Source organism: Lolium perenne, chromosome 3, assembly GCF_019359855.2.
Source record: "Lolium perenne isolate Kyuss_39 chromosome 3, Kyuss_2.0, whole genome shotgun sequence".
NCBI classification, from domain to species: Eukaryota; Viridiplantae; Streptophyta; class Magnoliopsida; order Poales; family Poaceae; genus Lolium; species Lolium perenne.
The window spans coordinates 138,925,695-138,997,783 of record NC_067246.2 but is presented as its reverse complement, the minus strand read 5'-3'; the positions used below and the strand labels follow the sequence as shown (position 1 = coordinate 138,997,783).

Genomic DNA, 72,089 nt, shown 5'->3' with positions numbered 1-72,089 from the left:
ACAGGATGGAGAAGCTAGAACAAGAGGTCTTCAACTACAAGAAGATGGTTGAGCGTGAAGTGGACATCTTCCACAAGATTGTGTCTGAACTTATTGATGAACACAAGAAGGAGACTGCAAAGCTGTGGGACGACATCCTTTCGCTTCATGACACCACCAACAAACTCCAAGCTCAACTCTATGATGTTCAGATTAAAACTGTGAGTATGAAAATAGGTTTAAACACATAAGCTATGCTGCTAGTTTCAGGATTCCCGAGACCAAAATGTCGTTTGTTGATGGAGAGCCTCTTCCTTGGAAGTCTGATGATGGGAAGAATTCATCACCACCACCACCACCGAAGGAGTAATTCATCATCGGTATTGGCATCCCCTTGGTTTGTTCCAAGCTTGGGGGAGTTCCGCGGTATCACATCATCACTATCTTTTACTTTTACTATCAAGTAGTGTCATATCATGAGTAGGGAAGTTATCATATAAGATAGGTTGCAGTGTGGAAGTATCTCTCCTTAGTTGGTTGTCTATGTATCCCTTGGTGTGAGTTATCGTTATGGAATATTAATGAGAAGTCTTATCATTTACATATTGCACATCTTATTTTAGTTTGCAATCTCTATTATATGATTGATCTTGTTATTAGTATTGGTATCACTATGGGAGCATTGAGTAAATCTATTTGGTTTTGGAAAACTTAGCATTGGTCAATAGCAACAACACTTTGAGGTTTTAGTAGAAAAGAGAAATACATGTAGTTGTTTCATTGTCTTCCTTTCTTGTTAGCTCTTAGCTTATTATTCTGAAGTTAAAATTGTTTGTGCTTACAAGGAAGATGCATGATTGTTTCTATCACATGTATATTTGTTTGTTTCCCTCAACTCTCATGCTTGCTAATCAACCTTGCTAGACAAAAACCCGTACTGAGAGGGAATGCTTCTCGTGCATCCAAACCTTAACCCAAACCTATGCCATTTGTGTCCACCATACCTACCTACTACATGGTATTTTCTGCCATTCCAAGTAAATACTTCGTGTGCTACCTTTAAACAATTCAAAATTTATCATCCCTTATTTGTGTCAATGTTTTATAGCTCATGAGGAAGTATGTGGTGTTTTATCTTTCAATCTTGTTGGGCAACTTTCACCAATGGACTAGTGGCTTCATCCGCTTATCCAATAATTTTGCAAAAAGAGCTGGCAATGGGGTTCGCAGCCCCAAATTAATTAACTTTCATAATTTTACAAATAGACACTCCTCCATGGTATGTGATTGTTGGACGGCACCCGAGGATTCGGTTAGCCATGGCTTGAGAAAGCAAAGGAGGGGAGGAGTGTCATCTAAATAAAACTAAAATAAAAAGGCACTCCTTCATGGTATGAGAATGATTGGAAGGCACCCGAGGATTCGGTTATCCATGGTTGTGAAAGCAAAGGTTGGAAGGAGTGTCAACTAAAAATAAAACTTTATGGGAGCCGCTCTTCGAGGGTTGTCTGGCAAGGGGGTTAGAGAACCCGCTACCATTCGTTGACAACAACAAACACCTCTCAAAATGTTACTTTTATTCTCTTTATATGATTTCAAAACTGAAAAGCTCTAGCACATGATTTAATCCCTGCTTCCCTCTGCGAAGGGCCTGTCTTTTACTTTATGTTGAGTCAGTAAACCTATTTCCCTCCATCTTAAGCAAGCATTTGAGTTGTTGTGATCAAACCATTTATATTGTGATCTACTTCATCATGCCTTCTACTCTTCCTTGTTTAGTATAAGTTTTATCTGAATGAATATAGCTTTGAAAGTTATCAATGATTATGAGGAGATTATTATGATTAAGTATGCAAGTTGTGCCATATAAGCTTTAGCATAATCTGTTAATTGTTCTCTGACCAAGAACGAAGTTTTCCATCACCAATTATGATTTCTTATGCACCTTTATTTGTGATTACCTTCTACTTGTTTCAAGTTGAATTATATGAGGAAGTTGTTCACTAGAATGTCTTGTGTGAATTAATATGATGCTTCTTGTCCGTATTTTATTTATCGACTCTTCACTCCATAAACATGTGGTCCTGTTTACCGAGTTCAGTTTCGCTTGGGGACAAGCGAAGTCTAAGCTTGGGGGGAGTTGATACGTTCATTTTGCATCACTATTTTATATCATAATTTACTGTTATTCATTGATATATTTCATATTTAGAGGTGATACTTATGTTATTTCATCTATTTTGCATGTTTCAAGATTATTGGAGGATCGCGCACCAGAGTCAGGATTCTGCTGGAAAAAGCGCCGTCAGAATGCAATATTTCGGAAGATCAACAATTGACGGAAATTATATGAAAAATCCTATTTTTCCAGAAGATGAAGAGAGCCAAAAGGAGGAGCCGAGGAGGGCCGCCATGGGCCCCCCTCATAGGCCGGCGCGGGCCCTGCCCTGGCCGCGCCGCCATGTGGGGAGGGGGCCCACAGCCCCCTCTGGCCTCCTCTCCTTCGCGTACTTCTTCGTCCCGAAAACCTAAGCTCCAGAGGATAGTCGCGAAGAGTCACAGCCGCCTCTACGGGGCGGAAAACACCAGAGAGAAAAGAGCTCTCCGGCAGGCTGAAATCTGCCGGGGAAATTCCCTCTCGGAGGGGGAAATCGACGCCATCGTCACCGTCATCAAGCTGGACATCATCTCCGTCATCATCACCATCATCTCCATCATCATCACCGCCGTCTCCACCGCTGCACATCATCACCGCTGTAACAATTAGGGTTGGATCTTGATTGTTTGATAGGGGAAACTCTCCCGGTATTGATTTCTGCTTGTTATTGATGCTATTGAGTGAAACCATTGAACCAAGGTTTATGTTCAGATTGTTATTCATCATCATATCACCTCTGATCATGTTCCATATGATGTCTCGTGAGTAGTTCGTTTAGTTCTTGAGGACATGGGTGAAGTCTAAATGTTAGTAGTGAATTATGGTTGAGTAATATTCAATGTTATGATATTTAAGTTGTGGTGTTATTCTTCTAGTGGTGTCATGTGAACGTCGACTACATGATACTTCACCTTTATGGGCCTAGGGGAATACATCTTGTACTCGTTTGCCAATTGCGGGGTTGCCGGAGTGACAGAAACCTAAACCCCCATTGGTATATCGATGCAGGAGGATGATACGTCTCCAACGTATCTATAATTTCTGATGTTCCATGCTTGTTTTATGACAATACCAACATGTTTTGTTCACACTTTATATCATTTTTATGCGTTTTCCGGAACTAACCTATTGACGAGATGCCGAAAGGCCAGTTGCTGTTTTCTGCTGTTTTTGGTTTCAGAAATCCTAGTAAGGAAATATTTTCGGAATCGGACGAAATCAACTCCGGAGATCTTATAATTTCAGGAAGCTTCCGGAGCACCGAAGAAAAGTCAGAGGGGTGCCAGGGGGCCCCACCTCACAGGGCGGCGCGGCCCAGGGGGCGGGGGGCGCCTCCCTATGGTGTGGGCACCCCGTGGCCCCTCCGACTCCGACTCTCCACCTATATATTCGTCCCTGACCTAAAAACATCGACCAGTTCGACGGAAACAGAGAAAACCATCCAGAGCCGCCGCCATCGCGAAAGTCCAATTCGGGGGACAGAAGTCGCTGTTCCGGCACCCTGCCGGGACGGGGAATTGCCCCCGGAGCCATCTCCACCGCCGTCTCCACCGCCATCTTCACCGCCATCGCTGCCTCCATGATGAGGAGGGAGTAATTCACCCCCGGGGCTGAGGGCTCCGCTGTAGCTATGTGGTTCATCTCTCTCTTTGTGATCAAGTTGAATACTATCTATGTGCTACTCTAGTGATGTTATTAAAGTAGTCTATTCCTCCTACACGGTGTAATGGTGACGGTGTGTGCATCCGTGTTAGTACTTGGTTTATGCTATGATTGTGATCTCTTGTAGATTATGAAGTTAACTATTGCTATGATAAGTATTGATGTGATCTATGCCTCCTTCATAGTGTGATGGTGACAGTGTGCATGCTATGTTAGTTCTCGGTGTAGTTGTGTTGATCTATCTTACACTCTAAGGTTATTTAAATATGAACATTGAATATTGTGGAGCTTGTTAACTCTGGCATCGAGGGTTCGTGTAATCCTACACAGTTAGTGGTGTTCATCATCCAACAAGAGGGTGTAGAGTAGTCCTATTATGTGATCATTGTTGAGAGTGTCCACTAGTGAAAGCAGGATCCCTGGGCCTTGCTTCCAAGCATCGAATCTCCGTTTGTTTACTGTTTTGTTGAATGTTTACTCGCTGCCATATTTTACTCGGATTGCTATTATCACTCATACTCATCCATATTATTTGTATCTCACTATCTCTTCGCCGAACTAGTGCACCTATTGTATTAGGTGTGTTGGGGACACAAGAGACTTCTTGCTTTGTGGCTGCAGGGTTGCTTGAGAGGGATATCTTTGACCTCTTCCTCCCTGAGATCGATAAACCTTGGGTGATCCACTTAAGGGAAACTTGCTGCTGTTCTACAAACCTCTGCTCTTGGAGGCCCAACACTGTCTACAAGAATAAAGGCTCCCGTAGACATCAAGCACTTTTCTGGCGCCGTTGCCGGGGAGGAAAGGTAAAAGGTACTCACACTCCGGATCTCGGCTAATAAGCTATTTTCCGGCGCCGTTGTAAGTACTCGAAGCTATTTCCTTTAGATCCTGCAATTGCAACTTTTTGTTTCTTGTTTACACTAGTTAGGCATAATGGAATACAACTATGAGCTTTTTGATTTATTCCTAAGCTAGGACATGAATTGTGTGATGCGAAAATTAAAGAACCTATGGAACCTCATTTGCATGCTAGTAGCAATATTATTGGTATGAACGCAATCACTGCTAATACTATGAATAAGTCTAAGCTTGGGGAAGCTAGTTTCTGTGATCTTTTTGGCTTCCCATCTTTAGGGGAGAAAATTTGTTCTGATAATGCTTTATCTCCCATATGCGATAACTCTAATAATGCTTGTGATACTTTAAATCCACCAACTGCAAGTACTTCTTTCAAGATACCCATGAAAATTATTGAACGTGTTATGGATAACCGCTATAAAGGGGATGGAACTGTCCATCCTGGAGATCATTTACAGTTTTTGCATGAATTATGCGGGTTATTCAAGTGTGCAGGTATCTCTATGGATGAAGTGAAGAAGAAGCTATTCTCTTTCTCGCTGACTGGTAATGCGGCGCATTGGTATAAATTATTGGAGAATAGTCATTCTCTTGGTTGGGAGGAAATTGCATCTCTCTTTTATTCTAAATTTTACCCTCCTCATGAAGTGCATATTGATAGGAATTATATTTATAACTTTTATCCTCGTGATGGAGAGAGTATTTCTCAAGCGTGGGGGAGATTGAAATCACTAATGCTCAAATGTCCCATTCATGAGCTTCCCCGTAATGTTATTGTTAACAATTTTTATGCAAGGCTTTCAGGACAACACAAGGACTATCTGGATGCCTGTTCGGAGGGATCTTTTACAAGCATGGAGGTTGAAGCTAGGTGGGATCTTCTTGATCGGATTAAGGAGAACGCTGAAGGATGGGAGAACAATGAAGGTAAAGAGTCAGGTATAAATTATGATTATGAATGCATTGAAGCTTTTATGGATACCGATAAATTTCGAAATATGAGTGCTACTTATGGTCTTGACTCTCAAGTTGCTGTAAATATTTATAAAGCCTTTGCTTCTCATTTTGAATTGCCTAAAAAGAATTTTGATAAGTATCATGAACCTTTTAAAGAGGCTTGCATGAAGAATGAAATTGTTGTTAATTATTGCAATAAGCATGCTCAAACTCCTAAGAATGCTATTTCCTATAAGCATGTTAATTTTTGTGGAATGCATAGACCTTGTGGAATTAATCAAGTCAAAGATGAATATTGCATCCATCATATTAATGAAAAAACTAGAAAGTGGCTTAGGGCTCTAGATGATCTTGGTAAAAAAGTTTGTGCCCTCTATCCTTTTATTTGTGAAGTTTGCCATGAAGTGGGTCATTTTAATTTTCAATGTTCCTCCAATGGTAATTTGAACCCAATGAGTGCTGCAAATTTGCATTGTGATGATGAAATTACTCCTAATCAGCATGATGAACTTACTTTATTTTTGGGGTGTGAAGAATTGTCGAGAAAAATCTCTTTGTTACATATGAGTGATCTTGATATTGATGATGCCCTGCATGGGTGTTTTTCTTATTGCATTGATAATAGCCATACAAATACTTACATACAAAATATTTTAGAAGATGACACCTTGCCAAAATATGATAGGACCGCCATGTGTTTTGAACTAATTAATGAAAAGGAGGAATCCTCCCAAGTTTCTTCTATTGTTTCTAAAAGTAAACCAGGTTATGCGGACAAGCCACCCTTCAAGCCTCTTCCTCCTAAAGAAGGAAATGAGGAGAAGGAAGAGAAGAAGAAGAAGAAGGGAACGAAGAAGAAGAAGAAGAAGGAGAATAAAAAGAAAGAGGTAACGGCGTATCCCCGCGTGAATGAGATAACGCTAAGTAACCGTAAGTATGTTGCTCCTAATGATTATTGTGATAATGAATCTAAATATGATGATCTTCCTATGCCCTTTACATACATTAGCGATCATGATTTGAATGAGCACATTACTTTTGATATTGCAAATCTCTGGGAAACTAATTCTGAAAATGATGATGATAATAATTGCCATAGTGTCAGTGCTATCCATGCTTCCTCCCATAATGATATAGAAAGCTCTAAGCTTGGGGAAGAGGTGTTTGAAAATCCTTTTGCTACTGGTCATTATGTTCTTGATACATCTCCTTCTAATAACAATGATGGTATGGTCATAGATAAACCGACTGTGAAAGATAACTATTCTATTTCTTATGATGACACTGTGCCTCCGATCTTTGATAATTATTATAAAGAATGCTATGATATAGGTTATAACTATCCTTATGAAACTTGTCATAGCCATGATTGGATTACCAAAAACAATTCCCTTAATATGCAACTTGTTTACCATGTTCAAATTCTTGATAATAATCTTGCTCCAATTACTATTAATGAGAATAACTCTTCTTATGCCAAAATTAATGATACTTCTATGCATATGAACCATGATAAGAATGTTTTAAGTGATGGGTATATTGTGGATTTCATCAATGATGCTACTGAAAGTTATTATGAGAGAGGGAAATATGGTTATATGCATCTTAATAATATTAAGTTTCCCCTCTTTATGTTGAGAATCTTGAAGTTACTCGTGTTTTATCCTCTTATGCTTGTCACTTTGTTCTTCATGAATTCATTTGTGTACAAGATTCCTCTGCATAGGAAGCATGTTAGGCTTAAATGTGTTTTGAATTTGCCTCTTGAAGCTCTTTTTTGCTTCAAATACTATTTCTTGCGAGTGGATCATTAAAACTGCTGAGCCCATCTTAATGGCTATAAAGAAAGAACTTCTTGGGAGATAACCCATGTGTTATTTTGCTACAGTACTTTGTTTTAAATTTGTGTCTTGGAAGTTGTTTACTACTGTAGCAACCTCTCCTTATATTAGTTTTGTGTTTTGTTGTGCCAAGTAAAGTCGTTGATAGTAAGGTTCATACTAGATTTGAATTACTGTGCAGAAACAGATTTCTTTGCTGTCACGAATCTGGGCAAAATTCTCTGTAGGTAACTCAGAAAATTATGCCAATTTACGTGAGTGATCCTCAGATATGTACGCAACTTTCATTCAATTTGAGCATTTTCATTTGAGCAAGTCTGGTGCCTCAATAAAATTCGTCTTTACGGACTGTTCTGTTTTGACAGATTCTGCCTTTTATTTCGCATTGCTTCTTTTGCTATGTGGGATGGATTTCTTTGTTCCATTGACTTCCAGTAGCTTTGAGCAATGTCCAGAAGTGTTAAGAATGATTGTGTCACCTCTGAACATGTGAATTTTTGATTATGCACTAACCCTCTAATGAGTTGTTTTGAGTTTGGTGTGAAGGAAGTTTTCAAGGGTCAAGAGAGGAGGATGATACAATGCGATCAAGAAGAGTGAAAAGCCTAAGCTTGGGGATGCCCCGGTGGTTCACCCCTGCATATTTCAAGAAGACTCAAGCGTCTAAGCTTGGGGATGCCCAAGGCATCCCCTTCTTCATCGACAAATTATCAGGTTCCTTCTCTTGAAACTATATTTTTATTCGGCCACATCTTATGTACTTTACTTGGAGCGTCTGTTTGTTTTTGTTTTTGTTTTTGTTTGAATAAATACTTGTGTGGGAGAGAGACACGCTCCGCTGGTTCGTATGAACACATGTGTTCTTAGCTTTTAATGTTCATGGCGAAGGTTGAAACTGCTTCGTTAATTGTTATATGGTTGGAAACGGAAAATGCTACATGTAGTAATTGGTATGATGTCTTGAATAACTTGATACTTGGCAATTGTTGTGCTCTTGTTTAAGCTCTTGCATCATATACTTTGCACCTATTAGTGAAGAAATACATAGAGCTTGTTAAAATTTGGATTGCATGAGTGGTTTCTCTAGAGTCTAGATATTTTCTAGTGAGGTGTTTGAACAACAAGGAAGACGATGTATAGTCTTATAATGCTTGTAATATGTCTTTTATGTAAGTTTTGATGTACTAGTTTATGCTTGTGTTTGCTTCAAACAACCTTGCTAGCCTAAGCCTGGTATCGAGAGGGATTACTTCTCATGCATCCGAAACCCTTGAGCCAACCACTATGCCATTCGAGTCCACCATACCTACCTACTACATGGTATTTCTCCGCCATTCCAAAGTAAATTGCTTGAAGTGCTACCTTTAAATTTCTATCCTCTACCTTTGCAATATATAGCTCATGGGACAAATAGCTTAAAAACTATTGTGGTATTGAATATGTACTTATGCATTTTATTTCTTATAAGTTGCTTGTTGTGCGATAACCATGTTCCTGGGGACGCCATCAACTACCCTTTGTTGAATATCATGTGAGTTGCTATGCATATTCGTCTTGTCTGAAGTAAGGGAGATTTACCACCTTATGGTTAGAGCGTGCATATTGTTAGAGAAGAACATTGGGCCGCTAACTAAAGCCATGATCCATGGTGAAAGTTTCAGTTTTGGACATATATCCTCAATCTGATATGAGAAAATTAATTGTTGCTACATGCTTATGCATAAAAGAGGAGTCCATTATCTGTTGTCTATGTTGTCCCGGTATGGATGTCTAAGTTGAGAATAATCAATAGCGAGAAATCCAATGCGAGCTTTCTCCTTAGACCTTTGTACAAAGCGGCATAGAGGTACCCCTTTGTGACACTTGGTTAAAACATGTGCATTGCGATAATCCCGGTAATCCAAGCTAATTAGGACAAGGTGCGGGCACTATTAGTATACTATGCATGAGACTTGCAACTTGTAGGATATAATTTACATGATACATATGCTTTATTACTACCGTTGACAAAATTGTTTCTTGCTTTCAAAACCAAAGCTCTAGCACAAATATAGCAATCAATGCTTCCCTCTGCGAAGGGCCTTTTCTTTTACTTTTATGTTGAGTCAGTTTACCCATTTCTCTCTATCTTAGAAGCAAACACTTGTGTTAACTGTGCATTGATTCTTACATACTTGCTTATTGCACTTGTTATATTGCTTTGCATTGACAACTATCCATAAGATATACATGTTACAAGTTGAAAGCAACCGCTGAAACTTAATCTTCCATTGTGTTGCTTCAATACCTTTTACTAAGAATTTATTGCTTTATGAGTAACTCTTATGCAAGACTTATTGATGCTTGTCTTGAAAGTACTATTCATGAAAAGTCTTTGCTATATGATTCAATTGTTTACTCATTGCATTTACATTGTTTCGAATCGCTGCATTCATCTCATAAGCTTTACAATGGTATGATTAAGATTATGTTGGTAGCATGTCACCTCAGAAATTATCTTTTATCGTTTACCTACTCGAGGACGAGTAGGAACTAAGCTTGGGGATGCTGATACGTCTCCAACTTATCTATAATTTCTGATGTTCCATGCTTGTTTTATGACAATACCAACATGTTTTGTTCACACTTTATATCATTTTTATGCGTTTTCCGGAACTAACCTATTGACGAGATGCCGAAAGGCCAGTTGCTGTTTTCTGCTGTTTTTGGTTTCAGAAATCCTAGTAAGGAAATATTTTAGGAATCGGACGAAATCAACTCCGGAGATCTTATAATTTCAGGAAGCTTCCGGAGCACCGAAGAAAAGTCAGAGGGGTGCCAGGGGGGCCCCACCTCACAGGGCGGCGCGGCCCAAGGGGGGGGGCGCCCCCCTATGGTGTGGGCACCCCGTGGCCCCTCCGACTCCGACTCTCCGCCTATATATTCGTCCCTGACTAAAAACATCGACCAGTTCGACGGAAACAGAGAAAACCATCCAGAGCCGCCGCCATCGCGAAAGTCCAATTCGGGGGACAGAAGTCGCTGTTCCGGCACCCTGCCGGGACGGGGAATTGCCCCCGGAGCCATCTCCACCACCGTCTCCACCGCCATCTTCACCGCCATCGCTGCCTCCATGATGAGGAGGGAGTAATTCACTCCCGGGGCTGAGGGCTCCGCTGTAGCTATGTGGTTCATCTCTCTCTTTGTGATCAAGTTGAATACTATCTATGTGCTACTCTAGTGATGTTATTAAAGTAGTCTATTCCTCCTACACGGTGTAATGGTGACGGTGTGTGCATCCGTGTTAGTACTTGGTTTATGCTATGATTGTGATCTCTTGTAGATTATGAAGTTAACTATTGCTATGATAAGTATTGATGTGATCTATGCCTCCTTCATAGTGTGATGGTGACAGTGTGCATGCTATGTTAGTTCTCGGTGTAGTTGTGTTGATCTATCTTACACTCTAAGGTTATTTAAATATGAACATTGAATATTGTGGAGCTTGTTAACTCCGGCATTGAGGGTTCGTGTAATCCTACTGTAAGGGTACATTGCCCCTATGTGTGGTTTTGGTAATTAATGACAACCCCTATGGACTAATGTTTTCATTGAGTTTATATGAAGGAATATTCCATAGGTACTACTTGTTCTCCATGTGTTGGATTCAAGTATGGATGCCATGAAGATAAAGGTATACCTTGTGTATTGGCATCAAGATCATCGGTTTGAAGATACATATGTGATATGATCAAGAAGAAGAAATGAAGATGGAGTTCTTATGTGGAACTCAATATTAGCCATGCTCTATCTTATGAGAGTATGAGAAGGTACAAGGTTAAGTCGGGCAAGTTCAAGATGAGCATCTCAAGTGGATCACATGCTTGAAGCTTGCCGTCCATTTGGTGATAATGGACATGTGAAGATGTGCATCAATAGAGCTTTCCCATCATGGTGTATGGGGGAGCATTTGTGAGTCTTCACGAAGCGATGATGATCAAGTGAGGCATTCCGGCTTGAGTGGAGCTTGAAGAGCTATCATCAAGATCAAGCGGGATGCGCAAGGCAAAGGTATGGCCTTGCTAGGTTTTCCTTTTACCGGTCTCAAGGTGGTTGTTGGGAGACCGGATTATAGGATAAATAGCCGCACTATCAAGAGGGGCTTTCGGTTGGGTAACTTGATCGCATCGTCTTAGAGAGCTCAATCCTTTGCATACTTTGCATATCCCTATTGCTTCTTGGTGTTTCTCTGTGTGAGGTTCTTGAGCTTGTTGCTAGCTTTACAACAAGCCCAAGTTCATCGAAAACGGAATCCGCATGCATCTTCTATTGCGTTTTCGAGTTTGGACGTCTTTACCGTTTCTTGACGGTGGGAGACTCCCTCTCTAAAATCATCTAAAATGTTCTGTGAGGAGTCTCCATATTTCCAACAAAATTGGTTTCATGTCAATCGGGGTCCGGACACAAAAGTTATCACAGTTTTTGTATAACATGATTTCCCGCTGGCCCGGTTTCTAGCCCGGCGTGACCGGCCGTCTGACCGGATGGCCCGGTTCAAACCGGCCCCTGGACCGGTGCCATCCGGGCACTATCCAGTAAGCTTTTAATCTTGGTCCGGTTTCTAGCCCGGCGTGACCGGCCGTCTGACCGGATGGCCCGGTTCAAACCGGCCCCTGGACCGGTGCCATCCGGGCACTATCCAGTAAGCTTTTCAGCTTGGTCCGGTCACTAGCCCGGTCGACCGGTCTGTGGACCGGATGTCCCGGTCTGTGGCCCGGTCTGACCGGGTCCTGAACCGGACGGCCCGGTCCCAGGCCCGGTTGACCGGCCTCCTCGACGGCTGACTCAGCCCAACTTTTCCCCAACGGTTATATTTGCTCTTGGGCTATAAATAGCCCTTCTTCCACCTTGGGCTCAGTACTTCTTCCCTTTCTCTCACCTCCATTGTTGCATTTGAAGAAGTTGCTCTCTCTCTTGTTCCCCCCATGATTCTTGCTCATATTTGAGGATTTGAGAGAGGAGATCTAGATCTACACTTCCACCAAACCAATTCTTCTCTAAGTGAGGGAATCTCTTGGGATCTAGATCTTGGAGTCTTTGGTTGACTTTCCCCCTTGTTCTTCCTCTCCAATCTCATCCTAGCATTCGTTGCTTTGGTGGGATTTGAGTGTGAAGGACTTGAACACCTCCGGTGTTCTTGCTTTGCATCATTGCATAGTGTTGAGCTCTCCACCACGATTTGTTCGAGTGAGAGACCGTGAGCTTGTTACTCTTGGAGGGTGACCTCCTAGTTGGCTTGGTTGGTGTCCCGGTGATCTCTTCGTGGAAGATTGTGAAGGGGCCCGGGCTTCTCCTTCGTGGAGCTTGTGAAGTGGTTGTGGAGCTTGCCATCTCCGGAGCGGAGGAAAAGCTAACCATAAGGAAAGGGCCATAATCCTTCGTGGGTGTGGTTCGGAGAATAGGGTGAGCCTTCGTGGCGCGGGGAATCCTTCGTGGGACCTCCACTCCTCCAAACGTGACGTACCTTGTTGCAAAGCAAGGGAACACGGGAATACATCCTCGTCTCCGCGTGCCTCGGTCATTTCTATACCCGAGCTCTCTTTCCTTGTGATAGCCATCGTGCTTGAAGTACATATATCTTGCTATCACTTGTGCTACATATATCTTGTGCCTATCTTGCTTAGCTCTAGTTGCTATTGTTACACTTAGTTGAGCTTAGCATATTTAGGGTTTGTGCTTGTAAACTAAACGATAGTTTAATTCCGCATTCTTACAAGGCAAATCCGCAAGAGTTTGTAATTGCCTATTCACCCCCCCCCTCTAGGCGACATCTCGATCTTTCACCTGCACAGTTAGTGGTGTTCATCATCCAACAAGAGGGTGTAGAGTAGTCCTATTATGTGATCATTGTTGAGAGTGTCCACTAGTGAAAGCAGGATCCCTGGGCCTTGCTTCCAAGCATCGAATCTCCGTTTGTTTACTATTTTGTTGAATGTTTACTCGCTGCCATATTTTACTCGGATTGCTATTATCACTCATACTCATCCATATTATTTGTATCTCACTATCTCTTCGCCGAACTAGTGCACCTATTGTATTAGGTGTGTTGGGGACACAAGAGACTTCTTGCTTTGTGGCTGCAGGGTTGCTTGAGAGGGATATCTTTGACCTCTTCCTCCCTGAGATCGATAAACCTTGGGTGATCCACTTAAGGGAAACTTGCTGCTGTTCTACAAACCTCTGCTCTTGGAGGCCCAACACTGTCTACAAGAATAAAGGCTCCCGTAGACATCAGAGGATAGCAGGATCTCAGAGTTTAAGGCTGTGGTTAGATTTATCTTAATTACTTTCTTGTAGTTGCGGATGCTTGCAAGGGGTATAATCACAAGTATGTATTAGTCCTAGGAAGGGCGGTGCATTAGAATAGGTTCACCCACACAACACTTATCAAAACAATGAAGATTAATTAGTGTTGCGCGTAGTTGACGTATGTCTTTCCGTTCAACACGCGTCCGTTGGGAACCCCAAGAGGAAGGTGTGATGCGTACAGCAGCAAGTTTTCCCTCAGTAAGAAACCAAGGTTTATCGAACCAGTAGGAGCCAAGAAGCACGTTGAAGGTTGATGGCGGCGAGATGTAGTGCGGCGCAACACCAGGGATTCCGGCGCCAACGTGAAACCTGCACAGCACAACCAAAGTACTTTGCCCCAACGAAACAGTGAGGTTGTCAATCTCACCGGCTTGCTGTAACAAAGGATTAGATGTATAGTGCGGATGATGATTGTTTGCAGAAAACAGTAGAACAAGTATTGCAGTAGATTGTATTCGATGTAAAAGAATGGACCGGGGTCCACAGTTCACTAGAGGCATCTCTCCGATAAGAATAAGCATGTTGGGTGAAGAAATTACAGTTGGGCAATTGACAAATAGAGAGGGCATGACCATGCACATACATGATATGATGAGTATAGTGAGATTTAATTGGGCATTACGACAAAGTACATAGACCGCTATCCAGCATGCATCTATGTCTAAAAAGTCCACCTTCAGGTTATCATCCGAACCCCTTCCAGTATTAAGTTGCAAACAACAGACAATTGCATTAAGTATGGTGCGTAATGTAATCAATAACTACATCCTTGGACATAGCATCAATGTTTTATCCCTAGTGGCAACAGCACATCCACAACCTTAGAACTTTCTGTCACGGTCCCAGATTTAATGGAGGCATGAACCCACTATCGAGCATAAATACTCCCTCTTGGAGTTAAGAGTAAAAACTTGGCTAGAGCCTTTACTAATAACGGAGAGCATGCAAGATCATAAACAACACATAGATAATAGATTGATAATCAACATAACATAGTATTCTTTATCCATCGGATCCCAACAAACACAACATATAGCATTACAGATAGATGATCTTGATCATGTTAGGCAGCTCACAAGACCCGACAATGAAGCACATAAGGAGAAGACGACCATCTAGCTACTGCTATGGACCCATAGTCCAGGGGTGAACTACTCACTCATCACTCCGGAGGCGACCATGGCGGTGAAGAGTCCTCCGGGAGATGATTCCCCTCTCCGGCAGGGTGCCAGAGGCGATCTCCTGAATCCACCGAGATGGGATTGGCGGCGGCGGCGTCTCTGGAAGGTTTTCCGTATCGTGGCTCTCGGTACTGGGGGTTTCGCGACGAATACTATATGTAGGCGGAAGGGCAGGTCAAGAGGCGTCACGGGGGCCCCACACAACAGGGCCGCACGGGCCCCCTTTGGGCCGCGCCGCCCTACTGTGGCGGCGCCCCGTGGCCCCACTTCGTCTCCTCTTCGGTCTTCTGGAAGCTTCGTGGCAAAATAGGCCCCTGGGCGTTGATTTTGTCCAATTCCGAGAATATTTCCTTACTAGGATTTCTGAAACAAAAAACAGCAGAAAACAGCAACTGGCTCTTCGGCATCTCGTTAATAGGTTAGTGCCGGAAAATGCATAAATATGAGATAAAGTATGCATAAAACATATAGATATCATCAATAATGTGTCATGGAACATAAGAAATTATCGATACGTCGGAGACGTATCAGCATCCCCAAGCTTAGTTTCTGCTCGTCCCGAGTAGGTAAACGATAACAAAGATAATTTCTAGAGTGACATGCCATCATAATCTTGATCATACTATTGTAAGCATATGTAATGAATGCAGCGATGAAAACAATGGTAATGACATGAGTAAACAATTGAATCATATAACAAAGATTTTTCATGAATAGTACTTCAAGACAAGCATCAATAAGTCTTGCATAAGAGTTAACTCATAAAGCAATAATTCAAAGTAAAGGCATTGAAGCAACACAAAGGAAGATGAAGTTTCAGCGGTTGCTTTCAACTTGTAACATGTATATCTCATGGATATTGTCAATGCAAAGTAATATAACAAGTGCAATATGCAAGTATGTAGGAATCAATGCACAGTTCACACAAGTGTTTGCTTCTTGAGATGGAGAGAAATAGGTGAACTGACTCAACATAAAAGTAAAAGAAAGGGGCCCTTCGCAGAGGGAAGCATTGATTGCTATATTTGTGCTAGAGCTTTGGTTTTGAAAACAAGAAACAATTTTGTCAACGGTAGTAATAAAGCATATGTATCATGTAAATTATATCTTACACGTTGCAACCCTCATGCATAGTATACTAATAGTGCCCGCACCTTGTCCTAATTAGCTCGGATTACCTGGATTGTCATCGCAATACACATGTTTTAACCAAGTGTCACAAAGGGGTACCTCTATGCCGCCTGTACAAAGGTCTAAGGAGAAAGCTCGCATTGGATTTCTCGCTATTGATTATTCTCAACTTAGACATCCATACCGGGACAACATAGACAACAGATAATGGACTCCTCTTTAATGCATAAGCATGTAGCAACAATTAATTTTCTCATATGAGATTGTGGATATTTGTCCAAAACTGAAACTTCCACCATGGATCATGGCTTTAGTTAGCGGCCCAATGTTCTTATCTAACATTATGCATGCTCTAACCATTTTAGCGGTAAATCTCCCTTACTTCAGACAAGACGGACATGCATAGCAACTCACATGATATTCAACAAAGAGTCGTTGATGGCGTCCCCAGGAACATGGTTATCGCACAACAAGCAACTTAATAAGAGATAAAGTGCATAAGTACATATTCAATACCACAATAGTTTTTAGGCTATTTGTCCCATGAGCTATATATTGTAAAGGCGAAGAATAGAAATTTTAAAGGTAGCACTTAAGCAATTTACTTTGGAATGGCGAAGAAATACCATGTAGTAGGTAGGTATGGTGGACACAAATGGCATAGTGGTTGGCTCAAGGATTTTGGATGCATGAGAAGTAATCCCTCTCGATACAAGGCTTAGGCTAGCAAGGTTATTTGAAACAAACACAAGGAAGAACCGGTGCAGCAAAACTCACATAAAAGACATATTGTAAACATTATAATACTCTACACCGTCTTCCTTGTTGTTCAACCCAATACTAGAAATTATCTAGACCTTAGAGAGACCAATTATGCAAACCAAATTTTAGCAAGCTCTATGTATTTCTTCATTAATAGGTGCAAAGTATATGATGCAAGAGCTTAAACATGAGCACAACAATTGACAAGTATCAAATTATCCAAGACATTTTATCAATTACTACATGTAGCATTTCCCGATTCCAACCATATAACAAATTAACGAAGAAGATTCAACCTTCGCCATGAATACTATGAGTAAAGCCTATGGACATATTTGTCCATATGCAATAGAGGAGTGTGTCTCTCTCCCACACAGTGAATGCTAGGATCCATTTTATTCGAACAAAACAAAAACAAAAACAAACCGACGCTCCAAGCAAAGTGCATAAGATGTGATGGAATAAAAATATAGTTTCACTAGAGGAACCTGATAATGTTGTCGATGAAGAAGGGGATGCCTTGGGCATCCCCAAGCTTAGACGCTTGAGTCTTCTTGAAATATGCAGGGGTGAACCACCGGGGCATCCCCAAGCTTAGAGCTTTCACTCTCCTTGATCATATTGTATCATCCTCCTCTCTTGATCCTTGAAAACTTCCTCCACACCAAACTCAAAACAACTCATTAGAGGGTTAGTGCACAATTAAAATTTACATGTTCAGAGGTGACATAATCATTCTTAACACTTCTGGACATTTCTCAAAGCTACTGAAAGTCAATGGAATAGAAAAATCCATCAAGCATAGCAAAACAGGCAATGCGAAATAAAAGGCAGAATCTGTCAAAACAGAACAGTTCGTAAAGACGAATTTTGTTGAGGCACCAGACTTGCTCAAATGAAAATGCTCAAATTGAATGAAAGTTGCGTACATATCTGAGGATCACTCACGTAAATTGGCATAATTTTCTGAGTTACCTACAGAGAATTAGGCCCAGATTCGTTACAGCAAAGAAATCTGTTTCTGCGCAGTAATCCAAATCTAGTATGAACCTTACTATCAACGACTTTACTTGGCACAACAATGCACAAAACTAAGATAAGGAGAGGTTGCTACAGTAGTAACAACTTCCAAGACTCAAATATAAAATAAAATTACTGTAGTAGTAAAAACATGGGTTGTCTCCCATAAGCGCTTTTCTTTAACGCCTTTCAGCTAGGCGCAGAAAGTGTATATCAAGTATTATCGAGAGACGAAGTGTCAACATCATAATTTGTTCTAATAATAGAATCAAAAGGTAACTTCATTCTCTTCCTAGGGAAGTGTTCCATACCTTTCTTGAGAGAAAATTGATATTTAATATTACCTTCCTTCATATTAATGATAGCACCAACAGTTTGAAGAAAAGGTCTTCCCAATATAATGAGACAAGATGCATTGCATTCAATATCCAAGACAACAAAATCAACGGGGACAAGGTTATTGTTAACGGTAATGCGAACATTATCAACTCTCCCCAAAGGTTTCTTTGTAGAATGATCAGCAAGATTAACATCCAAATAACAATTTTTCAATGGTGGCAAGTCAAGCATATTATAAATTTTCTTAGGCATAACAGAAATACTTGCACCAAGATCACATAAAGCATTACAATCAAAGTCATTGACCTTCATTTTAATGATGGGCTCCCAACCATCCTCTAGCTTCCTAGGAATAGAAGCTTCGCGTTCTAATTTCTCTTCTCTAGCTTTTATGAGAGCATTTGTAATATGTTTCGTGAAAGCCAAATTTATAGCACTAGCATTAGGACTCTTAGCAAGTTTTTGTAAGAACTTTATAACTTCAGAGATGTGGCAATCATCAAAATCTAAACCATTATAATCTAAAGCAATGGGATCATCATCCCCAATGTTGGAAAAAATTTCAGCAGTTTTATCACGGGCAGTTTCAGCAGTTTTAGCAGTTTCAGGCAGTTTTTCGCGCTTTGCATTAGAAGTGGAAACATTTCTAACACCAATTCTCTTACCATTATTAGTAGGAGGTGCAGCAACATGTGGAGCATTAGCATTACTAGTGGTGGTAATAGTCCAAACTTTAGCTATATTATCTTCTTTATCATTTTCTTCTTTCTCCCACCTAGCACGCAATTCGGCCATCAATCTTATATTCTCATTAATTCTAACTTGGATGGCATTTCCTGTAATAACAATTTTATTATTATGATTTTCATTAGGCATAACTTCCAATTTCAAAAGATCAACATCAGCAGCAAGACTATCGACTTTAGAAGCAAGTATATCAATTTTCCCAAGCTTTTTTTCAACAGATTTGTTAAAAGCAGTTTGTGTACTAATAAATTCTTTAAGCATAGCTTCAAGTCCAGGGGGTGTATTCCTATTATTGTTGTAAGAATTCCCATAAGAATTACCATAGCCGTTGCCATTATTATAAGGATATGGCCTATAGTTGTTACTAGAATTGTTCCGGTAAGCATTGTTGTTGAAATTATTATTTTTAATGAAGTTTACATCAACATGTTCTTCTTGAGCAACCAATGAAGCTAACGGAACATTATTAGGATCAACATTAGTCCTACCATTCACAAGCATAGACATAATAGCATCAATCTTATCACTCAAGGAAGAGGTTTCTTCGACAGAATTTACCTTCTTACCTTGTGGAGCTCTTTCCGTGTGCCATTCAGAGTAATTAATCATCATATTATCAAGAAGCTTTGTTGCTTCACCAAGAGTGATGGACATAAAGGTACCTCCAGCAGCTGAATCCAATAGGTTTCGCGAAGAAAAATTCAGTCCTGCATAAAAGGTTTGGATGATCATCCAAGTAGTCAGTCCATGGGTTGGGCAATTTTTAACCAAAGATTTCATTCTTTCCCAAGATTGGGCAACATGCTCATTATCCAATTGTTTAAAATTCATTATGCTACTCCTCAAAGATATAATTTTAGCAGGGGGATAATATCTACCAATAAAAGCATCCTTGCATTTAGTCCATGAATCAATACTATTCTTAGGCAGAGATAGCAACCATCTTTAGCTCTTCCTCTTAATGAGAAAGGAAACAATTTTAGTTTTATAATGTCACCATCTACATCTTTATACTTTTGCATTTCACATAATTCAACAAAATTATTAAGATGGGCAGCAGCATCATCAGAACTAACACCAGAAAATTGCTCTCGCATAACAAGATTCAGTAAAGCAGGTTTAATTTCAAAAAATTATGCTGTAGTAGCAGGTGGAGCAATAGGTGTGCATAAGAAATCATTATTATTTGTGGTTGTGAAGTCACACAACTTAGTATTTTCAGGAGTACCCATTTTAGCAACAGTAAATAAAGCAAACTAGATAAAGTAAATGCAAGTAACTAATTTTTTTGTGTTTTTGATATAGAGTGCAAACAAGACAGTAAATAAAGTAAAGCTAGCAACTAATTTTTTTGTATTTTGATATAATGCAGCAAACAAAGTAGTAAATAAAATAAAGCAAGACAAAAACAAAGTAAAGAGATTGGATTGTGGAGACTCCCCTTGCAGCGTGTCTTGATCTCCCCGGCAACGGCGCTAGAAATTTTGCTTGCTGCGCGTAGTTGACGTATGTCTTTCCGTTCAACACGCGTCCGTTGGGAACCCCAAGAGGAAGGTGTGATGCGTACAACAGCAAGTTTTCCCTCAGTAAGAAACCAAGGTTTATCGAACCAGTAGGAGCCAAGAAGCACGTTGAAGGTTGATGGCGGCGAGATGTAGTGTGGCGCAATACCAGGGATTCCGGCGCCAACGTGGAACCTGCACAACACAACCAAAGTACTTTGCCCCAACGAAACAGTGAGGTTGTCAATCTCACCGGCTTGCTATAACAAAGGATTAGATGTATAGTGCGGATGATGATTGTTTGCAGAAAACAGTAGAACAAGTATTGCAGTAGATTGTATTCAATGTAAAAGAATGGACCGGGGTCCACAGTTCACTAGAGGCGTCTCTCCGATAAGAATAAGCATGTTGGGTGAACAAATTACAGTTGGGCAATTGACAAATAGAGAGGGCATGACCATGCACATACATGATATGATGAGTATAGTGAGATTTAATTGGGCATTACGACAAAGTACATAGACCGCTATCCAGCATGCATCTATGCCTAAAATGTCCACCTTCAGGTTATCATCCGAACCCCTTCCAGTATTAAGTTGCAAACAACAGACAATTGCATTAAGTATGGTGCGTAATGTAATCAATAACTACATCCTCGGACATAGCATCAATGTTTTATCCCTAGTGGCAACAGCACATCCACAACCTTAGAACTTTCTGTCACTGTCCCAGATTTAATGGAGGCATGAACCCACTATCGAGCATAAATACTCCCTCTTGGAGTTAAGAGTAAAAACTTGGCCAGAGCCTCTACTAATAACGGAGAGCATGCAAGATCATAAACAATACATAGATAATATATTGATAATCAACATAACATAGTATTCTCTATTCATCGGATCCCAACAAACACAACATATAGCATTACAGATAGATGATCTTGATCATGTTAGGCAGCTCACAAGACCCGACAATGAAGCACATAAGGAGAAGACGACCATCTAGCTACTGCTATGGACCCATAGTCCAGGGGTGAACTACTCACTCATCACTCCGGAGGCGACCATGGCGGTGAAGAGTCCTCCGGGAGATGATTCCCCTCTCCGGCAGGGTGCCGGAGGCGATCTCCTGAATCCCCCGAGATGGGATTGGCGGCGGCGGCGTCTCTGGAAGGTTTTCCGTATCGTGGCTCTCGGTACTGGGGGTTTCGCGATGAAGACTATATGTAGGCGGAAGGGCAGGTCAGGAGGCGTCACGGGGGCCCCACACAACAGGGCCGCACGGGCCCCCTTTGGGCCGTGCCGCCCTACTGTGGCGGCGCCCCGTGGCCCCACTTCGTCTCCTCTTCGGTCTTCTGGAAGCTTCGTGGCAAAATAGGCCCCTGGGCGTTGATTTCGTCCAATTCCGAGAATATTTCCTTACTAGGATTTCTGAAACCAAAAACAGCAGAAAACAACAACTGGCTCTTCGGCATCTCGTTAATAGGTTAGTGCCGGAAAATTCATAAATATGACATAAAGTATGCATAAAATGTGTAGATATCATCAATAATGTGGCATGGAACATAAGAAATCATCGATACGTCGGAGACGTATCAATTAGCTATATGAAGCAAAAGCACAAGACTAAATTCCCGTGTGTCCTCAAGAACGTTTGGTCATTATAAGTAAACAAACCGGCTTGTCCTTTGTGCTAAAAAGGATTGGGCCACTCGCTACAATTATTTCTCTCGCACTTTACTTACTGGTACTTTATTCATCTGCTACATCAAAACCCCCTGAATACTTGTCTGTGAGCATTTACAGTGAATCCTTCATCGAAACTGCTTGTCAACACCTTCTGCTCCTCGTTGGGTTCGACACTCTTACTTATTGAAAGTACTACGATACACCCCCTATATTTGCGGGTCATCACATCGTCACGGACAATGGCAGTAATTTCACATCCAAGGAATTCAAAGCATACTGTGCAGAGGTGGGCATCAAACTGCACTTCGCGTCAGTTGCGCACCCGCAGGCCAATGGTCAAGTCGAGAAAGCCAATGGTATCATCTGCAACGGTATCAAGAAGCGCTTGTTAGGACCATTGGAAAAAGCTCGACATACTTGGCCAGAGGAGTTGCCGAGTGTGTTATGGAGTATTCGAACAACACCAAATACAGCGACACAGGAGAATCCGTTTTTTCTGGTCCATGGAGCTGAGGCAGTATTGCCGATAGAAATAGAGCATGATTCTCCAAGAGTCACAGAATACGATGAAGAAACTTCCATAAAAGCATTGGAAGATGATGTCGATGCACTTGACGAAGCTCGAGACGAAGTATTGTCACGGGTCACTAAGTACCAGCAAGACTTAAAAACTACCACAGTCGACGTTTACGACCAAGATCCTTTCAGGTCGGCGACTTAGTTCTATAGCTCAATCAAAAAAGCCATGAAAAACTCGATTCGCTGTGGCTTGGCCCTTACATCGTCACAGAAGTAATCGAAGGAGGAGCATACAGAATCAAAGACAAGAAGACAGGAGTTGCTGAGCCAAATCCTTGGAACGTGGCGCAACTCAGGCGTTTTTACGCCTAGAGTCGAAATATAGTCCTCCTTGTAAAAAATACAATGTACTGAAACGCTCGCGAGTTTTGAGACGCACTCTTTTCCTTTCAGGGCACAGAGTGGGGCTGAATGGTTTTTAATGAGGCGGGCTCGCGGTGCTGCAATATAGTAAAAGATATTGGTGATATACATCTTTTTTCGTCGATAGGCTCGGGGGCTCATACCCGTAAATATAGTATACTCGATAAAATTTATTTGCCTTGGTTACACCTCGCAAACACAATAAAGAAATTAGCCACCGAAACACTCGGGGGCTAGGGAAAAATATATATATCTGTCTTACAACATACATACAGAAAGTTACAATTCTCTTTCGACAACATAAGCTATTTACCGAAAAAATAAACTCAGTTATGTCCTAGAAGGTCGTCAATGTTTACTCTATCTTCTTCGACAGAGGCACCCAAAAAATCAGCGTAATGGCCATCGGCAAAAAATTCGGCATCCATCCGAAGAAGGTCGCCAATTATTTCTTTAGCTACCGGAGTAACCACTGCATCGATTCTATCGACACCTCTTCACCGTTGCCTTAGCTTGGCGTGGACAGTTTCCACCACCTTGGTCATATCAAGTTTGGAGTGGCAGATCTGAAGCATGATAAGGGCAAACCTGGCGCCAGCTACCAGTTGAGCTCTTACAAAACCATGGATTTTGTGTGAGTCCTTAAACTTCTTTATCAACTCAGGAAGGGTCTTTGGTTGAACATTCCGAGGGAACATAGAATTGTAAATCATGGATAAAGTCTTGGTACAAAGCTCAAGGAACTCACGAGCTTGGCATGAGCGGTCCTGGAATCTGACAATTTGTCGGGTACGTTCCGGGGTAGCCCAGAAAAGAGAGCCATGGTCAAGTGCCAGATTAACAAGGAAATTTGACCTTGTGTCCACCCGTTGATCTTCGGCAGCAGCGTCTAGAAAGGGACCTACTTGGTAACAACACAAGAATTACAAAGGAGAAAACAAGAAGAAAACAGAGGAAGTTTAGGTTTAAGAAGCATACCTGCCAGTTCCAAACTTGCTTCAGTCATTAACTCGAGCATAAAATTCTCTCGGGAGGTAGCCTGCGCAACTTCAGCTACAGCGGTTTCTTTGGCAGCTATGGCCTCCTGAGCTTGCTGTAGCGCAACTCTCTCCTTCTCCGACGATTTTCGAGACTGGTCCATTATTATAAGTGTCTGCTTCTTCATATACTGAAGCTGTTGACGAAGTTCTTCCAAGTCTTGTGGTGAACCCTTACTCGAGGAATCTTCAATAAATTCATCATCAACAGGCGTTTTCTTCGAGTAGGAGGAAGCAGGAAAAGCATCGGAAGGACGAGGAGTTGAAGTGTAGTTATCAAATATCAACTGTAAATAAAAGTTTCGACATCAATCATCAAGCAAAATAGATTTCCATTGATTTTCAAAGTATTTACATGGCTATTACAAAAGGAGGGTTCCCTACTGAACTAGTGGGATAGTTTTCGCCAAAGCTACTTTGGCGACAACATCAAAAGAAAAGAAAACAAAAGAGAGACAAAGTGGTCTACTTGACCTCCGGCTTCGACGAACTGGGAGCGGGAGTTGGCTTGCATCCAAGGTAGGCGGGGATTTTCTTCGAGTTGGGCTTGGCAGCCTTAATCAACGACGACCACCTCTTTGTTTCCATCTCCTTCGTGTCGCCAACTCTCGCCCAGTCGACATCTTGCTGGCTGTCAGCAACCAAGGCGATAGTGCCCTCAACGCCAACTTTCAAACCTTCTTGGCGAAGTTTGAGCCCAAGATCTTCTTGAGAATTGAAGCACTTGGCGAGAGCAGTAAAAGTCGCGGGTTCTTCCTTCTTCGTGAAGAAGTAGGGAAAAAGCCGTGACAGACCCGTTCTGGCTTCGGCAAGGCCTTCGCGTGCCTCATCTCCATGGATCTCAAGGAGGGAAAGTGCGTCGAGAAGGCGAACACCTTCAGGATTTTCCAGATCATAATCTTGCTGCGTTTTCCCTACATGAGTTAAAAGAAGCGAGTCAAGGATAAGCGCGCAAGGACAAATTTGGTGACCCGAAGAAATAGCAAGGATTTGAGTAATTACTAACAAAACGTCGACTCTGCGACTGCAAGCGACTAAGGATTTATTTTTCACGAGCAGCTTGTTCAGCTATATTGTCGCTCAAAGAAGTTTCCGCGTCATGAAGTCTTTTTCGAAGATCTTCGACAGCGGCAGCATCTGCTTCAGCTTTCTTGCGAGCGTTTTTCGCTTTGCTCCAATTTAAGAGCAAGAGAATCAGCGCGCTTGTTGGCTTCCGCAAGATTGGCTGGAAAAACAATCGACCGTAATAAATGTCATGACAAAAAATGATGGGGAGGTCATTTACCAGAAGAAGCAGCAAAAATAGTACCTTCAAGCTTTTTCGCATGGTCACGGTACCCGACGAATTGGGTACCGAGACGGATAAACTCCTTCATCAAAGGCTGCAAAGAAAAATAGAGAAAGAAAAATCAATATAGGAAGTAAAAAGTTCGACATCAAAAGGAAAAAGAGAAGCAAAAAACAAAGAAGAGTCGACAGCATTGAAATATTCGGAACATAAAAGAAGAAGTGAACAACTTACATCATAAATTGAAGGAGTCGTGGAGCTACCAATTGGCAAAGTAGGCTCCTTGGCAGGCTCAACCCTAGCCCTCTTCGGCGAAGGGGCACGGGGGCTTGCAGTTGGAGTTGGATGCTCGATGTTTTGCTGAGGAGGCGAGGTTTCATCTCCATCAGGCTGAGCTTCAGAAACAACTAAAGTACGTGACGTACTCGTTCGAGCAGTCGCGTCAATAGATGGATCTTCATCCTCGTCACCACTACAATAAAAAGGCGACCATGTAAGAAACAACATAGACAAAATATCGAGAGCAAACAACAAAGAGCAGGAAGAACTTACGAGCTAACAAGGGCATCCTCGTAAGGGTTGAAAGTTGTCCTTTCCTCAGTAGGAACAACTTCTTCGGCAGGAGATGCGCCGGCTTTGGAGGCGCAAGAATCGGCGACTTCGTCCCTTTTCCTCTTGTTCCTTGGAGAAACAGCGGAAGGAAGGGAGTGTGTCGAGGCAGTAGCCTCAGAGTCGACTTCTTTTTCAGAGGAAGCCGTGGATTTCTGAGAACCCGCGACTTCACTCCTAGGGCGAGAAGTACCCTAGTTGTCGTCGGTGACAACAGTCCGTTCTTTGACTTCTCCACCTTCAGGAAGAGGAGGAAGAGAAGCTAGAACTTGGTGGTTCTGCAAAAACAAGGAGGGTCGACAAAAGTTAAGCAAAGGACGCCAGCAAAATAGTAGTCGACAAGTACTAAAAAATCGAGAGGACAACATAGTAGTCGAAGGAAAAATTACCTCGGGGAGGGCGTTGGAGCCACTATATGGCTCAACGCGGCAAGAGGATGGAATAGTGTCCTTCTTGCTGAGCGATGAAATTCTTCGAATCAGTTTCTCCAAGTCCTTAACAGGAAGATCTTTGGAGAGCCTGTCGACATCTTCTTCACCAGCATACATCCAAAGGGGATTTTTGCGAGCTTGTAAAGGCTGCACTCTAATCCTAAGGAAGTAGGCTGTGATCTGGATACCCGACAATTCCTTGCCACGGGTGTTTTGCAGCTCATGGATGCGAGACATCAGTGCCTCTGTCGCCTTTCTTTCTTCTTCGGTGGCTTCAGCGTCCCAGGATCGGCGACGAAGAATCTTGGCACCTCCATCGAAAGGAGCAATATTGTACTCCACCGAGTCAGAGCTTTCTTCGTGCACGTAGAGCCACCTTTTGCGCCACCCCTGGATGGAGTCAGGGAATTTGACGTCGAAGTACTCGACATCAGAGCGAACGCAAATGACAACGCCACCTATGTTGTGGGCGACGTTGTGAGAGCCATTGCGGCGGACACAGAAGATGCGCTTCCACAGAGCCCAATTAGGATGGACTCCGAGGAAGCATTCACAGAGGGTGATGAAGATTGAGACGTGGAGGATGGAGTTGGGCGTCAGCTGGTGCAGCTGCAGCCCGTAGACAAAAAGGAGACCGCGGAGGAACTCATGGATAGGGGGAGAAAGGCCGCGGATAAGGTGGTCAACGAAACTGACCCGATATTCGATTGGAGGCGATGGATAGCTTTCCTCCTTGGGGAAGCGCAGCGCGTTCTCCTTCTTCGTGAACCCGATCTTCTTCAGCAGGTTCATGTCTTGGTTGGAGATTTTGGATCTCTCCCACTCCAGATCTTCAGCTGCCATCTTCGACTCCGGAGTGCTGTGCCTAGTGAGCCGCGCGCGCAGTGGCATCAACAATGGTGTGGGAGAAAGGTGCGAGCGTGGTTGAGCTCAAGAAGCGATGGATGTAATGGAGGATTTTCGCAGGGGAAAGCAGAGGTGCGGCGCGAGCGAAAGTGCGAACGGAGGAAGACGATGACCTTAAGTAGGGGTGCGGCGAATCGGCGCACCGTTGGATGGAGAAATTATGAGAAGGATGATGTACACGTGGATAAGAGGTAACAAAGTAATTTCACTATCAAGGAAAGGAACAGGCGCTACAGTGCGTGCGCCAGAAAAAGTGGAGGACGTGTGTCCCCCACTTGCACGACGTGTCAACCTGATAGGGAATTTGGGCCCGCAAGACAGAGAGAGAGCAGTACTCGCATCTTCCCGATACAGTGATCGTGGCTATCGTCAGCAATGACGTCACCTTGGCAAGAGAAAATCTCGGCTGTGAAAGATTCGTAAAAATGGCAGCAATAGATTATTGATTATTTTGGGAGCCTTTGGTCAAATACAAGTTTTTGATCAAATGCTCGAGGGCTACTTTGGAAAAAATAAAAGTTGAGTATGAAAAAATAGAAATGGCGAGAGCCTATGACCAAATACAAGCATTTGTTCATAGCCTCGGGGGCTACTCCCATCGGGAGCGCTGGTCGCGCACCCGATAGATATTAAAACCTCGAGAAAGAAGGAAAATATAGCAACATAAGGCGTTGAGCCTACAACAAGTACAAGTCCTTGGTTGTAGCCTCGGGGGCTACTCCCATCGGGAACGCTGTTCGCGTGCCCGATGAAATTATATAAAAAAAAAGAGTGAGAATATTTCGAGTTATACAAATAACTCTACATATACTCCCATCGGGAAGGCAAGATAAGTCATCCGTTGACTCAATAAAATGTGCTATTCCAACAGCCGAAAAAGCACTCGACAAAATATTCTCAGAGCGCCAAAGTTGCGAAAAATCTCAGAATGCCGCAAAATTCTACGAAGGTAAGACCCCAGATCCGTTCTGAGCGGCGTGGCGTCGTCTCTGACGTCGGTTTGCTACTTTTTTCCGTATCAACAGATACGAAGAAAAATCCTAACGGACGCGTTAGGTACCCGATAAAATATGACTGGGACTCGACAGAATGGTAAGACCTTAAGCGGCACATGTCGAAGTTTACACCGGTATCCCGAGATCATGTCCAGGGACGTGATCTTGAAGTAGGTTTTTGCGGATTGCCACTAGAGCAGTTAACTAGTACCTGATCCGTCAGATGAACTAGCCCCAACTACCATTATCCCTGTACAATATATAATTGCATATCCAAAGATATGTGATAGATTCGACAGATTTATTGAATAATTAAAGTTGGAGATTTTCCCTGATTCTTCGATTCAAGCAAAATTTCGGGGGCTACTGACATAGGCATCCCCAATGGGCCGCCGAAGATAGTACCCGGGGTTTACTAAAGGCCCATGACTCGATGAATATGAAGATTCGGAAGCCCAAACTAGTAGTAAGGAAAGCTAGAGTTGTATTAGGAAAGAGATACTTGTAATCTTGCGGGGCGGGTTAGAAACCCTCCCGGACTCTGTAACTTGTGTATTATGAATCCCTCGACTCCACCTCCTATATAAGGGGGAGTCGAGGGACAAAGAGAGCATCGATTCACTGTTTCACGCAACCCTAGTTTTCATATCGTCGAGCACTTTTCGACTGAAACCTTTGAGATCTACTTGCCCTCTACTTCCGACTAAAACCCTAGTCTACAATTTGTAGGCATTGATAAGTTAATCCCTTGTCAGATACCGATGATCAAACCTTGGACGAGTAACATATCACGTGACAAAGGGAATCGGTATCGTATGTAAATGGTTCAATCGATCACTAAGTCATCGTTGAATATGTGGGAGCCATTATGGATCACCAGATCCCGCTATTGGTTATTGGTCGGAGAGAAATCTCAACCATGTCTGCATAGTTCACGAACCGTAGGGTGACACACTTAAGGTTTGATGTCGTTTTAGTAGATATGGAATATGGAATGGAGTTCGAAGTTTTGTTCGGAGTCTCGGATGGGATCCAGGACACAACGAGGAGGTCCAGAATGGTCCGGAGAATAAGATTCATATATAGGAAGTCATTTTCTAAGTTTGAAAATGATCCGGTGCATTTATGGAAGGTTCTAGAAGGTTCTCGAAAAGTCCGAAAGAAATCACCATGGAAGGTGGAGTCCTTGGGACTCCACCTAGCTTGGCCGGCCAGCCAAAAGGGGGAGGAGTCCCAGGTGGACTCCACCATAGTGGGCCGGCCACCACATCAAGGAAGGAGAGGAGTCCCACCCCAAATAGGATTCGTCTATATGGCAGTTTTCGAATTGGGGTCTTACTCGTTCTCTGGGCAAACCCTAGATGTGTTCCACCTATATAAAGATGAGGAGAGGGAGGGGCCGGCCACATCTTTGGCCGCACCACCCAAGGCACCCAAGGCCGGCGCCCCAGCCTCCCCTCTCCCCAAACCCTAGTCGCCCCTCCTCCACATACAACTCCCGCAGCGCATAGGCGAAGCCCTGCCGGAGTTCTCCACCACCACCGCCACCACGCCGTCGTGCTGTCGGGATTCCGAGGAGGATCTAGTACTTCCGCTGCCCGCTAGAATGGGGAGAAGGACGTCGTCATCAACACCGAACGTGTGACAGAGTACGGAGGTGCTGCCCAATTGTGGCACCGTCAAGATCTTCTACACGCTTTTGAAAGCGGCAAGTGATCATCTTCTGCAACAACGAGATCTAATCTTGTAGGCTTTGGAAATCTTCAAGGGTTAGTCTCGTGATCCCCTCGTTGCTACCATCTTCTAGACTGCATCTTGGCTTGGTTTTCGTTCTCGCGGTAGGAATTTTTGTTTTCTATGCTACGAATCCCTACAGCGCACACCATAAGGCGGCGCGGTGGGCCCCTGGGCCGCGCCGCCCTATGGTGACGCCTCCTCGGCCAGCCCCCGACGCTCCCCTTTGGACTACTTAAAGCCCTCGACCTAAAAACGCAAGGGGGTTCGACCAATCTACCAGAAGACATCCAGAACTCCCCCGCCATCGCGAAACCCAATTTCGAGACCAGAAACTCCGTTCTGGCACCCTGCCGGGATGGGGAATTGGGGGAGATCATCGCCATCATCACCACCGACGCCTCTCCATCGACCATCCATGTTTCCCCCATCCATGTGTGAGTAAATCCCTCGCTGTGGGCTGAAGGGGATGGTAGGGATTGGATGAGATTGTTCATGTAATAGCCATAAGATTGTTAGGGCATGGTGCCTAGTATCCGTTGTTGGTACTTTTATGATATTGTTGCAACTTGTTATGCTTAATGCTTGTCACTAGGGCCCGAGTGCCATGATTTCAGATCTGAACATGTTATTGATTCATGATGATATTCATTGTTTTATGATCTTACCAGCAAGTTGTATACACATATTGTTGTCCGGAACCCGAGGCCCCAAAGTGATAGAAATTGGGACAACCGGAGGGGAAGGCTGTGATATGAGGATCACATGTGTTCACGGAGTGTTAATGTTTTGCTCCGGTACTCTATTAAAAGGAGTACCTTAATTACCAGTAGTTTCCCTAGAGGCCCGGCTGCCACCGGCTGGTAGGACAAAAGATGTTGTGCAAGTTTCTCATTGCGAGCACGTACGACTATATACGGAACACATGCCTATGGATGTTTAGTACTTGGATACCGTTTTATTGTTATCTGCAAATGCCTTGTCTTGATTATTACATGAGTTATCTTATCCATGCAGCGCCCGTTCATCCATCCCTATGCCTACAGTATTTTAATCATGCTGTTTACTATAATCACTACCGCTGTCCTTATTACACTGCTGCTTATATTTCACTACTGCTACTGCTATAAAACTGTTGCTACTGATAAACTCTTGCGAGCAAGTCTGTTTCCAGGTGCAGCTGAATTGACAACTCCGCTGTTAAGGCTTACAAATATTCTTTGGCTACCCTTGTGTCGAATCAATAAATTGGGTTTTACTTCCCTCGAAGACTGTTGCGATCCCCTATACTTGTGGGTCATCACCCCTTCCAGTACTAAGTTGCAAGCAACAGATTATCGCATTAAGCAATGTGTGTAAAGTAAACAATAGAATTACCCTTGGATAAAACATTGTTGTTTTCTCCCTAGTAGCAATAACACATCTACAATCTTAGAAGTTATTATCACTCTCCCAGAAAACTAGAGGCATGAACCTACTATCGAGCATAAATACTCCCTCTTGAAGTCACAAGCATCTACTTGGCCAGAGTATCTACTAGCAACGGAGAACATGCAAGATCACAAATAACATATGACATGAATATATAATCGATCTCAGCACAGTATAGAATATTCATCGGATCCTAGAAAACACAACATGTAGCATTACATAAAGATGATCTTGATCATGTAGGGCAGCTCACAAGATCTAAACATGATGCACAAATTGGAGAAGACAACCATCTAGCTACTACTATGGACCCATAGTCCAGGGATGAACTACTCACACATCACTTCGGAGTCGGGCATGGCGATGTAGATGCCTCCGGCGATGATTTCCCCTTCCAGCAGGGTGCCGGAAGAGCTTCAGAACCCTCCCGAGTTAGGGTCTGCAATGGCGGCCGCGATGGAACTTTTCGTGGATGGAGCCTCGGGTGTTTAGGTTTTTCCCGAGATCTTGAATAAATAGGTGGAAGGGAGAGATCGGTGGAGGCTAGGGTGGCCCACACCACCCCTAGGCGCGGGCCAGGGCCAGGCCGCGCCTAGGGCAGGTGTGGCCGCCCTGCTGCCCCCCTTCAACTCCCCTCTGGACTTTGTCTTCGCTACCGTAAAATATTGACTTCAGCTTTTGTTTCATCCAATTCCGAGAATATTTCCTGTACAACTTTTCTGAAATACAAAAGGGCAGAAAACAAGAAACTGACACTGTGGCATCTTGTTAATAGGTTAGTGCCGGAAAATGTATAAAAGTGCAACGAAGTATGAGTAAAACATATATAAATTGGTGTAAAACAAGCATGTAGCGTAAAAAAATATAGATACGTTTGAGACGTATCAACCGTCCCGCTAGAAACGTTCCTCGAGGAAGCCGAACATGTCACAACCAAACATGGAACCTCGCCAAGGTGCCTTGGAAGAATTCAGTTTGTTCGGAGCCAAGGCTCTGCTTGTTCTATGTTGTGTTGGAACACGGTGACCTCTCCACGGGCAAATGGGGCCTCCCTTGGCATGGAGAACATCACGACATCAACACCATCATATCCGACGTTTGGTCGAAGTTTCCCAGTCGTGGCCACTGGAGGGCCTGCCAGTTAGGAGACCTGAGGGGATCTAGACCAATCCAAGCCTAGCTAAGCACACGAATTACAAATACATAACATTTGTCCGTTTATCACATTTTTTAATATCAAATATGTATCCTTTCAACAATTTTACATGCTAGTGGAGATTATTTCTACCATAGTGTAGGACGAGTTCCCTTGGCCTATTATTTCTATAAATTTCTGTTCAGATCATGGTTGTTGTTTTTCGTCAACCATTGAAATTGTCATATCCCATTTATACTTTTTTTCTAAGGATCTCTTGTATTATTACCCAAATATAGAATATACTGCAAGTCGGAGTGAACATTATTGAACAAAAATAAAGATGAAGTTCTTTTACCTTGCCTGTGACCAATAATTCAGGTGTACATAACATTTCCCTATATTATCTAATCACCTCACCTTTTCAAAAGGCAACGAAGAATTTCTTAAATATACGAGAGACTGATTCGAACTCCTAAAAACATTCTCCGGTGTGCAACATGCACTGCATTTTGATATATTTGTTTTCGTGTGTACACACAGTACACACATTATTGGCTCTGCAAGGGATACATAAACAGTTTCGCCGTTTCAAAAGGATAGCGTACAGACACATTATACTGTATTATTATTGGTGGCCGCGTACACATCCAAGTGTCACCATCTTTCCCTCAGAAAAAAAGTGCCACCGTCTTTCTTCTCTTTTCTGATGAAGATTGGGAGTATCGTGGACTATCTGAGATAACAAATAAAACAGCACACATCAAAAAGAAAAATAAAATTGATTCTTTTTACCGGGCATTTCAAGTGAATGGTGGATCGAATAGCGGTACTACCTAAAACTGCGGGTATAGTGGTATACAGCTCTAGCTATATACACGATGTTGTTTTATATTTTGTTCCGTTCGTCGTCTTTATTAGATAATCAAAACTTATTTACGAAGGAGTCTATATAATTGAAGGACACATCAAGTGATTCAGACATAGTAGATGACGGCGTGATGTAGGAATTGGTTCTCCATCACCCATCATAGGCGATCCACATAGAATTACTTGATAATTGTTTGTTGTTCGTTTTTTTCTTTTTCTTGTTGATAGATTTTTAACGGTTGTGTGCATCTCAGTTATGCAAATGCTACGTGAGATGTTTAAAAATTTCAAATAATATAAAACACCGTTATGAAAGACTAGTGAAAATAACTGCAATGTAGGCCTTTACAACGGAGGTGGTGATTTGGCACATAGGTGCATATGAACCTATTATACAAAATGCAGGAAAAACAAAATTTCAAAAGATTCCTAGATAAAATTTCGTGTGTATATTCAGACATTCTATATTCGCACACAAGTTTTCGGGGGAAACGGACATGGGTATGTGTTATACGGAACATTAAGATATTCCTTTTTTTCCCGAAAACTTGTGTGTGAACATAGAATGTCTAGATGCATATGCATAATTTTATTTCATAATTTTTTAATATTTTAAAATATGTTTTCACGCAGTGGGTTCATATGCATCCATCAGCTGAAATGAATATCCGCTTTGTAACACTCTAGCTAGTACTACACCCGTTTCAAGGAATAAGACGTACGCGTATTCCAAGACAAATTTTGAGCATAAAAATTGAGCAACAAAATTTTAATTATATTATATGTAATTAGTATCGTTTGATTCGTATGAAAAACACTTTTTAATGGTACTAATTTCATATATCTATTTGAAGTAATTCTTAGTTAAACTAAAAACATGTAATACGAGGATGCCTTATTTCTTAAAACGGAGGTAGTAGTTTTTTTCTCGTGCTAATAACACCGTAGCTAGCTAGCTACTCCTCACTAACTACAATCGTGAAGCGATCGTACACGATCGCAATCCAAACATCATTAGCCGTGACCCCACGTTCAGACCTAATTAATTCCAAATTAATACTAATGCTAATCTAACCATAGGCAATCTTATGGCCAAAGCTAACCCGATCGCGTTGGCGTGGCCACCGACCCTCTCGCCCTCGTCCTCGGGGCGGCCATTGACTTGGCAGAGCAGAGCTAGCGCCATGTGTTGTTACAGACCCGTCGTGCCGGCCTCCCCTCCCGACAGGGACTCCTGCCTTCTTGGCTCGTGCCACGTATGCAATCTCCGGTGGGATTCCGATCCATCTCCTTCCGCACGTAGCCCCGGCCGCCCTTTGGCTGTTGCTTCACGAGTTCATTGATCCTGTCGTTTTGGTGTTCTAGAACATGGTCTATTCAAGTTAGTACTTTATCGGAGTAGAAAAGAATCTCTTTTGGCCTTTGTGACGATGTTCAAGTGATTTAAATTGTTCTCGACGTAGTGCAAGGAAGAGGGAAATTAAGAGTTGTTGCATCGCGGTTAACTTTGTTCCCTCTGGTTAAGGAAATGCATGCTTGAGAGGCATGTGGCAACCCTCGAGATGAACGAGCGACAAGCTTGACCATCAGGGACCTGTTGACCATCGTCGAGGAGGTAACTCAGTCGGCAGGGTTTGCATGCATACTAATGTGTGGCTGAGTAATTTCACACAGCACCAGCTTTGGATCTGCTTTTCGCGGCATTAATCGCAGCAAATGTGTGTCTAGAACACGTCCCACGTGTATATGTGATTAATGATAAGCTATCAAAAAATTTAATCAAAACAGGTTTTTAGCAAGTGTGTCGGTCGAGTTGGAATGGACTAGATATAGCCCCAGAACAGTGATTGAGGGCGAGATACTGAATATATTCGACAGGCCGGCCATCACAGCAGGACAATTTCTATGTATGCATCATGCAATGCATGCCTATATACCCATGGTTTACTCATCATAATTGGTGTTTGCTGGGTTTCTTCCCTAGTACGACCAATCATAATTGGTGTTTGCCTATTGAGAACATAATTGATGTTTGCCTAACGAAAGTAATCAACATACTAAATCATATCAAATCAGGCTTTCTAAGCCCACCGAACTACTGTAGTCCACAACTCTAAACTAAATAAATCAGCAAGTACCTGTTTGAACTGCATGATTCCCATTAAAATTCAAAGAAAATTCCATGTCCACTAGCTGTGGAAGAATGTTTCCTATCCCAGCTTTACAAAATTCAACGGGCCTAACCAAACCAGTAGACTTGATTGCCAAAAACAAATCTTTTAAATAGTATTGTTCAGTAATGTAAAATACAAAATCCGTTATTTCCGATGCCTTTAGAACGGTCATCGGACACGTGAATGCCGCACCGCCTGGCGTCCCCTCCTCATGTTGGTAAGCCCTGCCACGCTGGTCCCAGGTAGAAGCCTCACTCCCATCCAAGGCTTTTCGTCCTTTTTTTTTGGACGTCGATTCTTTCAGCTCCTGTTTGCTTTATGGCCTCGGCATGATATGTCGATGTGGTCTGCTTTGGAGGGAAAGACTAAGTTGTTGCGCTCTGAGGCCCTTGTTAGCTTCAGGAGGAGGACCAACCTCTACGCGACATCATTGACTCAATGGAAAGGTTGAATGCTATGGACCGGGAGCTTTCTGCAGTGGATGGAGGCTGCATTGGATAGGCTCTCCCTGACATCGCCGATAGCTTCTGAGCCGTGCCCTTTGGTTATATCTAATGTTGTCTCCACAGACGAGAGTGGAGCGGGTCCTTATGGTTGTTTCTCTCCTGGTGCTAGGGCCAGCTGGGCGGTCATCACTCTGGTATTGTAGCTCATGCCCAAGCTTGAGGAGTTGTGTGGAGAACCGGTTATGCCTATGTTCGTTGCTTGTGGTCGAATCGCTCGAGATCTTGGTTGTGGTTTTACCGTCGAGCTAATCTCTAGACTTCAAGAAGAGTATTGATGTGGATGCCGCAATCTCTCTCTCTATCTTTCTCATGAGTCCATCGGGCATGTGGTTCCTGCAAGTGATGCAATTGCTTCGTACGAAGCATTGGCACCTGTGCCCGAGGCTCTATCGCCAACGCGATATGCGATTTCCTCACCACTTTGACTGTTGCTTACCCTGGTTCCAACAAGATGGATGTGTGTCTCTTGAAGAAAATCCAAGTAGGGATAAGTGCAATAGAGGTGGCGCTAGACGCTAGACCGGTTATCGTGAAGGTAAAAAAAAAGTATAGAAGCAAAATGAGTGGCACCACAGGAAATGCATTCGTTGTTGCTTGATGGATAATTGGTGTATTTTTCTCGAGCTACCACCGGTCTATGGGGGCACTTTGGTGATGTTTGTCCGTGTGTTGTAAGAGTGTCGTGTTGGGAGCCTATGTATGTTTGTTTTGTGGTCGTGTGGTGGCATGTGTTGGGAGTAGTCCTACATTCATGACCTAGTTTGTAACGGTTTTTGCCTTGTTTCTTGTAAACCAATTGGACAACTCTCTTCTAGGCAACTCTTTTGCCTTCGTTTTCAAATAAAAAGAATCTGCCGTCGACTGCATCCTGACCGCTGCCTTCGAAATGCACGAAAAAGCTCCAAAAAAAAAGTCTTGCTATAGCACAACAGCCCATATTGTTGCTTGTGTCATGCTAGCTAGGTCGCTGAGAATTTGATGGAGACGGTCTACAGTCGAACCCGAAAATGGCGGGGCTAGCTTCCCCCACTTGCGGCCAATATATAAACCCAAGACCATCACGCGATCGACGTCGCAGCCAGTGAGCATATCCTGTCAGTTTGCTTCCTTCCACACACGCACCTAACGAACAAGCTAGCCAACAAATCGTTTACTTGTCAGGGTCGTGCTCACCTGAGTCCTCTCTCCCTCCTCCACTCTCGCTCGGATCGAAATGGCGTCCCCGTCAACGTCCGCCAAGACGACGACGTTCGCGCTGCCGAGGCTCCGGGATCTCATCGAGCACGACGACGAGGAGGATGAGCTCGTCGAGGAGGAGGAGGACGACAACGATGAGGACGACTGGGACGTGAGCAGGCGCATGTCCCGCCTCTCCGTCGCCGGATCCGACGGTGACGACGCCGACGACGAGGACGACGGGCGCAGAGGCGTCGACGACGAAGATGAAGAGGACGACGACGAGGTGAGGTCGGATGGTGCCCACGGCGAGTACGGGAGCCGGCCGTGGCACCCGTACGGGAGCCCGGGACGCCTGCAGCCCCCTTCGTCGGCGTCCCTACCGGGCACCCCGGAGCGCGGGGCGCCGTCTCAGTCGCAGTCGCCGTGGGGATACGGCTACTCCAAGGACTACGCGAGCGAGACGGAGGCGGCGCGGTGGCCGGGCGGGGCCGGCCCGCACGAGATGCGGAGGCAGCAGCACCGGCGGCAGCGGATGATGCGGGAGGTGTGGCTGGACCGCGCGTGGCAGATACGGAAGCAGCGGCGGGAGCTGGGAGAGCGCGGCGATCAGGCGACGGTGCTGGTCGGCGGCGAGTCCCCCGCGCGGGCCGGCGCCGTTGCCATGGATATGGACGAGCTGCGCGCCTGCAAGGACCTCGGCTTCGACTTGCCGTGCGACTGGACGGTGGAGATCCCCAGCTACGCCGTCCCCGCCGTCGACACCGGCAGCAGCGGCGGCAACTCGCCGGCCTCGGGCGGCAGCTGGCGCATCTCCAGCCCCGGTAAGTCCTCCAATCATTGCACCACAACAACTGCTACTCTAGTTATGACCACGAGCTGCCTCATTAATTTTCCATAGCGGTGTTACTCGTACCGTACGGACAATCACTGGCCGGTCGACTTGGAAGAAAATTTTGCCCCATCACAGTTGAGAAACAGTAGATAACCTACGTGCTCGTTCCCCGACCATGAACTTGGAAGCTCGGAGCATTCCATCACCCGTAGCTTGATCGATCAACTCGCTTAATTTCCTCGATCGGCTAGTTCGTCATGTACGTCCATCTGGCAATGGCAATTCACCATGCGCGCGGGCGCGGCACTGAAGCTGAAACCGAGTTTTGCCTGACTTACCGGGCACTGCACTGCGCCTGCGACATCGCGCATGATTCGCAAGTCTTTTCGGCCAAAAGTACGTATGCCCGCGCGTGCACAGAATTTATTAGTGGCGTGTCCGTTGCTTTCGCACCAAGCCGGCATCATTTGCCAATTCCTCCTCGGCATGCTCCCTCTTCCCTGGATGAGCCGTTGCTTTGTGCTCGCTAAGTGTGTGCTCGCCACGTTTGCTAGCCGGTTAATTTCCGCTTGCTGCCCTTGATCCTGCCACGCACTTTTGCTAATTCTTCTAGTACTCACGTTCATAAGCAACCAGGACAATGAGAATATAAACACAAAGAAACGTGCAAAGCACTCCCGAACGGTGTGTGCGGCATGTCATGCACATAGCATATATATAGATACTTATGCAAACAATATAACTGGACACTCTGTTGCAAGCTTTTCGCCTATATTTTTTCTTTTAACTTGCGTATTATTGTTATGATTAGGCTAGCGCACATGCATGCATGCATCTCATCCCATCCCTCGACAAAAATGAGACGGCATGTGTTGCATAAAATAGTGACACTGTAGCGCAAGCATCCGTCCATACTTATTTGATACAGTATTTGTTGTTTACTTTTTTTTAACTTACGCTAGTCCCCTGACGACTACTAGAAAACAAAGCAAGTTCATTGCTATCATGTTCTTCCATGCAACTATGAAAATTTAGGGATAATTTTTTTGTTTCTCCATTATATAAATCGCTAGATTAATTATAAAACACATAGTACAAGATTCTAACGAGATACTAGGATTATTGAGACAAACGTAATAAAAGATGAACATTCAAACTAACTTTGCGCTTCCTGATCTTTTTTTAAAACAACCATTAGGTCACCCTTATGCAATGTTCAGTCATCCGGCCATAGTGGCTAATGGTATATTTCCATATGGTTCTACACCATTTTCTTGGTGGTGGCCAATGGTATATTTCCATATTGAATCTTCGTAGCTATACAATTTTTTGGATAAATATAGTTTATACTAGACTTTTATACTTATTTAACCTTGATTTTACCCCACTTTAGTCTTAATAAGTATATTTATCTATTACATACATGGAATGGTTAACCACATGCGATGTTTGCAAAATTTTGTTCTGCATACTATTATTTTCTGACGAGTTGCAATGTACACTGCACAAAATTGCATGCACTAAATTTAAATTGCATTTTGTAATCGAAGTTCTCCTTGATTTAATTTTTCACGGTTCCAGAAATTATCTAGTGCATACCTATGTACTTTTCTATGTGTATGTATGTGTGTTTGTTTATTTATTTTAATATCCTTATGTATCATGATAGCGATCTCTAAAACGTAGGCTAGAATAAATATCTCACTAGCGATTATAGTGTGTATTACTACAGATATATAATATGGAAGCTTCTAGAGTATAAATTGTAAAATCTGTCTCAAAAGTTGAAGCTGACAGATGTGCTTGCGTCCTAAACTTTGGAACAGGAGATGATCCCAAGGAAGTCAAGGCGAGGCTCAAAGTGTGGGCCCAGGCAGTGGCCCTGACATCTGCTTCTCGGCTCGGCGCTTGATCCGGAGCGCATCGTCATCAGTTCCAGAGCAACATCAACACCACGCCTCTGTGCAAACCACCACAATTTTCCTTCATTTCCTCCAAATAACCTGTTCCTGCTGCCAGAGAAACAATTTATTCTGCCATCACGCGCATGTATATACGTGTCCCATTGCACGCACTTGTCCACAAATAAGCATTGTTTTCATAGCATTAGCATCGAAAAGAAAAACATACAGACATGGTTTGGTTGGATAGCTTTTTTTTCGAATTGGATAGCTTGATTAGTTAGCTACGTAGGGTTGCATATGTTCGTCGTTGTGGGCTCTGCCTTTTTTCACAGGTCGCACGTGTCTCCTGGTGGCACGTGTGGTCGTTTCGGGTTTTTGCCGTGGCTGGTCAATTGGCCGGCCGGCAGGGGGCGGGCCACCGGCGGTACAAATGTGCGTTTGCCTGCCATGATTGCAAGAGTGCAGATGAATGAAGAAAGGAGAAGCAAAAAACTGAAGGCGGCATTCATATATGTGATGTGACAGCTAACAAGAGAAAAGGAGATTTTTTTTGAAAATATCTATGCAAAAGCTTTCTTGAAGAACTAATGTTATGTACTCGCACGTCCCACCTATTCTCTGTTCACTATAGTTGTCCTTGTATATTTTACACTTCAAATCGCAGATGTATTATGTGTGGATTAGATACCAAGTTATTTTTCTCTACATAGCTAAAATGCATAGGTTCATGTCAACTATTATCCTTTATCGAAAAAAATGTCAACTATTATCTCTTATCTTTTTGCAAGCAAGAAAAACCTATCTATCTTTCAGAAATAGTACAGAAATACTGGTCATAAATTTCATCTGGCACTTATTTGGTCTAGCCAAATTTCATTGTGCCGCACACATATGACAGTAAAACATACCTGCTCTGCAGTGTCAACGAAAATGTTGCCTCCAAATGAACTTTAACTCCAAGTCCGACATAACAAAAGACTTTCCATTTTCATTAGCACACAAAGAGTAAATCATGTTCAAACACATGAGCATTATTTCAGTTTCCCGGAACAACGGTACACTGGTGAAACGAGACTCATAAGATTCCTGTACTTGTAGTTGACTAGCTAGTTGGAGATTCAAGTAATCCTTTCTCAAACCGCGCAAAAAACGAAGGAGGATGTCCTGGGCAAAAACCCCTTATTGACCCTGAGCACTGAGCCATTAAGCTTTTCAGCCGTCCAAGGGCAGCTCACCACAATCCACAATTCGGCAGGGCAGCTTGGGAGTATCGGACCTGCTGGTTTCTTGCGATTCAAGCTCCTTCACAACGTCCATGCCCTCCAAGACTTGTCCAAACACGACGTGGCGGCCGTCCAACCATGGTGTCTGTGAAAGCATTCCATTTGAATCAGAAACACAAAAGAAAATCTAAACACCGGGTTCTTGCGAAAGAAAACAAAACTGAGAGGTGACTTGTTTTTAGTTGGGGATAATTTATTCTGATAAGTTATCGTATCCGATCTAATCTATTGCAATTTATCTTGTTTATACATTGATAAACACACTTACCAGTTCCAAGTGGTTATGAAGTTGAAAATGCCATGTTGATGGCTTACAAAATGCGATGAATTGGAGAATATGAACAAAGGTTAAACAAATCGTGGGAGAAATAAAGAAATGTGGAAGGTGCACTTTTTAATGGATCCAATAGCTGCAAAACAATAATATGATGAAACAGTTTATACAATTAGGACTATTGCAATAATTACTAGTTTACGGCTCTAAGATGGATAGACATTATTTTAGAAACTAGAATTTAAGTATCATCAATATTTATTTTGTTGAACATGCTTTTGTAGGCACAAACACTCTTTCAAAATGAAACTTAGGAAGTTTTGCACTAAAGGATTAAAGTTTTATATAAGAATTAGGAATCTAAACCCCATCCTGCCCCTTCTGTAGGATGCAAAAGGGAGTAATGGTCTTCTGAAGCTAATTTGTTAATGGGGTAGTTTAACACTGATTTCAGCTCTGTCAGTATGAAAAATCAACTTTTTGAAGTGTCTGAAGTATAATTTCTAAAACTAGTACATAAATCTGAATGGTATTGACTATTGAGCGAACACAATATAGGGATGGAAACATACCCTTGTGTTCCTAATTTGCATGTACTTTTGAAGACTAAATAAATAAAGCCATGACTACCATAGGATATTCATGGCTGTAGGTTTGGAAAATAGTGATCTAGTAATGATTGTCTCATATTGAGTAGAAGTATTAAGGATTTCTTACCTTCGCAGTGCAAATAAAAAACTGGCTTCCGTTTGTGTCAGGGCCCGCATTGGCCATGCTTAGCACACCAGGGCCAACATGCTTTACTGAAAAGGGGATAAGAAATACAAAATCGTCAATTTAACTACTACTGAACTGAAACTAAATGGATACCATGCAAACATTACACATTTAACTCAATGCAAATCAATGAAATTTCAGTCCTTGAAATCAAAAGTACAATGAAAGGTTAAGGCAATAAAGTGGAAAGATCATCTTCACTATCAAATCACTTACATGTAAAGTTTTCATCATCAAAGCATTCACCATAAATACTCCTCCCACCAGTACCCTGTAGTCACCAAAAGAATCTTAGCACTCAACAAGTGAAAAAAGCCTTTTACCTTGTCACAAAAACAAGTTTGTGCTGACAAAGAATTCACTGAACTCCAAACCTAGGCAAGGGTGAACTTTCCTTGTCTTCCATGGAGTGCTTTCGCCGCCCATTGACATTTCTTTTCTATACTATCTTAAAATTGCAGTGCTCCCCCGAACTATGGAAGTGCCCACCCATTGCCTGTTTTCTTTCCAATTGATATATTCTGGACACTATGGCCTCTCTTGTTTGCGTGTTTACATTTTGATCGTTCAGATTTCATCCTTCCCCTCTTCAGAAAAAATATGCAACTCAGAAAAAAGAAACTAATCGTGACCTGGTAAATTGTTGTGTGGTCGATTTGGTACTTGGCTCATCATAGGAAAGGTTATCATTCAGCAGACGCAAAGTGAAGAGAAGAGGAGTACATTAGGAATTTACGAGTTGCACTATGAGACGCAGTTTTGCACAACAATAGGTAGCCAATGCTCATCTAACTATTGGGCGCTCACAGTATTAGGTAGCCAATGTTGAAAGGGCATCCAATGTTTATTATGTCATTTCTTTCCGTGCAAAATACTTGTTGAGGACCTAAAGCGCTCCCTCTGGTGGAAAGTGCTAGTTTGAGCAATGGCATTGATCAGAAACCTCTATTTCTAGAACCTAGTTCGTTAGTTGACTTGGCGAAATAGAAAAAGAAATTGCAGACTGATTCATAATTTCAAATGGACGAGGAGAAAAGGCTGAGAAGATGCCACTAATTCTCTTCAGAGCTGAAGAATTTAACATATGAATCAGAGACATCACTGCACCCTATAAGTGCAGGAATGGACAGATGCTGCATAAAACACCATCTGAAACAATGGGGAACCTAACGATTTATTCTTCCTCGAATTGATACACGATGTACAATGAGGATTATGGAATGAAGTGAGCTGACTAGTTTTCAGGCAATGTAGTGCTTACGTTGTTTTCCTGGAAATCCCCACCCTGAATCATGAAATCCTTGATGATTCGGTGGAAGGAGCAGCCCTTGTATCCATACCCTTTGTCGCCTGCCCCAACCAAAACAGAGAGAAACCGTGCGTGAGTCCAAATACATACTACTTGGCACACTGACTGACATTAGCAGTGGATTTGCTATCGAAATTAGGCAATTCGCGTAGTATTGATTAGCCTGCTATACCAGTGCACAAGGCGCGGAAGTTGTCGACGGTCTTGGGGACGACCTCGCCGAAGAGCCCGATGACCACCTTGCCCACGCGGTCCCCGCCGATCTCAACCTCGAAGAAGCATTTGCTGGTTACCTTGGCCTGGAGCTCCACGTCACCCTGCAGCAGCAGCAGACCAAGGCGAATTCAACCACCACGCAGAGGCTAGCGAGCATGGAATTGCAGCAGCTGATACACGGTCTCGTGGAGGGCGCGCGTACCTCTGCAACCGCCGCGCGGACGACGAAGGCGGGGGCGCGGCGCGCGCCGAGCCTGAGCGACACCGCGTAGCTGGAGCGGAGCGGGCGGGCAGCGCCTCCCCTGGTGCTGCTGCGGACGGTGATGAGGCCGTGGTATGGCGCCGGCACGAGGGCGGAGGGGGCGAACACGGCCGGCCTGCACGCCATGGCGGGTTCGTTTGGCTGCTAGTTGGATTATCAGATAGAATGGATCGACGGGGATTGGGAGTTGGAGAAGACTGGAGACGGCGGGGCGAACGAAGGAAATGACCGAGGCGTGGTATAGCTACGTCTCGCTCGCGGGCCATGCGTGCCCGCATAGTTTGGTGGGCTCATCGGCCCAAATCTGACTGCTGTATGGGAATGTTAGACAGATTCAAGGAGTGACGGAGACACTCTATGCTGGAGTGTAGGATGGCCAGGTTTTTTTTTTTTTTTGAGACAAACCAGCCAAGCTCTATTATTCATCAAAAAAAGCAATTACATGAACTGTCACAGAATGAGGAATGCCCAGCCATGTATGCCGGCCAACCCCAAGAGCTAAACTATGCCTGGCTAGGTTGTGTGCTTCAAAATTAGAAGCTCTACTCTCAAAAACAAAACTACACTCCTGGAACAAAGAAGACCTATGGTTTATTTCAGAGATAATAGCTCCATATCTACCCTTACTACCTTCATGAATTTCTTTTACAACTTGTTTGCAATCCGATGCCACATATATTGATGAAAGCATCAAGTCCTCCGCCAGAGCTAGAGCTTCCCTGCATGCCAATGTTTCAAGAACCCCTGGATCTGTTATTCCATCAAATATCATCACTGACGAGCCCAGATAGATGCCATTGTGATCCCGGCATACAGCAGCTGCCGCTCCTTTGTTTGCTACCTTAGCTATAGCTCCATCGACATTGATTTTAGCTACCTCATGAGGCGGTGGTATCCACTGACCCTTCTTTGAAAGAACAGGTGTTGTGCTTACAAAATTGCTTACTGGTTTTCCCAAAACTTTCAACTCCGACAGATAAGAATTTATAAATGTATGGGTAGATAAAGGGCTCTGGAAGATCTCCTCATGTATAGCTTTCCTTCGAGCCGTCCAGATCGCCCAAAGTGTGACAGTTAATCTCGTGAACTGATCATGAGGTAGGGACCCCAACATATCAAATAACCACTGTTTTGCACTTGGCTCATTGTTCATCATCATATGCTCCACCATCACGCCATCTGCTAAAGCCCACACACTTGCTGCCATGTTACACTCAATTAAAGAGTGTCTCCATGAATCCAGAGCTCCACAAATTGAGCAGGAATTAGACTGAGACATGTTGCGATGTTGAAGTAAATCAGCCGTAGGAAGGGATTGTCTAGCCAAACGCCAAAGAAACACTCTGACCTTAGAAGGAACTGAAGTCTTCCATAGCGAACTCCAACCCCTCTCCTCCGCTTCCGAATTGGATGGTCCCGGATTTCCTTCCAAGTAATTCTCTATGTGTATTTTTGTAACCATCAGCATACGGTATGCCGATTTTACTGAAAAGATGCTGCTACGGTCATAGTGCCAGGCCCAGAAATCTTGCTGTCTCCTAGTACATAGAGGAATACTCAAGATTGCAGCGGCGTCCATCGGCAAGAAGAACTCACGAATAATCTCTTCACGCCAGGTAGCCTGTGTTTCATCAATCAAATCTGATACTAGATGTGGTGGATTTGGTTTAATAGCCACGACAGGTCTCAGCATATTATCCCGCGGTAACCAGTTATCCATCCAAATATCAGTTGTTGAGCCATCCCCAATTCTCCGTATCAGGCCTTGGATCATCACTTCTCTACCGTCCAAAATTGATCGCCATATCTGAGATGGGTGGGAACCCAGCCCGGCCTCAAGAATTGACGAGTTAGGAAAATAAACTGCCTTCAAAATCCGAGCACTCAGCGAATTTGGCTGTTGTAGAATTCTCCATGATTGCCGAGCAAGCAGACATAAGTTGAACATCTCAATATCCTTAAAACCAAGACCTCCCAAGTGCTTTGGCGTGTCATATCCTCCCATGACACCCATGCCACCTTTCTCTTCCCCTGTTTGCTACCCCACCAGAACTGGCGGATGAGAGAATTGATATGATCACATAAACCTCGAGGCAGCCTAAAACACGCCATAGAAAATACTGGGATAGCCTGAGAAACTGACTTAATGAGCACTTCCTTTCCTCCAGCGGAGAGGATTTTCTCCAACCACCCTTTGATCTTGCTCTAGACCCTATCCTTCAGGAATTTGAAAGTTCCATACCTTGAACTACCAACATCTGTGGGCATACCCAAGTATCTATCATTTAAGGCTTCATTCTCCACCTGAAGGATCCGTTTGACCTTGTCTATTATAATTTGAGGACAACCTTTAGTGAAGAAAATTGAAGATGCTTGACAGTAGATCTCCAATAGGCTAGACAATTCCTCCGCTCCCTCTCTACTTCCTTTGAAAAACAGCAGGCTGTCATCCGCGAATAACAAATGGTTCACCTAGGTGCCTCTAGGTTTTCGTTAACGAGGATATGGTTTTATTTTAATTTTGGGGGAGAACCAGTATATGATTTGAGCCTATGAAATCTTGTGGCGAGTCTAATGTGAAGAAATGGTGGTTTGCGAATTGCGATGGAGCAGTCAGCTATTTCAAGAAGAAACTGAAGATGATTGTTACTTGTGAAACCAATGAAGGCCGAGAAGGGGCCCTATACAGGAAAATATCTTTTCCAGACTCCTGTCTCAACATTCAGCTTCATAACCATTTATTACAATATATTATGCGAATTTAGTGTGAATTTGTAGGGGATCATGCCTACTCATAGTGAGGTAAGTTACGTACTAACATAGAACTACATGCGGTGAACTAAGCATTGAAACAAAAGAATTAATTTTTTAGATAAAGAGGTAATTAGCTATGTTACCATAACATCACATTTTTCAAGATAATATGATTTTATATAATATAATAAATATAACTTTGAACGATACAACAAATATGTTACTACCCATTATGGATGTTGTAACATATATTATTAATTAACATGTGCATGTTACTCCCCACTAGAACTAGCATAAACAATTTGCAAATAAAATACCCGCTTATATAAGTTTCGGGTATTCATGGTCTCGTCTAGTGTCGGGACAAATGATACAATATTATTACCATCTTTCTCTAACGACTTTTTTCAACACAGGTATTAATATCTCACAATTTCAATATTCGGGCCCATGGATACCATGGCAATTAACCAATTTCAATGGTCGACACTGAAATTAATAAGAGACGTTGGACTACGTCATGGTGTGACACGCCATCGGAAAACTTTACTCTTTGTATTCGTTCCCCTCATGGTTATGAAAATAATCAACATTGCTATCGATGTTGTATCCTCTTCCCCAGCATAGTTACAACAACAGTACATCTCCAATAGCTAGCTACCGGCGAAACTAATACCAATACATTCAATGCATTTTTCAATGATTTCTCAAACACAATTTCGATATTGAGGAGGGGGGATGGCCCCCATAGGTGCCACAAACAATAAACATAATTCTTAAAGACCAAAAATTGAAACCACGAAAAGTAAGCCTAACATAGTACATATTTTATTACATGCCAACGATGAACAACCATAAAAAGCAAGACGATACACCAAAACATCACAAACGGGGACAAGCACCGAAGCATCGTAACATGAGGACATCAAGCATGAGATACCTGATTATACTTTTTTCCATTAGTAGTGATAGGATTTTTCTATTTTACCTGATTACACTTGGTGGACAATCTTTTTCGATAAACATATAGCCTATGCAACAACGTAATACCATAACGGTAGTACGGATGCAAACAACCAAAAAATAAAAAAATAAAACTAAGAAATAAAAAGTCCCGCTACGGTATTTTTAAGTCCAGATGCCTATTATGCCATTCATCGCAATCCCAGGAATATTGTCTTTGCGAGACATAATAGATTAATATCACAACACATCATTTATTACAACGCATAATTGTCTTACAACACGGGATCACAGGATCCAGTCTCATTTCAATACTAGTTGATCTATTGATCAATTACAAAACACATAGCGGAAGCGAAGTAGCGTAGAAGTAGCGGTCATGGTCCATCTGTTCCACAGGCAACTGTTGACGTCAGGAGTGATCCTAGTTGTCGTAGACGTCCTGCTGTCCTTCTTCCGGGTTCTGGTACTCCTCTTCATAGTCTGGCCATTTGAATAGCCAGGGACAAAGCCATGAGTACTTTAAAGTACTCGCAAACTAATACTAAGGTAAACACTATCAACTATGGTAAGGGGGTTCTAAGCTCTAGTTTCATTTGCATAAAGCCAGTTTTATTTCATAAACACTTTCGTAATCAGAAACCTTCATTTGCTCAACTAACTCAAGTGGGAACATTAGTGTCATTCCCACAACTCAGTTGTGGTTCAAAGTCAAAGTCACCTTTCAATTCAAATCACAAGTCACCATTCACCAACTTGTCAACACCCGGATTTTTAAGTCCAGATGCCTATTATGCCATTCATCGCAATCCCAGGAATATTGTCTTTGCGAGACATAATAGATTAATATCACAACACATCATTCCACTTTTGTAGAGGCAGCCTCCAAAGATAACCCCGATGACGCTTGTTTAGAGGGAACCCATACTAAGATACATAAACTTCTAGTTAAGCCTTACCCATTTCAGGTATTGTGGGGGTACTTGCAAAATTGGAATGGTATCGCATCCAAACCCAACCATCAGTGTTTTTGGTAAAATTCACCAAGTCATTCACCAGTCACATTCACCTTCAAAATCTTTCAATAGAATGACTCATCATTCCAAGGTTTTCAAAGTCAATTCAAATCACAAGTCACCATTCACCTTTTCAAGTTCAAAATCACCCTTCACATGTCACATTTTGAAAATGGTCTGATGACGGAACAGTATGGCCTTTCCAACCGTCCATAACCGAGGACGCGGCTATTCGAATAGATCTACACTCTGCAGAGGTCGTACACTTGTGCCACAACATTTGCAATAATCCGTCAGGGTTAACTGGCCCTGATTTACCACACTCCGTGTGCGGACTACCAACCATAACCTTTCACTTACATATCCTAGTATAGGCATCTCTCCCCATGAGCTTGGCCTCCCAGTGAAGACAAACTGTCAGCCTGGGAACTGCACAGGGCTTGGGCCGGACATTCACCTCATTTCACGTCATATCACATCATTCCACTTTTGTAGAGGCAGCCTCCAGCATAACCCCGATGACGCTTGTTTAGAGGGAACCCATACTAAGATACATAAACTTCTAGTTAAGCCTTACCCATTTCAGGTATTGTGGGGGTACTTGCAAAATTGGAATGGTATCGCATCCAAACCCAACCATCAGTGTTTTTGGTAAAATTCACCAAGTCATTCACCACCACATTCACCTTCAAAATCTTTCAATAGAATGACTCATCATTCCAAGGTTTTCAAAGTCATTTCAAATCACAAGTTCCCATCTAGAGTAGTCACTTTTGATATTGAGCACTAGCAACTAGTCATGAGGGGTGCTAACTAGCTTATAGCCTTCTAGGCTAAGTTTGATACTCTTGTAGTATTCTATCTCTAGACCAGAGTTAACTATAAAAGCAAGTTATAAATAATCAAAAACAAAAGCTTGTAAGAATAAAACTGGGAAATAGGCTCATAAGCATAAAGTAAAAAAAAATAATGGTGCCTGGCTCGGGAGGAGCTTTGCACTTGGCAAGAATATGAGCTTGCAAGGGTGGTAGCTTGCATTGGTAATAGCATGCAAGAATACTAGCTTGCCTTGAGTGGTATACTGATCAAAGTGGTCTTCTTCTCCTTGGAAGTAGACTTCCTCCTCCTCTTGATACTCCTCGGTACTAGCGTCTAAAATACGAATACGAGGATACAATCACCAAACAATTCATTGGCTATTCCAAACATCACATATAGTCACACAAACTATTCTATGCACACAATTAATACAATTTGGTGCATTGGTGGTATTGCTTTGAGGAAGAATAATTTCCTCTCATTTTATATGTAAATGATAGTTTCCATATAGTTCTCGAGGAATAATTTCCTCTCATTGAATCTTCTTTAAGATTTAATTTCTCAAATCATCACACATGAATTTATGTTGACCTAAGTCAACCATTCATCATCATCATTTGAGAAAAATGATTTAAATGAGGTAGGGATACCTCATACCATTTAATAGTGCCTATTATGATTTAATATCTCCAAGTATTTCATGTGAGAGTATTGGACCAGGGTTTCAAACTTCATATGAAAATACTTGGGACAAGATTTAAATGAAGCGAAACACTTCGTACAATTTACACAAGTAAACTAGCATCACTCATTACTATTAAGTGGGTAGATGTGTTGTTTTCTTATTTAGGAAAATTCATTTCCTCTCATACTAATTTAGGGGGGTTAATTTTGGATTACTTAGAGAAACAATTTCCTCTCATTATCTTATTAAGATTTAAATTCTCTTATGCATAATATGTGACCTAGGTGGACCCAGGTCAACCTCTTCACACATATCATTCAAGAAAATGATTTAAATGAGGTGAACACCTCATACAATTTAATACTAACATAGTAAAGATTTAATATCATCAAATAATTCACTATGAGAGTTAATAGACCATGGTCTCTACCTCATGTAGAATTATTTGAGACAAAGATTTAAATGAGACCAAAGCATCTCATATGATTTAATAAGTAGTTTTGAACAATTCAAAACTACTATGAAAGGTTTAATATTTTCAAACAAGAACCTATGGGTCATTAATACATGTGTCATCAACTCTCATTGAATCTCTTGGATTAATGATTTAAATGAGGTGCTACACCTCATACAATTTAAATACTATTTTTGAAATAGTTTAAAAGAGCTAGAAATGGCCAGATAGCCATTATTTGAATCTAGCCCATGATCATAAGAAACAACTATAGTATTTTATTACATAATAAATTAGACAACATCAAATGGGATTTTTGAGAGGTGGAACCACCTCAAAATAGTTTATGGTTGATTTTTAAGATTTAATTGAGGTTTGAAAAGTTACTGATTTGTTATTTTTACTATTCAAGATCTATAACAGATATTGGTTTGAATCCAGTGGGGTTGGAGGGGGCCTTTCATGAGCTTTCTAAATATATAAAATTTGTTGAAAAAGGCTCAGTAGATTTGGATCTATTAAATTTTGAAGCTAGCTTCAGATTGTAAAATAAATGGAAAAGAATTAAACCAATTTGAAATCAAACAAGGGGGCGGGAGATTTAATGGGCCGGCCCAGCTACGCTGGCGATGCGAGCGGGCCGCTTGACAGTGGGGTCCACTGTCAGGGCGTTTTAAAAACGCCGAAGCGGTACGCTAAAGGAGGCCGTCGGATTAAAAAGAGATCGGGCGGCTGAGGTTTGTCCTCATCGTCGACGAGCTCCGGCGAGGGGCAGGGTTACTGGCGGTGCAAATCGGAGGTGGGCGGCTCACCTGAGCTCCGGCGAGGCTGGGCGTCGGCGGCGTTCGTCGTTGTCGAGGACGGTGAGTCGAACGGTGGTCGAGGGAGAGCTTGAGGAGGACGCAATCGACGGCGAGCCGCTCAGCACCTCCGCGGCTCCGACGTGGCAATTGGACGGCGTCGGCGGCTAATCGAGCAAGGGGGGTGAGCGAGGAGCTTGAGAAGAGGGAGGAGAGCAAGATTGGTGTGGAGAGTTGAGCACGGGCAGGTCTCCTTTTATAGCTGCGGGAGTGGCCGAGGGTTGCGGAGCCGGTCGTCGATGACGATGGCGTTACGGTGGTTTCTGGGCACTGGCGATGACGCAGGCGTGTAGGCGACGTCCTGGTGAGTGTGTGGGACTTGACGGCGCAAAAAATGGCGGTCTGAGGCGATCGTCATCGTCCTTGCACTCTGGCGGCAGTGGCGGGTGGTCGTCGATCATGGCGTCGGCTACAGGGCGTGCGCGGGCCAGTGGGGTTGTCCGTGAGGTAGCTGAAGTCGAGGTGAGGCTGGAGGTGACAGGAGGGGTCGAGGGAAGCGCTGAGTCGACGGGGCGAGGTGAGGCTCTGGCGCGCTCCGGGGCGTCACCATGCGCGTCCTGTCGCGCATGGGTGTTGCTGGGCGCGTCTGGGCACGCGGCTGCTGGTCAATGTCGACGTCGAAAAGGTCAAGGGGTTGCACGGTCAGCATCAGCAGGGTCAGGGGAGGTCCGTAGACATGGTGAGGGGAGAGGGATGTGAGAGGAGAGGAGGTGAGCATGTGAGGTGTCAAGTGGCCGGCATGGTGTGGGTTTTGGGTCATGGTGACCAAGAGAGAGGGGAGCAGTGGCTTGTACTGGTGATGGGAGGTGTGAGGGAGCTCCAGGGCAGCAGGGATGGTCAGCTTTGGACTTGGTCCAAGGTGAAATTTCAGTATGGGCTTCAAAATAGATGCTGCCCACAAGGTGTTTGTGAATATGGCCGAAAGAGAAAAGTTTTCGAAATTTGAAAATTCCTTTGGTGGATCTCAAACATATAATCATAGAGATGGAATGGTGGTGGTGGGGTTCAATTTGGAAAAGAATTGCAAAATGGCAAAAGTGAGATGATCTTCTCTTTAATCCAAAGTCTCCACTTGGCAACACTATACTGGTCAACCTGGTCAACTTCAGCAGGGATGGTCAACATGGGAGTTGTTGACCTTGACATGGTCTTGGATGACATGGAAGTAGATGGTCAAGTTTGGTTGCAGAAACAAAAGATAGGAGGGGGCATAGTGGTGAAGATGTTATAAAAGTGATATATGACCATTATCATATGTGAATTGAATTTGAGATTTCTTTTGATTTGATTCTTGTTTCTTTGATGCAATTGTGTTTGTTTATCATATATAAGAGTTTTACAAGCAATAGATCAAGCCATGGTGGCCTTGCTTGAAGATTTGCAAATTTGGCTCTATGTGTATTTGAGTAAAAAGGGGATTTTCTCCCTATTTGATTTCTCTCCATTTGTTTTGACTTTTGTTGACTCTAATGGGGTTCTTATTAGTTTAGAAACATTTTCAAACCATTGAATCCATTTCAAAAGGTCTTGGTCAAAGATTTGCAAAAAATGGCCATAACACATAAGAGGTGATGTGTTAAGTTTTATTATTTTTGAAAAGGGTTCACCTTGCTTCACTTGGGCATGGGTTAGGGTCAAATTAGGGTTACATTAGGTTTGGAGATGGTTTCCCATCATTTGGTCAAGGTTTAGAGTCATAGGTCAAAGTTTGGTGAAATGGCTATGTGTCACATATGCTTCTATGCATATGTTGCATTTGATTTTTGATTTGAGTGTTCTTGGCCCATTTGATGTTGTTGAGTGTGGCAATGGTATATGGAAGTGATCCATCCCTTCACAACAAGTCCTAGGGTCAAGATCCTCAAATTCACAATTTTGCATTTTACTCACATATGCCTCTATGGCATTTTTAGTTTCTTTTTAATTTCTTTGGAAACCACTTGGAAATGGTTTAGTAGGTACTAGGTAAGGGGTAAGAAGGTTTTCCAAACCTCTAAGCAAGGTAGAAAGGCTTAGGGTAAAGTTTTATAAGAATGGCCATAGGCACATATACCTTTTTCTTATTTAAATTCTTTTTATTTCATTTTAACTAGTAGTGGTGAAAAGAGGGGTGAGGTCTAGGGTTTAGTGGGGTTCACAAAGGTTCACCACCATTTAGCAAAATTAATAAAGGTAGGGTTCAAGATTTACCTATTAGGGTTATAAGTTCCCATAGGTCTTTTATTTTATTTTGGGTTTCTCAAAAAGGATCCAAAAGAATTTTGGAGAAGGTTAGGGTTTAAGGTTTTTCTTATTTGATTTCTTTCTCTTGTATTTTATTTGATTGGTGATCTTCACTTGATCACTTTAGGTTTTTAGGGTTTAGCACAAAAGCAGAATAACACTCATCATGGCAAAACACAAGATTTAAACAAGGTCTATATGTATCAAATCTTATTTTAACAAAAGTTTTTGTTGGTTCCAAAATTTGGAACTAGGGAAATTCATTTTGTTTGTTTTGAAATTTTTGGGTTGTTACAAACCCTTCCCCCTTAAACAAATCTCGTCCCGAGATTTTAAGAAAAGTTAGGTTCCTAAGCAAGATTGAGCATTTTAATAACAGGAGGACATACTTGGCATGGTCTGGGGTGCTTCCTGAGCTTCAGTGGCAGTCATATGGTAGAGACGGCCGTTGCTGTTGTTCTGGGTCCTTCTTCCAGCAAAGCGGCGCTGTTGCTGAGCAGGTGCTGCGGTATTGGCGGTAATCCTGGCAAGCTTCTTGGGGCACTCCTTGGAGAAGTGACCCACAACTCCACATTCATAGCAGTTGACGGTGGACTTGTCTTTTGGAATGACGGGGGTAGCATTACTTCCAGTCCTCGGGGCAGTCTTGGGGTTGTTGTTGTTTCCATTGTTGTTGCTGTTGTTGTTGTTCCCTCCGGGCTTCGGGGGTCCTCCGTTGTCGTTGGTGTAGTTGGGGCGATAATTCTGGGCAGGGGGCTTGTTGTATCTTGGGGTGAATCCTCCAGAGGAGTTGTTGCGGTACTTCTGAGTATGGTGGGGTCCATTCTGGTTCATCATTCTGCGCTTGCGGTTCTCATTGGCCTGATGCAGCTTTCCTTCCATCTGTATGGCTGAGTCCACGAGGGCTTCTAAGTCAGCGAACGGAATGTTCACTAACACAGTCTGCATCTCGTCATGCAGTCCGTTCAGAAATCTTTCCTTCCGTTTCTCATTGGTGTCGGTCTCATCCGGGGCGTACCTTGACAGAGTGAGAAACCTGTCGCGGTATTCCACCACGGACATTCTTCCTTGCTTGAGTTCACGGAACTCGTCTCTCATCTTCTTGATCAGTCCCTGGGGCACATGGTATTTGCTAAACTTTAGCTTGAAGTCTTCCCAAGTCATCATTTGTCCTGCATTCATGGCTCGGGTGCTGGTCCACCAAGCTCTGGCTGGTCCTGCCAGATAATGGGTGGCAAACAGCACTTTCTCTGCGGCTTCAACTTGCGCAACTTCGAGGTTGTTCTCCATTGTCTGGAGCCAGTCATCAGCGTCTAGGGGTTCTTCAGTCTTGTTGGATATCGGAGGGTTGGTGTTCTGAAAGTTCTTCAGCTTTGATCCTGGGTGATCATGATGGCCTTGATTGTTCTGAGCTATCTGTTGCAGTGCCGCAAGGTTGGCTTGGCGTTCAGCTCTTTCGACTTCTCGGTCTGCCATCATTGTCTGCAGCAGTTGCATCATCGCGTCGTTGGTGCGATTGGGAGGGGCCATCTGAACATTGAAGTAGATGATAAGATAAGAGGGAAATTTCTATGGTTTGTTTTGTTTAATTTTTAAAAGTTCATAAATTGAAATTTCGAGTAGTGTTGCGGGGGTAAAAACCAACAACACTTTTTCATTCATACCAAGCATCATACATTACCAAGCTAACACACCGTTGGTTTGAAGAACCATTCATCGTTCTACGATACAAGGGGGATCCTGATACAACTCACACCTACTTAAGTGCTTAAATGATACTACTCTCCCGAGTGGATTCTTCTTCTTCACGGGTGAGATGCTTGGCGAGAGGCGAGGGCGTTGTCCAAATCTCTGCGGGTTTTGTACTGCCTGAAGTCCTGAGGTGCTTCATAGGGGTTCATCTTTGGTTGTGGTGGGGGCATGGTCATCGGTCTTCCCATGGAGTCATGTCTTGGGTAGTAGATGAAACGAGTGTTCTTGATCTTGTCCTCATTTTGTCCACACAGACGGGAAATTGCTTCTTGCATAGCTTTGTCTAGTCCTTCCTTCCAAGTGTTTCCCGTTACAGAAAACCATATGGTTTCCCATACCGGGGCATCAAGCTTCCTTCGTAGATCAGTAGAAACGTCCCACCGAGGTGGTTCTCCTAACTGAGCTTTGAGGGGTATTCCGAAGAACTCGGGGTACGGGTGTCCTAGATAGTCCACTAGTTGCTTCAACTCCTTTTCGAACCTTGGGTCGCCTCCGGAACCAAGCTTATAGGATTCCCATGGGTACTTCATCTGTGAGCAAGTAGGATAAGTAAGTTAAAGAAGTAGTCAAGTGTGCAAAATTTTAGATAGTGCTACCAAGAAAAAGTAGAGCAGGAATTTCTCATTTTGAAAAAGATTTCAAGGTTAAGAGGGAGAATAAGTTTTTCACAAATATTCACTTCTTTGGTTTTGAAACTAAGTTTTACAGACGTCCATTCTAACTAGGGTCTCCTAAGGTCAACAATGGCTCTGATACCAACTTGTCAACACCCGGATTTTTAAGTCCAGATGCCTATTATGCCATTCATCGCAATCCCAGGAATATTGTCTTTGCGAGACATAATAGATTAATATCACAACACATCATTTATTACAACGCATAATTGTCTTACAACACGGGATCACAGGATCCAGTCTCATTTCAATACTAGTTGATCTATTGATCAATTACAAAACACATAGCGGAAGCGAAGTAGCGTAGAAGTAGCGGTCATGGTCCATCTGTTCCACAGGCAACTGTTGACGTCAGGAGTGATCCTAGTTGTCGTAGACGTCCTGCTGTCCTTCTTCCGGGTTCTGGTACTCCTCTTCATAGTCTGGCCATTTGAATAGCCAGGGACAAAGCCATGAGTACTTTAAAGTACTCGCAAACTAATACTAAGGTAAACACTATCAACTATGGTAAGGGGGTTCTAAGCTCTAGTTTCATTTGCATAAAGCCAGTTTTATTTCATAAACACTTTCGTAATCAGAAACCTTCATTTGCTCAACTAACTCAAGTGGGAACATTAGTGTCATTCCCACAACTCAGTTGTGGTTCAAAGTCAAAGTCACCTTTCAATTCAAATCACAAGTCACCATTCACCAACTTGTCAACACCCGGATTTTTAAGTCCAGATGCCTATTATGCCATTCATCGCAATCCCAGGAATATTGTCTTTGCGAGACATAATAGATTAATATCACAACACATCATTCCACTTTTGTAGAGGCAGCCTCCAGCATAACCCCGATGACGCTTGTTTAGAGGGAACCCATACTAAGATACATAAACTTCTAGTTAAGCCTTACCCATTTCAGGTATTGTGGGGGTACTTGCAAAATTGGAATGGTATCGCATCCAAACCCAACCATCAGTGTTTTTGGTAAAATTCACCAAGTCATTCACCAGTCACATTCACCTTCAAAATCTTTCAATAGAATGACTCATCATTCCAAGGTTTTCAAAGTCAATTCAAATCACAAGTCACCATTCACCTTTTCAAGTTCAAAATCACCCTTCACATGTCACATTTTGAAAATGGTCTGATGACGGAACAGTATGGCCTTTCCAACCGTCCATAACCGAGGACGCGGCTATTCGAATAGATCTACACTCTGCAGAGGTCGTACACTTGTGCCACAACATTTGCAATAATCCGTCAGGGTTAACTGGCCCTGATTTACCACACTCCGTGTGCGGACTACCAACCATAACCTTTCACTTACATATCCTAGTATAGGCATCTCTCCCCATGAGCTTGGCCTCCCAGTGAAGACAAACTGTCAGCCTGGGAACTGCACAGGGCTTGGGCCGGACATTCACCTCATTTCACGTCATATCACATCATTCCACTTTTGTAGAGGCAGCCTCCAGCATAACCCCGATGACGCTTGTTTAGAGGGAACCCATACTAAGATACATAAACTTCTAGTTAAGCCTTACCCATTTCAGGTATTGTGGGGGTACTTGCAAAATTGGAATGGTATCGCATCCAAACCCAACCATCAGTGTTTTTGGTAAAATTCACCAAGTCATTCACCAGTCACATTCACCTTCAAAATCTTTCAATAGAATGACTCATCATTCCAAGGTTTTCAAAGTCATTTCAAATCACAAGTTCCCATCTAGAGTAGTCACTTTTGATATTGAGCACTAGCAACTAGTCATGAGGGGTGCTAACTAGCTTATAGCCTTCTAGGCTAAGTTTGATACTCTTGTAGTATTCTATCTCTAGACCAGAGTTAACTATAAAAGCAAGTTATAAATAATCAAAAACAAAAGCTTGTAAGAATAAAACTGGGAAATAGGCTCATAAGCATAAAGTAAAAAAAAATAATGGTGCCTGGCTCGGGAGGAGCTTTGCACTTGGCAAGAATATGAGCTTGCAAGGGTGGTAGCTTGCATTGGTAATAGCATGCAAGAATACTAGCTTGCCTTGAGTGGTATACTGATCAAAGTGGTCTTCTTCTCCTTGGAAGTAGACTTCCTCCTCCTCTTGATACTCCTCGGTACTAGCGTCTAAAATACGAATACGAGGATACAATCACCAAACAATTCATTGGCTATTCCAAACATCACATATAGTCACACAAACTATTCTATGCACACAATTAATACAATTTGGTGCATTGGTGGTATTGCTTTGAGGAAGAATAATTTCCTCTCATTTTATATGTAAATGATAGTTTCCATATAGTTCTCGAGGAATAATTTCCTCTCATTGAATCTTCTTTAAGATTTAATTTCTCAAATCATCACACATGAATTTATGTTGACCTAAGTCAACCATTCATCATCATCATTTGAGAAAAATGATTTAAATGAGGTAGGGATACCTCATACCATTTAATAGTGCCTATTATGATTTAATATCTCCAAGTATTTCATGTGAGAGTATTGGACCAGGGTTTCAAACTTCATATGAAAATACTTGGGACAAGATTTAAATGAAGCGAAACACTTCGTACAATTTACACAAGTAAACTAGCATCACTCATTACTATTAAGTGGGTAGATGTGTTGTTTTCTTATTTAGGAAAATTCATTTCCTCTCATACTAATTTAGGGGGGTTAATTTTGGATTACTTAGAGAAACAATTTCCTCTCATTATCTTATTAAGATTTAAATTCTCTTATGCATAATATGTGACCTAGGTGGACCCAGGTCAACCTCTTCACACATATCATTCAAGAAAATGATTTAAATGAGGTGAACACCTCATACAATTTAATACTAACATAGTAAAGATTTAATATCATCAAATAATTCACTATGAGAGTTAATAGACCATGGTCTCTACCTCATGTAGAATTATTTGAGACAAAGATTTAAATGAGACCAAAGCATCTCATATGATTTAATAAGTAGTTTTGAACAATTCAAAACTACTATGAAAGGTTTAATATTTTCAAACAAGAACCTATGGGTCATTAATACATGTGTCATCAACTCTCATTGAATCTCTTGGATTAATGATTTAAATGAGGTGCTACACCTCATACAATTTAAATACTATTTTTGAAATAGTTTAAAAGAGCTAGAAATGGCCAGATAGCCATTATTTGAATCTAGCCCATGATCATAAGAAACAACTATAGTATTTTATTACATAATAAATTAGACAACATCAAATGGGATTTTTGAGAGGTGGAACCACCTCAAAATAGTTTATGGTTGATTTTTAAGATTTAATTGAGGTTTGAAAAGTTACTGATTTGTTATTTTTACTATTCAAGATCTATAACAGATATTGGTTTGAATCCAGTGGGGTTGGAGGGGGCCTTTCATGAGCTTTCTAAATATATAAAATTTGTTGAAAAAGGCTCAGTAGATTTGGATCTATTGAATTTTGAAGCTAGCTTCAGATTGTAAAATAAATGGAAAAGAATTAAACCAATTTGAAATCAAACAAGGGGGCGGGAGATTTAATGGGCCGGCCCAGCTACGCTGGCGATGCGAGCGGGCCGCTTGACAGTGGGGTCCACTGTCAGGGCGTTTTAAAAACGCCGAAGCGGTACGCTAAAGGAGGCCGTCGGATTAAAAAGAGATCGGGCGGCTGAGGTTTGTCCTCATCGTCGACGAGCTCCGGCGAGGGGCAGGGTTACTGGCGGTGCAAATCGGAGGTGGGCGGCTCACCTGAGCTCCGGCGAGGCTGGGCGTCGGCGGCGTTCGTCGTTGTCGAGGACGGTGAGTCGAACGGTGGTCGAGGGAGAGCTTGAGGAGGACGCAATCGACGGCGAGCCGCTCAGCACCTCCGCGGCTCCGACGTGGCAATTGGACGGCGTCGGCGGCTAATCGAGCAAGGGGGTGAGCGAGGAGCTTGAGAAGAGGGAGGAGAGCAAGATTGGTGTGGAGAGTTGAGCACGGGCAGGTCTCCTTTTATAGCTGCGGGAGTGGCCGAGGGTTGCGGAGCCGGTCGTCGATGACGATGGCGTTACGGTGGTTTCTGGGCACTGGCGATGACGCAGGCGTGTAGGCGACGTCCTGGTGAGTGTGTGGGACTTGACGGCGCAAAAAATGGCGGTCTGAGGCGATCGTCATCGTCCTTGCACTCTGGCGGCAGTGGCGGGTGGTCGTCGATCATGGCGTCGGCTACAGGGCGTGCGCGGGCCAGTGGGGTTGTCCGTGAGGTAGCTGACGTCGAGGTGAGGCTGGAGGTGACAGGAGGGGTCGAGGGAAGCGCTGAGTCGACGGGGCGAGGTGAGGCTCTGGCGCGCTCCGGGGCGTCACCATGCGCGTCCTGTCGCGCATGGGTGTTGCTGGGCGCGTCTGGGCACGCGGCTGCTGGTCAATGTCGACGTCGAAAAGGTCAAGGGGTTGCACGGTCAGCATCAGCAGGGTCAGGGGAGGTCCGTAGACATGGTGAGGGGAGAGGGATGTGAGAGGAGAGGAGGTGAGCATGTGAGGTGTCAAGTGGCCGGCATGGTGTGGGTTTTGGGTCATGGTGACCAAGAGAGAGGGGAGCAGTGGCTTGTACTGGTGATGGGAGGTGTGAGGGAGCTCCAGGGCAGCAGGGATGGTCAGCTTTGGACTTGGTCCAAGGTGAAATTTCAGTATGGGCTTCAAAATAGATGCTGCCCACAAGGTGTTTGTGAATATGGCCGAAAGAGAAAAGTTTTCGAAATTTGAAAATTCCTTTGGTGGATCTCAAACATATAATCATAGAGATGGAATGGTGGTGGTGGGGTTCAATTTGGAAAAGAATTGCAAAATGGCAAAAGTGAGATGATCTTCTCTTTAATCCAAAGTCTCCACTTGGCAACACTATACTGGTCAACCTGGTCAACTTCAGCAGGGATGGTCAACATGGGAGTTGTTGACCTTGACATGGTCTTGGATGACATGGAAGTAGATGGTCAAGTTTGGTTGCAGAAACAAAAGATAGGAGGGGGCATAGTGGTGAAGATGTTATAAAAGTGATATATGACCATTATCATATGTGAATTGAATTTGAGATTTCTTTTGATTTGATTCTTGTTTCTTTGATGCAATTGTGTTTGTTTATCATATATAAGAGTTTTACAAGCAATAGATCAAGCCATGGTGGCCTTGCTTGAAGATTTGCAAATTTGGCTCTATGTGTATTTGAGTAAAAAGGGGATTTTCTCCCTATTTGATTTCTCTCCATTTGTTTTGACTTTTGTTGACTCTAATGGGGTTCTTATTAGTTTAGAAACATTTTCAAACCATTGAATCCATTTCAAAAGGTCTTGGTCAAAGATTTGCAAAAAATGGCCATAACACATAAGAGGTGATGTGTTAAGTTTTATTATTTTTGAAAAGGGTTCACCTTGCTTCACTTGGGCATGGGTTAGGGTCAAATTAGGGTTACATTAGGTTTGGAGATGGTTTCCCATCATTTGGTCAAGGTTTAGAGTCATAGGTCAAAGTTTGGTGAAATGGCTATGTGTCACATATGCTTCTATGCATATGTTGCATTTGATTTTTGATTTGAGTGTTCTTGGCCCATTTGATGTTGTTGAGTGTGGCAATGGTATATGGAAGTGATCCATCCCTTCACAACAAGTCCTAGGGTCAAGATCCTCAAATTCACAATTTTGCATTTTACTCACATATGCCTCTATGGCATTTTTAGTTTCTTTTTAATTTCTTTGGAAACCACTTGGAAATGGTTTGGTAGGTACTAGGTAAGGGGTAAGAAGGTTTTCCAAACCTCTAAGCAAGGTAGAAAGGCTTAGGGTAAAGTTTTATAAGAATGGCCATAGGCACATATACCTTTTTCTTATTTAAATTCTTTTTATTTCATTTTAACTAGTAGTGGTGAAAAGAGGGGTGAGGTCTAGGGTTTAGTGGGGTTCACAAAGGTTCACCACCATTTAGCAAAATTAATAAAGGTAGGGTTCAAGATTTACCTATTAGGGTTATAAGTTCCCATAGGTCTTTTATTTTATTTTGGGTTTCTCAAAAAGGATCCAAAAGAATTTTGGAGAAGGTTAGGGTTTAAGGTTTTTCTTATTTGATTTCTTTCTCTTGTATTTTATTTGATTGGTGATCTTCACTTGATCACTTTAGGTTTTTAGGGTTTAGCACAAAAGCAGAATAACACTCATCATGGCAAAACACAAGATTTAAACAAGGTCTATATGTATCAAATCTTATTTTAACAAAAGTTTTTGTTGGTTCCAAAATTTGGAACTAGGGAAATTCATTTTGTTTGTTTTGAAATTTTTGGGTTGTTACACACACCCTACCCCTATGAGCACCCCCGGAAGACTGGGCCGGTGGATTAGATCTTGAAATTGACGAAGTCACGACAGGCGTCTCGCTGTCTACGGAAACGTGGCCTTCCACCGAATGAATATTCTTCCTTTTACACACATACGTCAAACTTGGGGTTTGAACTCTGGTAGGCTGGGTGTACATCCACCCTTCTAACCACCCAACCTAAGGTTGGTTCTCATCTAAGGGCATTTTTTGTTTGAATGTTTTTTTACACAAGGGTGGACCCATAAGGACAGAAAAGCTGCGCTATACTCCAGCGGTGGGTTTACATAAAAGTTACATACAAAATTACGAACATGATCTACATCTATGCAACAAAAACCATGAAGCAAATCTAGAAAAGTCGGAAGAAGAGAATTTCATGAAGGCCGGATAGGAGGACTAGCTAAGGGAGGTTCAAGTCTCCGCGCTAATGAGGGGCTTGCTCGGTGTTCCGGGCTTCACAGCAGCGGTATGAAAGTGGGGGCGACAACACAGGTGAAGTTCAGGGTCCTACCTTTCAGGGTGAAAACTCAAGGTCTGGCCTTAACTGGTTGTGTCTGGCAATAACTTTGTTGGAGGCATTATTTTGAGAGCGGGGACTATCTTCAGGGTGAAAACATAAGATCTTTGATCGGACGACGACGGTGTTCAAGGCGTCGTTTTTGGAGAGTTTGTATTTCAGGTGTTGTCTTGGCGGTGGATGTATTGCTGTTGTTAGGCCCGAGATACTGTAGCGGGACCTTTGTTTTTTTAGTTTTCTTTTCTTTTTTTAGCTGTGTGTATCCGTAGTGCCATTAGAATGGTGCGTTATTGCAGAGGCTAGGTGTAATTGGTATATTTTGATATTAATATATACTCTTTAATGAATAAAAGAAAAGGCAATCGTAATTCTGAGCTGAAACCCTTTGAGATCGGTTTTGAACATTGACGTTGTGAAATCAGGTTAAACGGGTAGCGGTAGCCGGTAGCCCTTCTGCCCTAACACGTACGTGCAAGCTTCATTAATACCATCCGCATAGTACAACTTCTTTAAAGAAGAAGCGAGTCCATATATCTCAAGTAGAGATGTGGATGTACAAACTAACCATCAAGATTTCCAAGAAGTACCATAATAATGCAGAAAAATTTGTAAGATCATGCCATTGATGTCAACATTGAGGACAAAGACATACACACCTTAGCTCAACTAAGCTACAGTCTACCGTACCGATATGATCTTAGAGCATCTCTAGTAGTGCTCGTAAATCCGCGAACCGAAAACGTGGAGTTCAGTCTCGCGAATTATACGATTTCGTCGATTTTAGTCGAGGCATAGAGTAGAAACCGAAAATGCGAACTGAAAAAAAATCAAACTTCACGGGAAATATTTTGGCGAAGAACAAGAGAAATGGAACGAATTCGGTGCTCCTATCCAGCTACATTCACACATAATTTACATATTATAGCCATAAAAAGAACTAATCCTACGCGCCGCGTTTAATCTGACCAAAAATTGGCCCCGGGATAGTCACCGGGGCCTCTACGAGCGGCGGAGGAAGAAGCGGATGCACCGGAGGAACAAGAAGCCTAGGCGACAACGATGGCGGCGACCTCGAACACCGTCGCCTCCGCAGAGTTCCCGCAAGTGAGGGGAAGCGCCGACGCATCGGTCTTCGTCATCGTTGTCGGGGCGCGAAGGAAGCGTCGGCAGCGACAGGCTGCACGAGCCGCCGGACGGGACCTCGCCGTCCCCATCGCGCGCAGCAACGTGCGTCGACCTATGAGCCACCCTGCGTGGCCACTTGCGCGCCGTCCGCTTGCGTGCACCCTTGGAGCGCGTCCACTTTGCGCGGTTCGCCTCTGACCGCAAATCGGGCGGGCGAGGCGGCGAGCCTCCGCCGCCGATTCAGCCGCCTCCCCTACCGCATCGTCGTGTGCGCACCATTGCGAACGGAGGGGAGGTCGCGGCGGAACGGCTAAGGCGACGAAGCGGCCGGAATTCCTTGCCAGAGGGCGAGGGTTTTCACGGCGGAAGAGCGGGTGTGGCAGCGGGGAGTAGGATTTTGGAACCCTACTCCACTCCGCGGCCTGTATATATACGGGGCGAGGCTCGCGTTTCTCGGGTTTTATAGGCCGGGCCACCGATTCAGGCTCTGTTCTACGACTCATTCGACCCGAACCCGTAAATCCGCCAGAAAAGTTCTATTAGAGTTGCTCTTACTCACCCGTACCATAAGTGAAATTCATCCAACACTACCGGACATGAGCTCAACAGAGAATCGCATCCTAACATTGTCGAACACTCCACAGCGACCAACACACTAGACATACGAGAGTGTTGAAGGCCTTCTTGTCTTTGCACCTGATCATAGCTCTTGCGACGCTCCACAAATCCTCAAAGTTGTTGTTTGGTCCGGGTACAAAGGCATGCACATGTAGGGTGCCGAAACAAATGTGTCAAATCTGTGGAGAGAAACAATGAGCAAGAATGTGTCCCACCGTATATTCCTCTTGTAGGCACACATAGCGTGGTGAGATTTGATCCTGCCACCCGTGTCTAGAACGACGATCCCAAGTCCATAAGTGATGTTGAAGCTACCCACAACTGGGTATCATAATTTCTCAGTCAACCAAGAACTAACTCAGTTACATGATGTTGTAAGTTTTAGCTGTAACTTATTTTGCAGCTGATAACTATCACGAATCACAAAGCAAATCTAATAGTGTAGGACTTGATTGAGCACAAGCCTAGCTCTAACAAACCCCTAATTTTGTAGATAGTATTATGCATGTTTTGTTGGTAAAAAGAGGCAGCCTTCAAGCATGCATAAACATTGTGGGATGTAAATTATAATATTATACATTGATGGATCATGGATCGATTCAATTATACATGTTGGTAATTTCCATGTAATTTCCAGGTCCATAGTGGGAGTAGATACATGTAATTTACATGTATGTATATATGTGTTAACAATGTTTATACATAAAACTTTACATTGTTAGTGTGCTAGTAATTAACATGAAATCTCACAATGTAATCACTTTTTTTTTAAAAAAAAGGAATGACATTGTGGCCACTTTGTTTATTATCAAACATCGTTACATCGTGTGTAAGCAGCTCAATAATAAACTCAGGCGGATTCCCGAGCCAAACAGTCGGCTTTCTTGCGAACACGTCTGTGGGTAAAACTTCAGACTTTTACATACAGTATCAAGTCGAAGGAGCGTGTCACCAATCGTCAGCAGTTAGGGCATCTCCAGCGGCGCTGACCGTTTTCGTCCGCCGTGACCGGAAATGCGTCTGGGGCCTGTTCCAGTGGGGCGACGCAAAGTGATCGGGCCGTCCGCGGAGACGCAAACCTGGTCCAAATATGCGCCAGGTTTGCGTCGCGGTGGACGCTCGGCGGTCGCGGAAAATATCCGCGTTGGGTACATCCGGGCCCGGTCGGCAGTGAGTAGGTAAGCAAAATATTTTTTCATTGCTATTGATTGGCCAAAAGGACCATCTTTACAGAGATGGTTAGTCGAGTTAACCTAAAACTACAACGGCCGTACCTACTCGCCGTCGCGCGGCCTACACCGGCCTCGGTTACTCGCAGTCGCGTGCCCTACTACTGGCCGCCGGATGGGCTGGCGCCGTCGTCGAAGCGGGAGCGCTTCTTGCACTCCGCGCGCCGCGCACGCCGGCGAACGGACATCTCGTCCTGCCGCCTGCGGCGTTCGAGGGCCTCGGCCAGGGAGCTGTCCCACAGGGCGGTCACCGTCGCAACGGCCAACTTGGTAGCCGCCGCCCCCACCGTCGCCCGGGCCTCCTCCTCCTCTGCCGTCGCCTGGACCGCCGCCGCCGCCGGGCCTCCTCCTCCGCTGCCGCCTAGACCGCCGCCGCCGCGTCCTCCTCCGCCTGGACCGCCGCCGCCGCCGCGTCCTCCTCCGCCTGGATCGCCGCCACGTCGGCGACGAAGCGGGCCCTGCCCCTAGCCGCCGCCACAGCTTCGTCCCTGGCGGCGATGGCGACCTCCAGCTCCCGGTTCTCCTGCTCGACCCGCGCGGGGAAGGGCCCCTACGCTGGAGCGAGTCCAGGTCGGAGCACATTAACCCCCAGCCATGGCCATCGCATAGTTGTGGGCTTCCTCCTCCGCCAGCCAAGCCTGACGGCGCTGGGCGTCCCCAGCCAGGGACTCGAAGGACGCGAGCAGAACCAGCTGGTCACCGGCGCACTCGAAGCGCATGGGCACGGGGACGTCGTCGTCCGCGATGTCGTGGATGACGGCGTCGGTCGGAGGGGCCGCGATGGCCGCCCGCGCCTCCGCGAGCTCGGCCCTGGCGTCGGCGAGCTCGGCCATGGCGTTGGCGATCTCCGCCCTGGTCGCCGCGAGGCGCCCTTCCGCGCGCTCTGCCGCCTCCGCCTCCGTGACCTCCGCCTCTGCCGCCGCCACCTCCAGGTCCAGCTGCTGCGCCTCAACGCCGGCGGAGGCTACCTCGTCTTCCTCCTCCTCCGGGTGGAGCTGGCGGCACATGTGAACAGCGTGCTCCCAATTCATGTGGTCGGCCATGGATGGATGGTAGCTTGAGGTGTGCCCGTCGCCCCCGCCGGTTTCCACCATATATAGCCGCGCCACGGCGGGGCGGGAAACGGCGTTGGCGCGCAGGGCGTTTCCCGCGCGCGCGAAACGCCGACGAAACTTGCCAATATATTGGGCGCGCGCGGGAACGATCGTCGCCGCGCGGGAACAGTTAATCACCGGCGGCAGTCCTCGACGGGACGTAAAACGCCATTAGCGACCTTGACGCTGTCCCCGGATAAAATATGCGTCCGCACCGCTGGAGCTACCCCCGACGCAAACGGTCGCTCTGGCCCACAACGCGTCCGCGGGCCGACGCAAACGGACATTTTGGACGTCCGAAATGCGTCGGCCAGCTGGAGATGCCCTTAGGGGCATCTCCAGCGGCGCGACGCAAACGGTCGCTGAGCGACCGTTTTCGTCCGCCGTGACCGGAAATACGTCTGGGGCCTGTTCCAGCGGGGCGACGCAAAGTGACCGGGCCGTCCGCGGAGACGCAAACCTGGCCCAAATATGCGTCAGGTTTGCGTCGCGGCGGACGCTCGGCGGTCGCTCCGAGTGTCCGCCGAAAAAGACGTAGGACCCGCGCGTCAGTGGCTGGAGGGCGATATTATTCCCGCCACTGGCCATTCCCCCGCGCCAAATTGGAAACTAGACCGGCGCGAGCAGGCCAGAAGCGATGGACGTCCTCGCCGCCGCAGCTACCGCCATGGATGCGGAGCAAACCCTCGCACCCGCCGCCGCCCCACACTCCCCCGTAGCCACGGCCATAGCCACAGTGGACACTGCAGCTCCGGCGGAAGCAAAGCGGGCCGCCGACGGCGGCGGCCGGGAGGCAAAGCCGAAGGTGCCAAAGAAGGTGCTCTCCGCGGAGGAGAAAGTCCTGGAGGCCGCCAAGCGTCGCGGGCGGCGCAAGAACCAGAAGATCAAGACTGCCGCGGCCGCCAACCAGCAGGCCCGGCAGATGCAGATCAAAGCCGGCGTCGCACAACTAGCCCTCCATCCGACCTTAGCGGAGGGCTACATGATCGTCAAGAGAGAGGGGATCGCCGGCGTCGCTCCTCCGGCCTCTTCGGTCAGCTCGGTAAGTTCCCAGCTGCGCCCTGGAACTCCCGCTCCCTTGCAGGGCCACGCGGTGTCGCGGTTCGCCTCCGGCCAGACGCCGGTGAAGTTGACCGGGGCGGCGGTTCCCGACCTCAACCAGACGCCTAGAAGCGGTGACTCCTGCCCGGGCGCGACACAGAAGACGCGCCAGGTGCCGAAGGAGAGCATGCCGCAGCCCCGCATCCTGTTCGACGAAATGGCGCCGCCTGCCCCGACGATGGACGACCCGGTACGTGAGCTCTGTCAATGTGTGCGAGTGCCCTGTATCATGCGTCTGATGTCCGGTCGTTTGTAGGACTATTGGAAGGACCGCCATGATTCAGACATCCAGGAAATTATCTACGGCGGCGGCTTCGTTCGCGATGATCGGGCCTGGACAGGCGCGCATGATGCGGAGGACATCGAGACCGAACGGGCAGACGCAAGATGCGGAGGACATCGAGACCGCACGGCTGTTCGGCACCCAGCAGACGCAGCCAACACCCGTGTGCGTGAACGACTTCGACGACGCGCCAACACAGCGCGCCACCAAGAAGAAGGGGGAGAGCCACAGGACACAAGGCTTCGTCGACGAGGAGGACAAGTGTTTGTGTGAAGCGTGGCTGGCAACGACCCAAGATTGTATCAATGGCGCCCAGCAAAAGGGCAAGGTCTATTGGGCCAAGGTCTTGCAGCAGTACAACGAGACCAGGATGCACCCGCCCTACCATATCACAGGCCCTCGGACGGAGTAGTCCCTCCGGAAAAGATGTAACTACATCAAACAAGAGACTGCCAAGTTCTGCTCGTCGGTCGAACATGCTATTAACAACCCCGTAAGTGGCACTGGCGTCATGATAGTGGTAAACACGATACAACCATCATCATTCTACACAATTTGCGTCAATTTGCGTCATTGTACATCATTGGCGGCTATGATTGCAGGTATCCCGCGCCTTGCAGAAGTTCAGGGCGACGCACAAGAAGGGCTTCCATATGGTCCATTGTTGGGAGCTGCTCAAAGACAACAACAAGTGGATGATAAGCTTTGCGGCCTACAACGAAGCTGTGAGGAATGGGACAGCGATCAACCTCGACGGCGAAGACGACGATCAAGGTCGTCCAGTCCTTCCACCTCGTCCACGAGGCCACAAGGCTACCAAGGCCGATCTCGTCCGGGAGGCGCAGGCCATTGCTTTCACGCAGAGCATGGAGAAGATAATGGCTGACAACCGTGCTGCCATGGCTGCTAGGGACGAGAAGAGGCGTCTGGAAAAAGAGGCCGCAACTGCCATCTACCAGAACCTCGCCAAGGAGGTCCTCGATGTCCAAAGGCTGGACATCGAGGCCAAAAAGGCAGACGCCGAGGCCAAATTGCGTGCAGAAGACACAAGGATCATGCTTGCCGACTTGAGCGGCGTCGACGACGACACCAGGGCATGGTTCATGAAGAGGCGCGCCGAAATCCGCGAGCGAGACGCCTGATCGCCGCCGCCGGGCGCCATGCGCCCAGCACCTTGGCCTCCTTTTGGACTTTTTTTTATTGCTGTTCAGGCCTTGTTGTGCCCCATTTGCTCCACTTTGCGCCGTACGAGCTGCAAAGTGGGATGAACTTGTTTCAGCCCTCAATTTGCGGCTGTAATTTCGTGCAAAGTCGACGCTATTTCATATTTTTTAAATTCTGGCATGCGCCCAAAATGCATCGCGCCGCTGGAGCCAACCCCAGACGCAAACGGACACACGACCATTTCCCCGTCCGGCAGGTGATGCAAACGAACGCCCACGAATAATTTGGACATCCGAAATGCGTCGCGCCGCTGAAGATGCCCTTATGCGTAGAACCCTGAGAGCCGGGCACCATCGTCCGCAGCAACTAACACGAGTGGTAGATTAGGAATGCCGAATTCCCGATAGATTATTGGCCATTTCCGTACGCTACTGTTCCTCCACGTTGCGACGCGCAGAAACTGACGCCGCGCTGCATCGGTGGACGGAGCATGGCTGCATGGATGGATTCAATGACGGATAGGCATGTGTAGCAGGTAGCCTTCAAGAAGCAGTACTGCATAAACAACCATATCTCCATCGGCTCCAAATTAGTGTAATCGGATGCGCAACCTCTTGCTTCCTTCCCGGCCTCCCCATCTGACCCTGTCGTAGAGGTAGCATACGCTGCTTGACCTTTGAAATGGGGATGCCATACAAAAAGATCACGCTGCCTATAAGTACCAGCTCATGTACCTCTGCTCAACCCAGATCCAAGAAGCACTGATAGCTATCCAGCATTGAGCGGTCAATCATGGCGAGGTTTCACCTTCCCGTCCTCTGCGCCGCCGTCCTCCTCGCGCTCGCCGCCCCATCCCTCGCAGGCGACCCCGACATGCTCCAAGACGTTTGCGTCGCCGACATGGCATCCCGTGAGTTACCCAGCTAAATGCTTCATCTTGATTTGTCAACTGCGTTGCTGTATCTTTGCGCTGACGCGGTACTGTGTATGCGTGGTGTGAATGGCGGCAGCGGTCAAGCTGAACGGGTTCCCGTGCAAGGCCAACATCACCGCGGACGACTTCTTCTTCGCGGGGCTCAAGAATGCCGGCAACACCAACAACGCGGCGGGGTCGGTCGTGACGGCGGCGAACGTAATGTCGTTCCCGGGGGTGAACACCCTGGGCGTCTCCATGGCGCGCATCGACTACGCGCCGGGAGGGCAGAACCCGCCGCACACCCACCCGCGCGCCACCGAGATCATCTTCGTCATCGAGGGCACCCTCGAGGTGGGCTTCATCACCACGGCCAACAAGCTCTTCACCAAGACCATCACCGTCGGGGAGGTCTTCGTCTTCCCGCGCGGCCTCGTGCACTTCCAGCAGAACAGGGGATACGGCCCAGCCTCCGTCATCGCTGGCTTCAACAGCCAGCTCCAGGGCACGCAGGCCATCGCCACCACGCTCTTCGCCGCCGCGCCGCCGGTGCCTACCGACGTGCTGGCCAAGGCCTTCCGGATCGACAACGGCCACGTGGACGCTATCAAGGCCAAGTTCAAGTAGGGCGCCTCCGTCCGTCACCAACTCTACATCAGTTTCTTCTGCAGAGAAGAATCGTCCATTTTGGTTACTGAATAAATGATGCCCAAGTGGAGTGAGATGTGTAACGTGTAGTTCATTTCTTCCCTCTGTTCCAAAATGTAACCTCTGTTCCAAAATGTAAGGTGTCTAAGTATTGGTTAAAAGTTAAACTTTACTAATTTTAACTAAATACTTAAAAATATATTTACATCTACAATATCGAATGGACATATTAAGAAAATATACTTTATGGTGAATCTATTCATGTTGGTTTAGTATTGTAAATATTTATATTTTTGAGTATAAATTTGGTCAAACTTAAAATATATTGACTTTTATCTAATCCTTAAGCACCTTACATTTTGGGACGGAAGGAGTATGTTACATTCGTTTGTCTTCAGAATAATAATACAAACCTGTTTTTGTTTTGCCTAGTGTATGTTTTATTTCAGTAGCTACCTTCCTCGATGTGTATGTTACATTAGTTTTTTCTGGCATTTTATCCAAAATAAAACTTAGTTTAATGTCCTTGTCAGTGGATCTATAACCTGCTAGGTTTTCCATGTTTTATCTTTTACTAGAACAAAGCTCGTGCGTTGCTACACGACATAAT

At 44.4% G+C, this 72,089-nt stretch overlaps 3 protein-coding genes across 3 annotated transcripts; 2 read left to right on the top strand and 1 right to left on the bottom strand.

The window, feature by feature from the left end:
* Positions 1 to 37,290: 37,290 nt before the first annotated feature.
* Positions 37,291 to 40,693, top strand: LOC127342586 (uncharacterized). The gene is made up of 2 exons (XM_051368558.2): positions 37,291 to 38,234; positions 40,072 to 40,693. The coding sequence occupies exons 1-2, from the start codon at positions 37,448 to 37,450 to the stop codon at positions 40,155 to 40,157; spliced, it is 873 nt and encodes a 290-aa protein (XP_051224518.1). The 5' UTR covers positions 37,291 to 37,447; the 3' UTR covers positions 40,158 to 40,693.
* A 424-nt stretch (positions 40,694 to 41,117) lies between these two features.
* Positions 41,118 to 44,471, bottom strand: LOC127342587 (uncharacterized). Its single transcript, XM_051368559.2, has 6 exons — positions 44,211 to 44,471; positions 43,965 to 44,109; positions 43,745 to 43,833; positions 42,700 to 42,754; positions 42,424 to 42,509; positions 41,118 to 41,517 (listed from the first exon to the last, which is right to left on the bottom strand). Exons 1-6 carry the CDS (start codon positions 44,394 to 44,396, stop codon positions 41,362 to 41,364), a joined length of 717 nt encoding a protein of 238 aa, XP_051224519.1. The 5' UTR covers positions 44,397 to 44,471; the 3' UTR covers positions 41,118 to 41,361.
* A 26,137-nt stretch (positions 44,472 to 70,608) lies between these two features.
* Positions 70,609 to 71,655, top strand: LOC127342585 (germin-like protein 1-1). Its single transcript, XM_051368557.2, has 2 exons — positions 70,609 to 70,828; positions 70,929 to 71,655. The coding sequence occupies exons 1-2, from the start codon at positions 70,711 to 70,713 to the stop codon at positions 71,456 to 71,458; spliced, it is 648 nt and encodes a 215-aa protein (XP_051224517.1). The 5' UTR covers positions 70,609 to 70,710; the 3' UTR covers positions 71,459 to 71,655.
* Positions 71,656 to 72,089: the final 434 nt, after the last annotated feature.

Excerpts from the sequence above, each read along its gene's own strand:
- LOC127342587 (XM_051368559.2), bottom strand. The coding sequence starts at position 44,396 with ATGGCGTGCAGGCCGGCCGTGTTCGCCCCCTCCGCCCTCGTGCCGGCG. Across the intron at positions 43,834-43,964 it reads CTTCCGCGCCTTGTGCACTG|GCGACAAAGGGTATGGATAC; the intron begins GTATAGCAGGCT and ends TGGTTGGGGCAG. Across the intron at positions 42,510-42,699 it reads TGATGATGAAAACTTTACAT|TAAAGCATGTTGGCCCTGGT; the intron begins GTAAGTGATTTG and ends TCCCCTTTTCAG.
- LOC127342585 (XM_051368557.2), top strand. The coding sequence starts at position 70,711 with ATGGCGAGGTTTCACCTTCCCGTCCTCTGCGCCGCCGTCCTCCTCGCG. Across the intron at positions 70,829-70,928 it reads CGTCGCCGACATGGCATCCC|CGGTCAAGCTGAACGGGTTC; the intron begins GTGAGTTACCCA and ends GAATGGCGGCAG.
- LOC127342586 (XM_051368558.2), top strand. The coding sequence starts at position 37,448 with ATGGCGTCCCCGTCAACGTCCGCCAAGACGACGACGTTCGCGCTGCCG. Across the intron at positions 38,235-40,071 it reads CTGGCGCATCTCCAGCCCCG|GAGATGATCCCAAGGAAGTC; the intron begins GTAAGTCCTCCA and ends ACTTTGGAACAG.